The sequence below is a fragment of the Lepidochelys kempii genome, chromosome 7 (assembly GCF_965140285.1).
Source record: "Lepidochelys kempii isolate rLepKem1 chromosome 7, rLepKem1.hap1, whole genome shotgun sequence".
Taxonomy (NCBI): Eukaryota; Metazoa; Chordata; order Testudines; family Cheloniidae; genus Lepidochelys; species Lepidochelys kempii.
In genome coordinates, this window is record NC_136386.1 from 37,376,622 (window position 1) to 37,437,569 (window position 60,948).

General features: G+C 45.6%; 1 protein-coding gene across 1 annotated transcript; it reads right to left on the reverse strand.

Annotated features, from left to right (window-relative positions):
- Positions 1 to 10,800: 10,800 nt before the first annotated feature.
- Positions 10,801 to 60,376, reverse strand: LOC140914442 (haloacid dehalogenase-like hydrolase domain-containing 5). The gene is made up of 8 exons (XM_073352225.2): positions 60,165 to 60,376; positions 29,758 to 29,964; positions 28,356 to 28,468; positions 24,066 to 24,159; positions 19,909 to 19,942; positions 17,508 to 17,682; positions 16,730 to 16,918; positions 10,801 to 13,859 (listed from the first exon to the last, which is right to left on the reverse strand). Exons 1-8 carry the CDS (start codon positions 60,300 to 60,302, stop codon positions 13,442 to 13,444), a joined length of 1,368 nt encoding a protein of 455 aa, XP_073208326.1. The 5' UTR covers positions 60,303 to 60,376; the 3' UTR covers positions 10,801 to 13,441.
- Positions 60,377 to 60,948: the final 572 nt, after the last annotated feature.

Here is a 60,948-nt window from a genome sequence, read left to right on the forward strand (position 1 = left end):
CCGCAAACTGCTCCACAATATATCTTCAGGCTCCCCCACTACTTAACACAACGCTCAGTGATTTCAGCTCTTAGTCAGTTCAGCTCTTTGGTGAATTCAGCTTGTAGGAGGGGAGCCTCAGTGCTGGTGCACTATTAGCCCAAAGTGAGCTCAGCAGCCTGTAACTAGACTCCTAATGGAATCAAAATTAGCTCTGATATTCCACAGTGGAGAGAGGAGGAAGTGCAATTAGCATGTAAGGCCCTCACCAAAGGGCCCATGCCACCAAGTATTAATACTTGTCCCCAGCCTCTCTCCCTTCACAGAGTTTTAAAATCCATGACCCTTGCCTAGCGAGTGCTACTTAGTTGATGGTGAGTCCTTCCATCATAACAAAAGGCCAAGTACAGTTCCAAGCACAGTTCCCATAATCAGTGTAACAACAATTTATTCTTCCTGCCCCAGTAACAGAGACACTGGGGATCCCACAGCAACCAAAGTGACCATTTGGGCAGCTATGGCCTCATTCTAGGCGGGGTGGGTGTGCCTATGCAAATGAGATCGGCCCCTGAAGTTCTTTTCCACAACTTGCCACACCTCACCACCAGATGTCAGGGTGGAGCTCATCCTGACACTGCTTACATCGAGATGAAACCAAAAGGGTACTATAGAAATTATTCTAAAAAGCTGCAGAATTTAATAGAGAATGATCATCTTTCATCTACTCGCACAAAAAAGTTTGTTACCTTTAGAGATAAGGTTGCTCAAGTGCATTTCCTATTAACGAAATGCTATATATTCAAAAAAATTACCAGTTAAAGCAAAATTAACATCCACATCAATCACACATGCCTTGCACCTGCTTACTCTAATACCCAGCTACGGCCAGAAGCTCCTCATCTGTACAACAATCACCCTTTCATATTGAAATAGTCAGTGTTTGACAATGATGGGGCATTTTCATGTTTAATTAAGAGGACCCTGTTTTAAATTAAAAATGCAACCTTAACTACAGAGCTGCTAGAGTGACTCCATAATGAATTAAAGTCTAGGGCTTGTTCCAAAAAAACCCAATCATTTTCTAAGGATAAGCAAGACCATTTTCCTTTCTATATGTAGCTCATTTACCTTTAAGTCTGTATTATTTTCCTTTTTGCTACTTTCATTCATTCTCCCTTGTCCGCTGCCCCTTTTTTTAATTACAAAAACAAACTCTCACTGTCTGTTGCGCTGAAAATCTGCTCATCATACTTGTTTATGGCCCTCTCTTCACTATCCCACAAGCCAGCATGATGCTCATTCTCCTTCCATATTCTACTATTGGAACAAAAAAACCAAATCCAGTACTGTATATTATCCTACTGTAAAAGCCAAACCAACCATGCCTCTGCAAGGCAAGGCAGGCCAGAAAAAGCACCAGAATAGCACACTGGAGGGATTGACAATAGCTTTCCTCTATTGCCCCCTAGTAGATAATAAGTCTGGTGCCATACAAAACAGACGCTAAATAAACTCTCTGGCCCAGTGAGAGGTAGCTCTCCTAGGCAACAATATGTGATGTATTCAGCTTTAGCAACACTTGTCGTATGTTTCTAAACTCATCAAGTTATTGACAAAGGTTTGCTTAATCTCTGCAACTCTGACGATCAGTTTTGTGCTTTTAAAAAAGAAAAGTAAATACCTAGGGTGACCAGATGCAGGTATAATTTTAAAACATTTGTCCCATGTCCCGACCGCACATCGGTTGGGACGCCCTTTGTCCCAATATCGGGGACTACTCACCATGAGTCACCGCGCGCACCAAAGTCCCAGGGCTGGCATCGCTTCCTGGGGCAGCTCCCAGCACCCACCCACCAGCAGGGGCCTGCAGTGTGGGCGGCCCCTATGCACAGAGGTGGAGGGGGTCTCCGTGTGCTGCACTGGCTCCCTCCTGCCCAATCAGAGTTGCGGGGGCGGGGCTTGCAGGCACCAGCAGCGGGCAGAGAGCCTTCCACCCACCCCCCTCACCGACCCAACCCTAGGAGCCAGAGGGACCTGCCGGATGCTTCCTGGGAGCTGCCCCAGGTAAGCACCGCCAGGACTCCCCACCACGCCCCCCGGCAGGTCCCTCTGGCTCTTAGGGTAGGGGGCTCTGCGGCTCCAGCAGCTCCCATTGGCCCTTTTCCCAGCCAATGGGAGCCACAGAGTTCGCACTTGTGGCAGGCGCAGCACATGGAGAGTCTGGAGACCCCCCTCGCCGCTCTGACCCTAGGAGCCAGAGACCTCCCAGCAAGGCTGGTGAGTGTGGCCAGGGAAGGGGGCAGGGTATGATGGAGTGAGTGTCTGGGAGGTGTGTGTGGGGTGCTGGGCTGTGAGGGTGTGGAGGGCGCTGGGCAGTGGGGGAGGTTTGTGTGTTTTGGGGTGCTAGGCAGTGGGGACCTGTTGGGGGGTGCTGGGCAGTGGGGAAGATCTGTGTGGGGCATTGTTTAGTTGTGGGGAAGGGCACTGGGAGGGAGGGAGGAGAAATCTGTGTGTATTGGGAAACTAGCGAGTGGGGGGTTCTGTGTGGGGTGCTGGGCAGCTGTGGTGTGGGGGAACACTGGGCAGGGGTGGTGGTGTGCACAGCAGTGTGCATTTGTGGTGGAAATGTGGGGGGGCTCTGGGCATAGTGAGTTCAGGGGGTGCAGGGCATAGTGGATCCAGTGGGTGCTGGGCAGGGGAGCTGTGTGGCGCAGCATGGGCCCACCCCCAACAGGACGGGGCATGCTGGTAGCACAGGGCCAGGCGGACCAGTGTACCCCATTGCTCCTGGCCGGCCCCACCTTTCCCGCTGCTCTCCTCCTCAGCTGAAGGTGGGGGTAGGGAGTGCAGGCGTGGGTCCTGGCAGTGCTTACCTGGGGCGGCTCCTGGGAAGCAGCCAGCAGGTCCCCAAGGTGAGTGTCAGCTGGGCTGAGCCAGCAGCATGGCCCGGGCTCCCCACAGCAAAGTGTGTGCAGACTGGTCCACCTAGCTCATTGCAGAGCCAAGGAAAGGAGGCACCTGCCTCTGCACGTGCTGATTCCCCCCAGGACAGGCCGGGGCTGCGCACTGCTAAGCTGCTGCCCAGTTCACTTACCCACATTGGCAAGCAGGGATTGCACCTGGTGGCGGACATCTGCTCGATGTACAATCGGGACGCCATTTGTCTCGAAATTCAGGTAACATTTTAACATTTGGTAGTGAAATAGAAAATTAGTCAATTGGAAATGTCCCATTAAACCCGATTGTGATCTGTTATCTACTGGCAATTTTGGTTTTTCAGGTTGTTTTCAGGTGTAACGCTGAAGCTGGGGCTGAAGGCAGGACTGTGGGCCTCCCCCCTGTGACTGTGGCTGGGGCTGGAACCACGGCTAGAACTGAGACCCTTCATTCCCCTGCCCTGCAACTGGGTCTGACTTTGCAACCAGGATCCTGGGCCCCTGTCCTGAAGCTTCAGCCGGGGGCTGGAGCTGGAGCCCTGTGCCCCTGGCCCCATGGCTTCTGTTGGGAGCTGGAGCTGGGGCCATGAGTCCTTGCCCTGTGGCTTGTGGTGCAGGCTGCAGCAGGGGCCATACACCCCACTTGCAGCTTCCTACGGCTGTGCGCCCCCTCTCATGGCTCCGGTCGGGGCTGTGCACCTGTGGCTCTCCTCCTTCCTCTCCCCCCACCCCCCACTCACCCAATGTGTCCTGATATTTCACTCTTGCGATCTGGTCACCCTATAACTACCCAGTAATCTATGTCACGCTCATTGCCAGTGTTGCTAAGCTTATGGAATGTTTATGGAATGTTCTAGAAAGCAGTGCCCTTTGCAGCCACACAAGGATCTTCTCGCAGTACTAAACAGTCAGAGCTGAGGTCACAAAAAAGTCAGACCATTTGTTCAAGCCATTTCACTTCCTTCTGCTAAATCTCTGGGGAAGAGGGCAACTGATGTGAACGCAGAAGTAATCCTCTAGGTTCCCAAACTTTTCATATTGCATACCCACTTCCGGATCGACCAGTTGCCCACATACCGCTAGTAGAATACAGGTTTTATATTTTAACCCTTTTAATGCCCAAGCATTGTACAAAATGTACAAATTATAATACACATATATACACAATATATAGGACTATAATAATACATATAAATTTATGGTTTTAGTTTGAATGTATGCTTTCTTTTGACCAACTTAAAAATGGCTTACTAGTACTACTCACCATTAATGTGACAGCTGAAGTGGTTTGTCCAAGCACAGGCCTATAATATTTGGAGTGATAGGTGATAGTTTGAGTTATAAATTGTTTTCTACACAAAGGTGCTGACGATACTTTGATTTCTATCCAGTGAGTGATGAAAAACCACTTTCACACAGGTAAGTTGTAGCAAACGGCATCAAAACCTTGACAGCCCTGTCTGATAATTCGGGGAACTCGGCTAATTTTGGATCCAAATGCAAGCAAACTGCTTTTGTTCAAACTCACTCTTGAGTCTGGCATTAGCTGAGATGTTCAGGAGATTCTCTTGTTCTTTTATTGACAAGTCTTGCAGCATGAGTACTACAGAAAAACTTGTGAAAGGGTAGTGGACCCATCTGTTTGGATTTCCCATTGAGGGAAACTACTCACATAACTGTCTCATCAGTTCAGTAAGACATTGCTTGATATCACCTTTAACACTGTCCTGCAACTGTAGTTCATTCACTGTCAGGAATTCATGCATGTTTGGGAAAATTTCAGTGTTTCCTCCATGCAGCGACCTCAGAATTCCAGCTTTTTTGTCATTGACTCATTTTTGTCCTGGGCATTGACGATGGTTGCATTCAGCCCTCGAAATCCTAAATTTAGCTCATTCAGGCAAGAGACTATATCTGACAAGTATCCCAGTTGTGAGAGCCAGGCCGTGTCAGTGAAAGAGTGGGAATGGGTGGTCTGTAAAGAATACCTTGATCTCAGAGTGAAGTTCAAAGAAATGTGCCAAGACCTTGCCCCGGGACAGCCATCAAACCTCCATGTGGAGCAATAGATTGATGTGCTCGCTTCCCATCTCATTACATGGAGCAGAAAAGATTCTGGGATTTAAGGGTCGAGCTTTTATAAAGTTTACCATCCTCCCCGTATTGTCCAGCACCTCCTTCAAGTTGATTGGCATGCTTTTAGCAGCAAGTGCTTCCCTATGTATGCTGCAATGTACCACATCACATTGGGTGATATAAGTTGATTTATGAAGCTGTCAAGCAACCAGAAAATCTCCTCAGCTATTGTTCTGGTAGGCAGCAAGAGGCAAAACAAAATGTCCTCCTGTAGTGCACCTTCATAAATGTACTGCACATACACTAGAAGGTGAGCTAAGCCTGCCATGTAAAAAATCATGGAGCAGGTCCTCAAGGAATCCATTTTGGAGCACTTAGAGGAGAGGAAAGTGATCAGGAACAGTCCGTAGGGATTCACCAAGAGCAATTCATGCCTGACTAATCTAATTGCCTTCTATGATGAGATAACTAGCTTTGTAGATGAGGGGAAAGCAGTGGACATGTTATTCTTTGACTTTAGCAAAGCTTTTGATACGGTTTCCCACAGTATTCTTGCCAACAAATTAAAGTAGTATGGGCTGGATGAATGGACTATAAGGTGGATAGAAAGCTGGCTAGATCATCAGGTAGTGATCAATGGCTTCATGTCTAGTTGGCAGCCAGTATCAAGCAGAGTGCCCCAAGGGTCGGTCCTGGGGCTGGTTTTGTTCAATGTCTTCATTAATGATCTGGAGGATGGCGTAGATTGCACCCTCAGCAAGTTTGCAGATGACACTAAACTGGGAGGAGTGGTAGATACTCTGGAGGGTAGGGATAGAATACAGAGGGACCTAGACAAATTAGAGAATTGGGCCAAAAGAAATCTGATGAGGTTCAACAAGGACAAGTGAAGAGTCCTGCACTTAGGATGGAAGAATCCCATGCACCGCTACAGACTAGGGACCGAACTGCTAGGCAGCAGTTCTGCAGAAAAGGACGTAGGCGTTACAGTGGACGAGAAGCTGGATATGAGTCAACAGTGTGCCCTTGTTGCCAAGGAGACTAACGGCATTTTGGGCTGTACAAGTAGGAGCATTGCCAGCAGATCGAGGGATGTGATCGTTCCCCTCTATTTGGCATTGGTGAGGCCCCATCTGGAGCACTGTGTCCAGTTTTGGGCCCCACACTAAAAGAAGGATGTGGAAAAATTGGAAAATGTCCAGCGGAGGGCAACAAAAATGATTAGGGGACTGGAACACATGACTTATGAGGAGAGACTGAGGGAACTGGGATTATTTAGTCTGCAGAAGAGAAGAATGAGAGGGGATTTGATAGCTGCTTTCAACTACCTGAAAGGGGGTTCCAAAGAGGATGGATTTAGAAAGTTCTCCGTGGTAGCAGATGACAGAACAAGGAGTTATGGTCTCAAGTTGCAGTGGGGGAGGTTTTAGGTTGGATATTAGGAAAAACTTTTTCACTAGGAGGATGGTGAAGCACTGGAATGGGTTACCTAGGGAGGTGGTGGAATATCCTTCCTTAGGTGTTTTTAAGGTCAGGCTTGACAAAGCCCTGGCTGGGATGATTTAGTTGGGGATTGGTCCTGCTTTGAGCAAGGGGTTGCACTAGATGACCTCCTGAGGTCCCTTCCGACCCTGATATTCTATGATTCATATCTGTGGATTTGTCCAGCTACAGAGCAAAGAATTGGCGGCCACTGACACGGTTAACTAATTGAGTTAGGACATCGTTGGCCATGTCATCAATTCAATGTGACACCGTGTTGTTTGATAATGGCACTAACTGAATTAATTTTTGTGCCTTCTTTCCAAGCATAGTGCTTACCACGTCTGCAGCCACAAGTAGTATTAGTTCCTCTGATATGGTGTGAGGTTTCCCTAACTTTGCAACTCCGTAATTCACTAAGTATTATACTTCAAGGGCCTTCATACTGTCAGCAGCAGCAGAGTGCAAAACTTTTGTGCTTGCAATTAGCTGTGCCAACGTCCGCTTTAAAAATTCTGGTGGTTTGTCCTTGGGTTGTTCATGTTGTGTTTCCAAGCGTCTGTGTAGAAGAAATAGGGTGGCCACCTGTCCCAAGTTGAGGGGGAAAGTCCCAAAATGCAGAGTTCAAATCTCAGTCCCAAGATGAATAACTCTGGGAAGCATTTGTCACAGATTTCCTGGGGTGCTGCTCCACGCCTGCCCGAGACTCAAGGCAGCGCCAGCCTCTTCCCAGTGGGGGGAGGAGGGGCTGAGGTGGGCCTTTGTCCGCCCCCACCACGAGGCCCCACCCCCCGCTTCCTCTCCCCACCAAGGTCCAGCTTCTGGCCTGGCCAGAGGACGGGGGCTGGGCAGTAGTAAGAGCTGCCCAAGAAGCCTGCGCCGCTGTGGGGAGCCCTGGACCCACCACCTGCCCTGGGCAGCATGCCCTGGGGGCGGGGACACAGGCCAGAGCTGCTCTCAGGCACCCCAGCTCCCTGCTCAGGGCAGGTGGAGGCTCCAGGACCTCATGTGTGGTATAAATTTGGGATGAGGACACAGGACAACTGGAATGAGACTTTTATAAGCAAAACTGATTAATTGACTTGTCACTGTGCAGAAGTGTTATCAGACCTCAAACAGCTGGTGTCCCTAGCCTCTGTCAGTGTCCCTAGCCTCTGTTTGTCAAAGGGTGGAGCTGGATGGCAAGAGAGAGATCACTTGGATCATCATTAGCTGTTAGGTTCATTCCCTCTGGGGCACCTGGCTTCGGCCACTGTCAGCAGACAGGATACTGGGCTGGATGGACCTTTGATCTGACCCAGTATGGCCATTCTTATATTCTTAGCTACAGGACAGCAGAAGAACCTTATACAAACATTTCATGCCATTGAGTGATGGAGGTTCCTAGAAGAGCTATAGTTAAGGCTGTGCTCAGATTTGCACTTAGAGCAAGAATATCATCTCTCTCTTTCACATCAATATTTACATTTAGTCTCCAAATTCAACAGATTTACCCTTCATTGGCCAAGTGAATTCTCAATCATCTTTTCTTTAAAAAATAGTTACTAACTTTGGCAGAGAAACAAGCCCATCCTTAAGAACGTAACTCTCCAGCTCACTCAGCAGAGTGGGCAGCAAGAATTGATCTGGGGTGTGTGTTTGTGGAGGGGGGGCATGGAGGAAACATGGGGGTCTGAACAGGTATGGATAGCTGAGCAGTGCTGTAAGGGAGCAGGGAGACAGGCCGCTGTGCAGGGACAGAAGGGCTTGGTGCAGCACCCAGGCATACCAGGCAGCAGCAGCACCACCAAAAGGGGAAGAGCTGAGAACCATGTGCAGAAGAGGAGAAAAGGGGCTGTGGGATGGAGCATCGACAGCATCTGAGGCTGTGAGGAGTCAGCAAGGGCTGGAGGGGCCAGGATGATTGACAGCACCATGCTGAAGGAGAGGAGATTTGGCAGAGAGCCATGTGAGAGCCTGGGAGCAAGGGAAGACCAGAGCCTTGCCACAATAGCATGGGTACTTGAAGGGTCCTTCTGCCCTCCCCCCCAGCATCATTGCATCAGCTGCATAATGCAGAGGCAGCAGCAATAGGAGGAGCCCCCAGTTTACTGCATACTCAAAGAACCTCACCACCACCCCCGGCTCTTTGTACTCTTGGTGGAAAACATGAAGTGCCCTCCATTAGCAGCAGCAAAGAACTGACTAGCAGCTGCCAACTGTAATCATCAGTGCAGGGAGGTGCTAGCAGAGAATTTGACTCAGCTTGAGGTAGTAATACCCTTGTCTCACGAGAGTCCATGCAGTGGGGCGTGAGCTGCAGACAGCATCTTGTCAAGTGTTCTTACAGCCCTAAAAAATGTGTGCAGGCAGCCGGATACCTCATCTGGAAGCTTGGTTAATGGTCTTTGCTAATGTCTCTATGGCATTATCAAGCCAAAGAGCAAATTCCATGTTAGCAGGGCCAGGGCAAACCCACCCAGAAAGCCTCCCATGGCCTTATCAGCTTTCCACAGCATTCACATTTGAACTTAAGCCCAAGTTTCCAGGCACTACGTGATCCGGAACTTCTCATTCAGTTCAAGGAGGTACAGTCTTAAGTGCAAGGTCCTCATTGGGACCAACCCATGCTAACTGCTTTAAGTAAAGCAGGCCTATAGAGTCCCACAATTACTTCGACACGCTTGCCTTGAAGGAGATCACTGCAGCAGTTTTCAACAGAACAGTGACAGCTTTGGCACAGGTACACTGCTCAGCAGCAAGCTTCAGCCTATCACAGCAGAGGATATTCACCCTCAGTGTTCTGCAATGAAAGGGAGTGAATTTGATAGAAGCTGGCATCAAGAACCAGCAATCAGCAATTTATTAGCCCTTCTTCCCCACTGAGTCAGGAGGTTGAACTTCCTTCTCCTTCCCTACACACAGGCATCCCACACCTCCCCCGTCAAGTAGGCTTCATTTACCTTCCTATTCAGGATCATTTAGGACTTCACCGTGGTTCTTTCATGCCCCCAGCTGTTCTCCGTCCTTGACTTATTTTCATCACTAATCTGCTTCCTGGACAAATAATGGGGGGAGGGGAAGGCTACAGTTGGAAAGTGTGTGCAAAGCAAGGCAGGGCTCTAAAGAAACAGCCCTGTTACATCCCCTTCCCCATGCTCACACTGCTTTCAGTAGCACCTTTGGGAATTAGCCAGTTTGCCAGTCTCACCCAATTGGGCATTAACTGCTTTCTAAACACCAATACTACAACCCACTTCTCTGTGCTCACCCAGTTTATCAAGTTGAGCCCTCACCTGTTTCCTAAGCAGCAGGGCCCTAACTCTTGGATTTAAGAGCGAGACAGACAGATCAGCTCCTTCATGCTTTGTACTTTTCATTTCTTTCTGCATCCCTACTTTCTGTTCTTTGTAGTGATGGCTCCTAAATCTGGCAGTAAGTCAGTCTAGAAAAACGGTGTACTCAGCCTCTTAAAATTTGCATAATAAGGTTCAGGATCTGTTTTAGATCTCCACTTTATGGCAAAGATTTTGTAGACTTACAAGTGTTAGATTTCAGGAATATACTTACAGAGCATGTAGGGGTACTCCCCCCCGAACGCTTCACAAAAAAAGGGCATGATTCCTGATAGTGGTTATCAGCACTCTTTCCCAAAAGTTTCCATTGACGCCAACACTGGAGAGATTGTGTTATGTATACTTTCATCTCACCATAAAAGTCTACATTAAAAATATGGACAAATTTAAAAGATTGCATTGTGAAACTCATTCATTCTCTTAAATAGACTAGATTACTATATATCACAGCATGGGCAGCACTTAAGACTTGGCTTTTGTTTGAAGGACCTCTCTCATTACACTTTCCCAACATGGAGTCTGGGAAAAGAAAATATATTAAAAAACAAAAAACCACAACCCCAAAAACCTCTGGTTTGCTCACCTAAGTAGATCTTAAGAGTCAAGTTCTCTTGATCTAAAAAATAACTAAAAAAATTAAAATTTTCTACAAATTATCCACAATTAAAGAAATTCTTCACTTAATGAACAGACAAGGAGTATCAGCTATTCTTAAAACTAGCACAACTCTAGCTTAACAAATGTAGGAAGTACAATGAAAGGAATTATCTATTTTGTATCATTTTATCTAGCCAAGGATTTCAAATTGAGAATTCTTATTTTTCAGTTTATGAACCAATCCTTCACTGGTGGTGCACAGGGAGACATTCAAAAACTATTCACATATATTTGTTTTAAATATTTAAATCCTGATGCACTCCTCTTTTTGAGCTATTTTCCAAATTCAAAGAAAGCACAGATTCTACAAAAGTGAAGAGCACACATAATTTGGGATTAAAAATACTGTCAGTTTTATTTCAGTAAAAATCAGTACAGGATACACTATTTTTCAAAAAGTACAAAGATGAAGAATAAAACATTCAGAGAAATGAGGAGCAAGTTCTTTATGGGAATTCAAACACTAACCTTCTTCTAGCTGTTTTAGTACTAAATTTTAAATCTGCAGATGCTACTATACTGCACTGTAGCCTGCTTAACATAGGGTTTAGATGCCATAGGAGCAATGCGTGTGAAACACTGCCAATTCCAGTGTAATGAGAGTAGGAACCTGAGACAGGTGGAAGAAAGAGATACTGAAAACACAGATAATGGGGCAGAACAAGGAAAAAGCACCTCTCAAAGGTTAGCCCCAACAGGTATAGAATGTCAGTTTCAGTGCTTGCCTTGGAATTGTCTAGAAAAGGTTAAACTCATGTTCCTGGTCTTTTCCTATGTCTGATATATTAATTTGAGTCCTCAGGGGAATAATTAAAAGCAATGCTCCATTGCATGTAGTTACCATGCAGACCTGTAAACTAAGGCCCTCGCTCCACTGTGAAGACCATTTGGAGATTATCCTTTGGGGATTTCCGCATCTTGATTTTAGTTATCCAGTTCCCAAACATGGGATCACTATATTTTAGTTTAATTTACAGTACTTGAGACACTGCCCAATTGTAGTTAATTGGCAAAGGGTTTCAGAGCATTTGGGTGGCATTTATTGCTTGTACAACACTTCTTTCACACTAGTTTGGATTCTGCACCCTCCCCAGGATGAACAGAAGCCACAGAAGTCAAAGGATTATATTTTTTCTTAGCGTATCACCTTCGTGTGCACTAAGTTAAAAACAGATCCAAATGAACAAACAAGACCTCTCTCAGACATTTAAACTGCTAAGGAGCTTCAATGCCAATAAATTCCTTACTTTCAGTTAAAGCTTAATTGACTGCAAAAGGTAGAAGAAAGTTTTGTTAGCAACTGTATTATGCTAAGTATTTTGCTACATCTCTAATATGACTAAATGTTTTCCAAACAGCTGAAGCACGAGTTAATATTTTAGTTGGTTTGGACAAGCTGCATACATTATTCTTGCATAAGCTGTACATCAGACTAGGTGCTGGAAGGTACTTCTGTAGGTGTGAGCTCCTTTTAAATATGTGAAAACCTCACACACACACACAAAAACAAACATTGACTAGACTGTTTTCTGTTGTTCTTCATCAACCGCCACACTCTTCTCCATGATGTATGTTGAGGCCACTTTCCTGCACTGGGAGTTAAAGAATTCTGCAACACGCTTCAGTACTAAAATGTGGCAGAGCTTTAGTATAATCCTGGCATTTCAAAATTCCCTAACCATAGTCTTTATATATAAGTATTTGGTACACTTAGATGGCACAGCATACTGCTAAGGAAAGAGGCACATCTGGTTAATCACAACAGAAAGAACCAGTAAAGGCAAGGCACAAGCACACAGTATTGCTGTTGTGCTTTTTCCAGTGAAGGAGCAGGAAACCTACTCGACTCGAATCAAAATAATTAAATCTAGAAGACTAGATTCTGTTAATATTTGTTAGAGTCTGTTTATGGCAACATTAGGAATGACTGAATCAGCAGTGATGATGGTAGAGAATGGACTCAAAAAGTTTGTAAAGAGTAATAAAAACACTGCTTGAAAATATTTGACATCATAAATATTCTCTCCCCATCACTCAATGACTTTACAGCTTTCTTGATTTCATGCTGCTAATTTAATTGAAGATGTGAAAAGAAAAGTTGGCCAGAAGGCCTTTTCACTGAACAGGTTCCTATTTAAAGAGAGCAGATCTAATGTCTCACCCGTATAAGAAAACAAAACAAAAACATAGTTAGCTGCAGATCCTGGGATTTTCATCTATAAAAAAAGAGTTTCCAGTCCAGAGAAGATTCTGTGTATGAAGTTGCAACTGAACTTGCATTTCCTGCAATTAACTGATGTTTCTATGTCACTGGTCCAATGATATAATCATGAATAGAATCACTGGTCCATCTAGTTAGTTTGGCTATTTTTGCTCATGCAACATAGGACATGTGCAAAGCATGCTTTGCAAGTAGACCTACAGTGTTATAACTGGAGCAAGCTATAAATAATATTTCAGAAGACAATCTCTTTGTGTTAAAACAGCTGAAGTGTTTTATAAAAATGGTAACAGACTAAATAAATTAAATCACTGTTTAAAACAAAAAGCCATGGGAATAGTCACCTGTTAAAAAAATATGAGATACTTAGACACATGACAAACTCAGCTGCATATTAAACCTAAGGCAGGTTAGAGACCACACTGGTTTGAAGTTTCAAGTAAAAAAACTATGCATTGTTGCACCTCTCTGGTACCACCTGCATTGTTTGCAGTTAAATACAATTGACAGAAGAAATGTCAGAAACATGATTAATAAATTTTAAAATACATGGAAATTCTACTTTCCTCATAACATTACTGTCAGGAGGTAATTATGACAAACAAGGTCAGTTCTGCTGTGCTACGTAGGAGAAACGAGTTCGGGAAAGTGTTTTAAAATATTGAGGTTAAAGGGTTAAACATGTTAGAAACCAAAATTTTGTATTGTGCTGTAAAAATCCTGATGTGCTTTTAGACAATTACCTAGTGTAATCCTTAAAAAGTTCTAGTATCTTGATTAGGTGCAAAATTCTCCAGTTGGTAGATCAGATCTACAGCAGCATCAACATCTGGTACAATATGGTCTGGCTCTACCAAAGCAGGATCAAATCTAAAATCTCTGTGACCATGGAACACAGTCTCAGTTATACTCTCCCTGGTATCAGAGGGCACCTCTGTGTGAGGATTGTAAACCCCAGTACAAACAAGAACAGACCTACAACTGGTGACAGTAGCAGGTGCTAGCTCGTTTTGCCAAGTGTGGTTTATTTCATCATCCTGAGAAATAGTGGCAGACCTGGTCCCAGCAGCAACTTTGGCCTGGATACGCCCTTGGGAACCTTTTCTGGAATTCTTCTCTTCAAGGTAACGATTATAAAGGTTAGCACCATAGATATCAGTCATTAAGTTGTCCCTGGAAAGCCAAAAATATGGTTTCATCAGCAAAGCACAGTCAAATTAGCAGACTTCAGATGTATCTAAAATATTTTTTGCAAAGTTTTGGTCAACAGAATTCCATTTCCCCACACAAATACATGAAAATATGTGAAGTATCTGATAACGATAGATAGGGAAAAAAGTCAGCCCAATAATAGCTATTTTTATTATATCTTTTTCATCATTCATGAGTAAAGCTACGTTTTAGTCACGGGTATTTTTAGTAAAAGTCATGGACAGGTCAGTGGCAATAAAAAAAAATCCATGGCCTGTGACCTGGCTATAACTTTTACTCTATACCACTAACTAAAACTTGGGGTGGGGTGCTGCAGGTGCTGGGGAGGAAGGCCCCCTGCTGCTACTGGGTGGGGGAGGGGTGGGAGGCAGCGCACGGCCCAGAACTCCTGCTGATGCTGGGTGGGGGTTGCCAAGGATGGCAGGCTCCCTACTCTGTTCCGATCGACGTGTCCCTGCAGCTCCTAGGCGAAGGGCAGCCAAGAGGGCTCCGTGCGCTGTTCCCGCCACAAGCGCCGGCTCCGCAGGTCTCACTGGCCACGAACTGCAGCCAATGGGAGCTGCAGGGGCAGCGCCTGTGGGCAGTGTGCAGAGCCCCTTGGCCTCTCCGCCTAGGAGCTACAGGGACATGCCAGTTGGATCCGGGTAGCCTCCCACAGGTATGCGCCGCCCCACACATGCCTGGCTCGGGAAGTCCCTCAGCCAGTACCAGCCGTTGCAGAAGTCACGGAAAGTCATGAAATCCATGACTTCCGTGATAGACATGCAGCCTTATTCATGAGACATTATAGATACGAATAATTCTTGCTAATGCAGACAGCAGACGAGAAAAAAACCATGCATTTATTATCAGTCCTTGCCAATAGTATATACCAACAATCTAAAAATCAAACACCTTTTCCTTAAATACTTGCACAGCCTGCTTCAGAAAATGAAACTTTTAATTGAGGAAAAAGGAGTTGTGTATAAATTACTCCAAATTCTTCTACAGAAACTATTAGTACATAAAAAAAAGTTAAGGAAATGTTATTGGTTTTCAAAGTCAAGCAGTCTAAAGTTGGGAAATGCCAGAATGAAGTTTTTCCACACATCTCATACATCTTCCAGCATTTGGAAGTGAGACAGGAGTCCACATTCACTTCACAGCCCCGGTTCATTCTGTCAGTGGCATTCATCCTGTGGCACTTAAGGAAATAGGGAGTCAAGTGGAAAAAATAAACTATGTGGTCATGCAATTAAAGACTGAGACATACACATAAGGGTTCAGAACTAAGGCTGCAAGGACCACTTTCATTCTGTAATGTCCTAACTTGAGTTCTTGACTTGCAACCTTAGCTAGATTCTTTTAACAATTTGTAAGTGTATTCTCCTAGATTAAGAAAAAAATACATTTTACTATGTGTAATTAACAACCTTCCCATGATGACTGATCATTGCGGGAGGGTGAACCCTCAACTTTCAGCATAGACTAGTGGTTTCAACCTGGAGCGCATGGACCCCAGGGGGGTCAGAAGACTATGCCTAAGATCTCCAAAAGGGTCCACACCTCCAATCGAAATATTTTAGGAGCTCACAAATGAAAAAAGGTTAAAAATCACTGGCACAGACTTCTACCAACTGAAGTAAAGAACTAACTACATCTGGTGGCAGAAAGCTGTTATCTTCCATGGACCAGCCACTGCAAGATGACATGTAACACACAAACAGGGGGTTCCATTATTCAGGTGTTGCCACATTTTACAGACAGTATAGCTAAGCACAAAGAATTGGAAATGGTACACTGTGGCTAAGTGGTTGGGACCTGGGCCTGTCATAACAGAGTTCTGGGTTCTCTTCCCAGCTTGCACAGACTTTCAGTGGGATATGATAAAAAACCCCAATAAATAAGGGTTGTGAAGGGTACAGAATTATTAGAACTGGTGTGGGATTCATGGTCTCCTCATTCCCAGCACGCTGCACTTTCCCATAGGTCAAGGGTATTTTGATAGGAGAAAGCAGTTGCTCCCACCAATTTGTCTGAATCTTTTTCAGGAAGTGCTACATGGCATGCTGAAGTAACACCAGGATGGTTTATGCACCATGTATTGGAATATTGAGGGGTTTTGGCAAGCTGTCAAAACATGATGCACTGAGGAAAAAACAGAAGAAAAATGGTGATTTTTGACATCTTATAAATTGGCCAAATCTGAATGGATTTACAGGTGGACAGTACAAGGCACCTCCTTCTGTCCATGACTATCCCTCTCCCAAATTTCAAAGTCCTGCTGTAAACCATGGAGGTTCCAAAGCTTTATAGAAATTCTTCAGAACATTTTTTTTTTAATGGTGTTAGGTTGTTAGGCAACCTTAACACAGGGGTTGCTACCAATCCCCCTATACTGAGAAATGCAACACCAGTTAAACGACAAGGAAAGAGGAGGAATTATAACATTCAGAAAGATGTCACAGTTTACCCTAAAATATTGAAAGTGCCCTGGAAGACCCTGATCCACAGAAAAAGGTTTGTTCATAGTGTGCCAGCCATTTGGTTTAACAGAAAATATAACTTCTACTGGCAATGTTACATTTTTTATATTCCAAATGCAGTTAAAAAGGAAAAGAAGGAAAATGTTCAGGAAAAGGAAGGTTCATTTGGAGGTCCCCATTTGAGATGAATACAACACTAACTTTCACATAAACAACAGATTTTCAAATAAAAGAAGTTATTTTTTTTTTAAACAAAAGATTAGGACAAACTAGGAATAAAATAGTGGGAGCCACAGAATTTTCCGTGCTGTTATTTGTGTTGTAAACAATTTCCTAACGTGCATATTTGATGATCTTAACCCTTACCCAATGGCATAAAGAGTTTGAATAGGCTTCTTCCAGTGTCTCTGTGCTGCCTGCATCCTAATCAGGTACTCTGCATATTGATAGGTCAGTTCACTAGGCTTGCCCATCAAGGCCTCATATTTCAGTTCTTTGCCAGTGATCTTCTTGTAAATATTTTCCAAACAAACCATGAATGTCCCATGCCCAAATCTGGAAAAGAGATTATTACAAATCAAATTGCACTAATTACACAAAGAAAATAAAATAAAGAGTTTCAATTTCATGGACTTTTGGTGATACTAAAACAATAAACCTATACTATTAATTCCTGGACACTGGTACCACTTGCAGATTTGAGCACTGCTTTAAAGCCAGTTGGATGCTATGGAACACTGCATTAACTCACTGGGAAGCACTTGGGGTAGGATGCGGAGAGCAGCAACCTCATGCTGTGTTTTGGGGGAAGAAGAGAAATGGCTCGGGGCTGAAAAAGGAGGTTTCATGTAAGAAGGCTAACTTTTACAACTGAAAAATTTGGTGCAAGGAAAAAAATGTGTGTTTTTGCAAACCCTGCAAGAACAGAATGTGGCACTTTGCCTGTTTTGCCAAAGGTGTGTTACTTCTGCACAGCTCTGCTTGGGGTCTTGATGCCTATGGCAATGACTACCTCAATGAAAAATTAGTATGAAACATTGTCTCTTCTTGAATTTTGACTACTCCCTTTTATTAGCAATGTGGAGAAGCCCCGAATGGTGAAACTGTCTACATTACATGGCGTATGTGCTACAATTTCACCTACCTTGGAGACTGTGCCTCAGCCATCCACATCAGATCCATATTACAAGCAAGCACAGGTATATGTGGGTGACTGGCTTGATGATGAGGCTTTCCAGGACAGCCACCGGTCAGCAGAACATCTATTATCAGTTGAAGATTAGTCTCCCATCTGACTGGTTCTCCAAACAAAACAACAGCTGCAAGAAGAAGAAAACATTTGTGAAATATTAAAAATGAAAGGTAGATATAGTACAATAACTTTCTCAGATTTCTAAACAGCACCACACCCATGTTAAAATTTGATATAAAAGAAAAGGAAATATCCTAAATCAATTTGAACAAACTTCTATATTTAAAAATTCAGTAAAATGATCAAAGTGCAACATGGGGCAGGGACCATCTTTTTGTTCTGTGTTTGCACAGCCCCTAGCACAATGGGGTCCTGGCCTATGAGCTAGAGCTCTGAGGCACTATGATAATACAAATAATAAATAATAAGATGATGATTTTGGTTCAATCTACCTTAAATTTCACATCTCTTGTTACAGAGGAAATTTCAGAAGTTGTTAAAACCTCATACTGTAATCCACAGATTTTACAAGATGAATTACTTGATCTTCAGTGTTAACTAAATTGCCCCATACCACTGAACAGCACTGACCTGTCTAATCACATTTATAATATTGTGAATGCCATGGATTAACATACAGCACTGTAAATAATAATCAGATCTACCAGAACTACCATCTGTTTGTCTCTAGACAAAATACAGTATGGATGTTTATATTCCTAGCTGATTTCGCCGAACGCTAGGAATAAGTCACGGGAAAGATCTAGCTCATAATTTTTTTCTTTCATTCTCAGGCCCAGTTTCTTACTCCCCACATTTCAAACAGATGGAGGTGAGAAGAGGAAGGAATGCCTCTTGCCACAACTTTGCAAATGACTGCTGACCAGTGTAGGAGCAGGATTGATTGACTCTAATGGGATTCCAGTTCAGCCCTCCTTTCCAGAAACAAGGAAGCACAATCTGCTAGAGGAAGGCAAAAAGGAAAGCAAGCCCCTTATCATCCTTCTATCACCCCTAAGAGGCCTATGGGTGAACATTCTGTGCCTTGGGGAAGCATCCTGTAACGCCCCCATATTCCTCATCTGTATATAATTGTGATATTGAATATAAAGCATGCCTTTTAAGGTATCAGGGGCAAGATTATGATCTGCTGAAAGTAATTTCTCTATCCATATATGTATATCACTAATGCATGTGAAGTTATGAAAATTGTGTTGTATGGTGGTCACTAAAGCATGCTATAAGTTGGGGAATCAGCCAGATATTAGCTCCCCAGAGGCAACAGCAAGGAAAGTAACCAGCACCCAGGAAGGATGTCAAACAACCCATCAATAACCATTGTCCAGCTAGGGAGCTACAATTCAATGATTCACCTGCATGAGGTCACACCAGGGGAATTGCTCAGCCTTGCCTGGAGACTCAGCAATACTTCCAGACATGCCTGGACTCCTGATCCCCAAGCACATAGGAGCGAGGGTATAAAACAGACACAGAGGCCACATGCTGGGCCTTTCTCCTTCACCCATCTATGCTGCAAGCCACAAGGACACTCTGAAGAATTCAACTGAGGGGACTGGCCCAGATTTCAAGGGTGAAATCTGTATACTTTAGACTGCAATATCCAGTGCAGTGAGAAAAACTGCTTAAGCTAGATGTTGCCCAGTCTAATAGGGTTGAGAGTTTAGACTGCGTGGTTACATTTCATTTTCTTTTGCTAACTAACTCTGACTTTTTGCATATCACTTAAAATCTCTCTTCTGTAGTCAATAAACTTCTTTTACTGTTCATCTTTACCAGTGAGTTTGCCTGAGTTGTGTGGCAAATGTGCTCAGGTTTGCAAAGGCTGGTGTATATCCATTTTCCACTGGTGAATAAATTAATAAATCTGCATTGCCCGTCTTGAGCAGTGCAAGACAGGCAATTCCTGAGGTACAGTGCTGGGAGGATTTTGCATTGGTGCCTTTCTCTATGTGATTCAAGAGTGGCTCTGGGAGCATTCATGCAATATAGCTGGCTGTAGGGCTCCACATGCGGTTGTGCTGAGTGGTAACAGCACCTGGAGGGGTTTGCTGCTGGTCACTAGCGAGGCATTGTGAGAGACAGCTCAGGGGACACATGGTCCCAGGCTGCACTGCGGGGATCCCGTCACACACACAAATGACTATGTTACTGTACTGCGCACGCATGTTTTGCATACATTTTATGAAGAAATACTAGGGTTCCCTCTGCCAACCGTCCAAATCATCAATGTGGGGTTCAAGAATTTGTAACTGTAAATAAAATTTACAATGAAGAAGAGATGACATTTAATATATGCTAGGACAGTTGCAAGATAGGAAAACAGAAGTCATACCCTCAATTTTGGGAAGTTCCACAGCTGGCAAATGCTGCAACAAGAAAAAAGTAAAGTAAAGTACTCTCCACTAAGTTAAACATCCTCTGGTGTTACTAACAAAAAGAAATACAAAGCATTACTCCCACAACTGTTCCTTGGAAAACTGATAGAAGATGCACTTTACATTTGGATGTAGCTAGTTCTTGATGTCATTTTGCTTAAAAATTAATATTTCCAAACACTGAAGCGTGGTCCAGCAGCAAGGACACGTTGGGACTGACTATTTTTGTGTTCTACATTCACAGCTCTGCTCTATTTGCAAGACTCTGGGTAAATCAGAATTTCTGTTCCTCAGTTTGCTCATCCGCAAAATAGGTATATATTGAGTTACTTTCCAAAGCATCTGCTACCAGATTCTAGCTCTCTTTTCATATGCACATTAACCCATTAGCTGTATTTTGGCCCAAGTCCATATTTTGTCATGTCATTGAAAATGAATTTTCTTCAATTTAAAAAAAAAAAAAATCGAGAATTGCAAGAGCTCCAAAAGAGCAGCTGAAGTTTGTGTAATTCTTTCCTCATAAAATAGATTAGGAGGACTTGTGGCACCTTAGAGACTAACCAATTTCACGAAAGCTTACGCTCTAATAAATTGGTTAGTCTCTAAGGTGCCACAAGTCCTCCTTTTCTTTTTGCGAATACAGACTAACACGGCTGTTACTCTGAAACCATAAAATAGATTGTTAGTGACCCCTCTAGAGCTGTTCCTAAACACACACAATACTTTTATCAAATATCTGTTTGGAAAATGCAATGTGGAGGGGGAAGCAGGTGCCTCTGGGCAATAATCTGCATTTCTAAACAAAGTCATTTCATTGTTTATTTTGCCCCCAAGATTTCTCTACGCAGTATGAGCATATATTTGGCCTGCTTATGATCAGCAAGCGCTAAGCCATTTTTAAAATGTTTTTATGTTTATAGCTCCTATTTTTAATCTCGCAAAATAGAAAAAGGGGAAACATTTTTCCTGTACATTTTTAAAGCAAACTGTAATGATCATGAAATAACTGATATTAGAAATTCTCTGCACATAGCTGGTAATCACAGTGCAAGCTTCCTAACTCCATCAGTAACCCACATTGATAACAAGGAAATCAACTATATGGTAAGTGTTCGTTTTCCCAAACAGTTAATCATGTGGAGTTAATCAACCTCTATAGAGACTGCCAACAAGAATATCAATTAGTGGCACTGGTGGTGACAGTGGGTTTTTTGAGAGACCTTGCATGATAGTTCTGATGACAGTTCTGTACTGTCGCAATAAAACAGATTTATGTTCAAAATGCTGACACAACCGGCTTTGCTATGATATCACGATATCATGCTATCATAATAGCATATCATACGATAGCAAGAAAAGTGTGTTTTAGTTCTCATTGTACTCTTCTTGCACACTTCTTTAGAACACAGCTACTTGGGCTTCTAACCATGTCATTAGAAGATTTGCATATTATGGAAACATCATACTTCAGGCTAATGATTTTGAATAATGTACATCATACCTATGAGTAATGTCAAAGATTATGTAATAATATTCAGTTGCTATTTTCTCATCTAAAGTATATAAAGTCACTAAAGGGTAAAAATTACTATTATTTAGTTTACTTTGAGATATGCAACAGATGTTTCCTAGAGACAGGTAAGATTTAGGCTCTTACAACCTTTTTGGGTTCCTTAGTCACACTATTTTTCTCTCTATCTTTCCAGGCTGCTAAAAGTACTGTATGTGCATTTTTACACTTAACAAATTCTACCTTGCAGTCATTTCCTGATGCTCTTGTGGTTGGCTGTTCTCAACTGTTCAAACTTATTCTGTAATCAGTAAATACTGAGTGACTGAGAACAACCTGTACCTTTACAGACAGAAGTTAAACTAAATGCTTCAATTAACTCTCATTAATACTTATTTGCAGACAAACAGATTTGTACTTAAGTTAGTATCACATGTATATCAAGTCAACAATACAGTAAAGGCACCATTCCGAGGGCAGACAAAGGCTATCCTGGGTTGTTGGTTTGTTTTGACAGATACCACATGAACATCACCTGCTGTAGAAAACTGGCTGAGAGAGTGTGTGTGTGCACGCGTGCACGCAAAATGACTGAAGCTACTGAGCAGCCATACTGTATATTCTCCAATGGAAACCACAGATTTGGGGTAAGCATTTCCAGAGCAGGCATCAGAGAAACAAGGGCTGACTGGCTACTCAGTTAGTAAAGATTTTGACTTCAGGGCACAACCATTTGGCCTGTATTACACCAGCCTCAAAAGGAGCATATGTTGTACTATATTTTGTTAGGCAACTGGTTGTTAGAGTTGGATGGGAAACTGTTTTTCAATCCCAAAAGAATTTGATATTTCAAAAAATATTCCTGACCCAAACTGGGACAAAGGCAAAAATCTCAAAAAAACTTTCATGAACTGATAATCCAAACAAAATTTCAGATCAGGTCAATCAAAACATTTCATGTTGATAGTTTCAAAATGTTTTGGTTTCAATCTTTTAATTAAGACCTTTAATTTACGCTAACAAGTATAAATTAACATTTCAAAACAAAAGTTTTGACAAAAAACAAATCTTTCATTTAGAAAATGTTAAAATGGGATATTTTGATAGTTTCAGTACTTTTTGCCAAAAAATAAAATTGGGAGATTCATCCAAAATGACCCTTCCCCACTATCAGTTTTGGTTTAGACAAATCTGCATTTTCCAACAAAATACATTTCATTGGAAAATTCCTGACCAGTTCTACTAGTCATAACCTAGATTTAAAGGAAACAGATCGAGCAGGATGAATAGGAGGAGACTGAGGGAGAATCACCTGAAAAGAACATTTTGGAGAACTGTTAGTATAGCTCCAATTTTTGCTAAAGAAGTAAATATTTAGATATTCGCAGCCTATTAAAATTAAAGTAAGATTGTTGAGTTTAAAAAAAAAAATTTTTTAAAAGAGAAAAAATACTTCAAACAATTAAATGTGCAAGGGAAACACTGTTACACAAGGAAACTCCCAAGAAACTTCAAGAAAGGAGAGAAGGAATTTATTTTTGACAGAGGAATTTCAGACAGTGTACCCCAAATATTAAGGAACTAGCCTAAAAAGATTCTTTAGTCTGAGAAACTACAAAGAAGAATACTATTTAAAAAAAAGAGAAGAGATTTCTTCTGCGAGCTTATGAAAGGTAGTGAATTGAGAGCACTACAAACTGAAGCAGCGCTCCATTTACCTACAAGTTTCCTTACCAATGTGCCTCCATCTCACAGGTTGTACTACAGCAATGACACTGAAGTAAATTTATGAAGAGAATCCATTGCAGCAAATTCAGAAATCTTGGGAAATGGTACTGGCTTAATGCTGGATCCCTGTGCTGAGGCAGCTATGCATGCAGTCACAGCTAGGGATCTGGCAATCCACAAGAAGAAACAATTCATATAGCAAGCCTAGGATCCTAATGCCTGAAGTTCAGCGTGAAAGGGAAATTCAGCAGAAATACAAACACACTCTTATGTATGCCTGTGTATCTGTTTTGATATATTTTAGTTAATACGATAGATAAGCAAACAGTTCCTCTGGAGAGAATGCAACTGTTTGCAAAACATTAATGTACAATCAAAGCAACACCACACCTTAGCAGTAGTAACTTGCCACTACTGACACATTCTTATGGGAGCTGGGGGGGAAGTTACCTCTCCATCTCCCTTAGATAACTGGTAGACTTTCCAAAGCAGCAGATTTGTCAGGCAACTGCATTAAATCCAAAGTTTTGCCTGTTTTCCTCAATATTAGATAGATCAAAGACTGTAATGCAACACTTTTTTCAAGTCAACCAATTAAAAAATGCCCTAGACTTTATACTGGAAAGTCAATGTGAACTTCAATAAAAGTACTGGCCAAGCTGACTTGTTAGACAAGTATACTGAATAGCTTTTTTAAGTGTTGCAGAGAAACAAGTACATCAGTAGAACTCATGAAGTCAAAGTCAAAAACATATTACAAAATGGAATAAACTAAAAAGCCAATTTTGTGATTTTATACTAAGAAGAAATCTTCAAAAGTAGAATGTCAGCCAATGAACAGACACAGAAAGGTTTCAACATAAATCATGCACTCACCAAAACTTTAGGCCGTCTGTCATGGTCAACCATATCCAGCAATGGGTATGTCTCACGCAGTATATCAATGGTAATAGGTTGACAAAAACCCAGACTGGGAAAGCACCAGTTAAGGATCCAAAAATACTTATTTGTACAGCTTACCAGATTTTAAAAGTGTGTGAAGTCAATAAATTCTATCATATAAAGTTTACAATGCTGGCAAAGCAAGTCACATATCAATGAGCCTGACTGTTCGTGTATGAAATAGATAAAATATTTCATATACAAAACTGGGTTTTGTCCTTCAGATCTACTGTGAGAATTCTCAGATTGAAAGTAATAGTAGAAACTAGGGCTGTCAAGCGATTAAAAAAATTAATCGCGATTAATCGCACTGTTCAACAATAATAGAATAGCTTTTTTACTTAAATATTTTTGGATGTTTTCTACATTTTCAAATATATTGATTCCAATTACAACACAGAATACAAAGTGTACAATGTTCACTCTATTTTTGATTACAAATATTTGCACTGTAAAAAACAAAAGAAATAGCATTTTTCAATTCACCTAATACAAGTACTGAAGTGCAATCTCTTTATAATGAAAGTTGAACTTACAAATGTACAATTATGTAATAAAAAATAACTGCATTCAAAAATAAAACAACGTAATACTTGAGAGCCTACAAGTCCACTCAGTTCTATTTCGGCCAATTACTCAGACAAACAAGTTTGGTTATAATTTGCAGGAGACAATGCTGCAAATTATTCTTGTTTAAAATGTCACCTGAAAGTAAGAACAGGTGTTCGCATGGCATTGTTGTAGCCGGCGACACAAGATATTTATGTGCCAGATGTGCTAAAGATCCCTATTTCCCTTCATGCTTCAACCACCATTCCAGAGGACATGCATCCATGCTGATGACAGGTTCTGCTCGATGATCCAAAGCAGAGCAGACCAACGCATGTTCATTTTCCTTATCTGAGTCAGATACCACCAGCAGAAGGCTGATTTTCTTTTTTGGTGGTTCAGGTTCTGTAGTTTCCACATTGGAGTGTTGCTCTTTTTAGACATCTGAAAGCATGCTCCACACCTTGTCCCTCTCAGATTTTGAACGGCACTTCAGATTCTTAAACCTAGGGTTGAGTGCTGTAGCTATTTTTAGAAATCTCACATTGGTACCTCCTTTGCGTTTTGTCAAATCTGCTGTGAAAGTGTTCTTAAAATGAACAACATGTGCTGGGTCATCATCCGAGACTGCTAGAACATGAAACATATGGCAGAATGTGAGTAGAACAGAACAGGAGACATACAATTCTCCCCCAAGGAGTTCAGTCACTAATTTAAGTAACGCTTTTTTTTTTTTTTTTTAAACGAGCATCATCAGCATGGAAGCACATCCTCTGGAATGGTGGCCGAAACATGAAGGGGCATATAAATGTTCAGCACACCTGGCACGTAAATACCTTGCAATGCCGACTACAAAAGTGCCATGCGAACGCTTGTTCTTACTTCAGGTGATACTGTAAATAAGCAGGCAACAGTATTTCCCGTAAATGTAAACAAACTTGTTTGTCTTAGTGATTGGCTGAACAAGGGACTGAGTGGCCTTGTAGGATGTAAAGTTTTACTTTGTTTTGTTTTTGAGTGCAGTTATGCAACAACAACAAAAAATCTACATCTGTAAGTTACACTTTCACAATAAAGAGATTACACTACAATACTTGTATTAGGTGAATTGAAAAAAAATTTCTTTTATCATTTTTACAGTGCAAATATTTGTAAGAAAAAATAATATAATAAAGTAAACACTGTACACTTTGTATTCTGTGTTGTAATAGAAATCAATATATTTGAAAATGTAGAAAAACATCCGAAAATATTTAATACATTTCAATTGGTGTTCTATTGTTTAACAGTGCGACCAATTGCGAATAATTTTTTAAATCGCAATTAATTTTTTTGAGTTAATCACGTGAGTTAACTACGATTATTCAACACACCTAGTAAAAACAGTTAACCTGTGTTGTTCAGATCCTCAATGATAGCACAGGTAAGGAAAGAAACCACCACACTTGCCATATCTTTCTTATCTTTGTTTAAAGAGAAACATAAATGAGTTAATCAAAAATCAAGGCAACACCAGTTAAATACGCATTCTAAAATTGTTAATCAGTTGCAAAAACAGTTTGGCTATTTCTGTAGTTAAATTACCGTCTACAAGTATTTAAAATAAGCAATTCACTGCTTCTTAGGAAGGAATGGAAAGGAGGAAGAAAGGGGAAAGAGCAATGTCACCTATGTTGAAAAAGAATTTTTTTAATTTGTGTAGCAATGCACTTAAATGGAGACAAATCCCATTAATTTCAACCCTAGTTAATCAAAAACAAAGTTTAATTTGCGTAAAAGCAGCACATAGTTTCTACACTCAATACTAAATGGACTTCCTTTCATAATTCATGTGACAGCACAGAAGAAGTGATAAAAATGTTTAACAATTGAAAATTAAATGATCAGAATTTGTTTCTTTCAGAACTATCATCTCAGTCACATGTTAAAGTTATACTATCCGGTGTAAAGATATTATCTAATCATACCTGAGGTTTATACTGTAGATTACATAGATTTTCAAATTCAGTCTTGTACAATATCCAACACGCATGGTTTCTTAATATCTACTCTCTCTCTGCCAGATCCAGACAAGTAAACTAATCCCTCATGTACATGTCATATTTCCCAACATTTGTAGTAAGTACTAAAAAGAATACAAACATCCATGCTCAGCGTCCCCCCATTAGATCTCATTTTAATTGAATATTAGTAACTTTTGTTACCCGAAATTGGGCCAGCTAGTAAGCTTAGGGAGGACGAATGACCCACCAGAGTTTGGCAGAAAGCAGTACGTTTATTATATTGATAGCTAAGCTCAAAAGAAGGGGCGATGGGGGCGGGGCGGCACACTCACATACGCTCCCAGGACAAGCTCAGCACTGGAGATGTCAGGATTCTTCAAGGTAAGTGTCCCACAGTGCAGCGATGGATGGTGCAATGAAGGTAAGTCTTCCCAAGGCACGATGGAATGCAATGTGGTGAACCACTGGCCAGCCGATCCGGGCGAAGGGCCTTCATGGGAGATACAAGCTTGTGAGTGCACTCCTGAGCACATGGCCCCTTCCCCTTTTAAGGACTTGCTCCTCATGGCCTGCGACTAGAGATGACTTGTCCGCATCTGGTTGGTCACACTCCACCTTGGGCAGTGTCCATGCAGTGTCTATGCACTGGGTGTGTGATCGCTGCCTAATTAGAGTGCCAGACACCTTGTCTACCTGGGAGCTCTTCTGATCTTCCAGCTGTTCAAGCAGCCCATTCATTCCACAAGCATTCCAGGAGAGAGGAGGAGGGGGAAAGACACTTCACAGGTATTCAAAGAGGGAGAGGAGACAAAAGTGGGGGGGAAGTGTAACAGACCTTTTGAGCATACAGGTTATACATAGCATAGTCACACAGAGCATACAGATCACTGCTGCTCCTACAACACCTTTCACATCTCAAAATCTGTAGAAACATTTGACCTTTACAGTGTTAGGCATTAGTCATGTTTTACTATACCTCTTCATGACAGAACAGGTAAAATGCACACTAATATATTACTAATTTTTAATGAGACACTATAGCAGGACATTAGTTGACATAGAAGATAGTGTTCATTATTATGTCAGTTTACATTAAATATTAACTATGGGTTCCCAGGAAAAGAAAAAATATAGAGGCAGTTTCAAATTTGAAAATGCAGACTTCACACCAAAAAGCCCATTTCTGCTTTTTTTTTAAAAAAAAATATTCAAGTTAACAAAAACAATTTCATTCATGAACTGGTATAACCTGAGACAAGTGGCCCAGCAAATTTGTTAGGCTCTGTAAAGTGAGGCTCTATAAACTGATTTTAGACATATTACATCATCTGTTAAATAGCATTATGTCATCTCAAGACTCATCCCTGAAGCAGTCAAAACCCTTAAGCTGTGATTTGTCGCTTTCATTTAAGTTTTAGGCCAGGATGAGAAAATATTCCTTAAACATATACAATAGTAAGTGGAAAAAAAATTGGAGGGTATTACACCAGAACATCAATTTCATTACTTTTCAATGTAGGAGGTGAACATTGTGTTAGGATTCCCTCACTCTCTAAAATACACCATGTACTTTTGCCCAAGTGACAGATGGCCTTTACCTGTTCTACATGATAATCTGAACTGGCTGAATGAAAGTACTTAAAAGCAGAAAACGTACTTTTCACAAGGATACTATTTGGCAATATCAAGAAGTGGTCCTTGCCCAGACACCAGAACGCATTTGTCATGGTAACGTTTGAACATCCGTAAAGGACTATGAGACATCACAACTTGGTCTTGTGAAATCTGTTTGGGATAAAATAAGAATTTGGTATTGCTTTCAAATCATCTTTGTCTTTGCTACTTTTAATGTATTTCAGTCTGTTAACCAAAAGTCACTAAAGAAAATATGCCTCCCCACCTCTGCTACAATCATCATTCAATTAGTTCCCAAATTTCCTAGCCAGAATACTGTATGATACATGGTGTATGATACATGGTGGAAAAAGCCTTCTGAGTCTTAGCTTACAAATGCACACAGCAAGCCTCCATTTTAGCGTACAGAATTCCTGTATTCAGCATGGGCACAAATCATATTTTTCCCTCCTGGGTCTGCACAATCATCAAATTGAGACACCATTAATAGACTGAACATGGAATCTCTGGACTCAGAAATGCCTTATTTCTAATCCTGGATCTGTCACTAGATTGCTGTGTGGGCCATGCTACGTCACTACACTACTCTGTCTTAGTGTCAATATCCTGTCCTTGAGTAAGTGAATTTCTAACTAAATGATCTGTAATATTTTAGGATATTATTTTATTCGTAAATATATATTGCCCATGGCACCTATTGAAATGAGGATCACTATAGAGTGAAAAAATCTTGCTCTAAACTTTAAACATTGATCTTAGCAGGATTCAAACACCCAGCCCTTGACTCACAATACGCACTTTAACCCCATGAAGAAAAGGAGTACTTGTGGCACCTTAGAGACTAACCAATTTATTTGAGCATAAGCTTTCATGAGCTACAGCTCACTTCATCGGATGCATACTGTGGAAACTGCAGAAAACATTATATACACAGAGATCATGAAACAATACCTCCTCCCACCCCACTCTCCTGCTGGTAATAGCTTATTTAAAGTGCCCACTCCTTCTTGTATCATATACCAGGACAGAAGTGTTTCACATTCAAGAGAGAGGAAGGAGGTAGGAGCAAGATATCATCTTGGATGTTGATGTCCCTGCGGGAGACCAGTTTGCATGAGCAGAATTTCATGCCAGCAGGAGATAGAGCTACTAGTGTGGAACTCTTAGGGGGATAATTACTACCAAAATAGTAACGTACCCTTTGATATTCAGAAATACCATTGGGAGTAGTTAGTAATAATAATACTTTGCACTTCTATAGTTCCTTCCAACCAAAGATTTCAAAAGGCTTTACAAAATATCTGATTTTCTCTTATGCAAAAAAGAAAACCAGAAGATGGTTAACTGAACGCTGAAATGCATTTAATGCAAGATCCTCCCCCCGTTACATTTCCTCTAACAACATTTTGAAACCTTTAAAAGAAGTTTACATTACTCACAGGCACTCCCAAAATATGAGACAACTGATCAGCTTTCTTCTGGCGAAGGCAGTTTCCTGCATTGGTGACAAATACTACAGGCACCAATAACTGTCCCTGAGAATTAACTAGCTTTTTAAAGGCTTTTTGTGCCGCAGGAATTGGAGTCTTTCCTCGTACCAGTACCCCATCAATGTCGAAGAGAAAGCCAAAGGTAGGTATGTTGGGCTGTAACAAGAAAAAATATGTAATTATTTCCATCACTGCACACATTCAATAAAGCTTAGATACAAACCAAGAAAAGCTGTGAGACCACCTGGAGTTCTGTGAATGGGTCATCTCATTCCATGCACCAGGTGCAACACAGATAAAACCAGACACTGCAACATATCTTATGGTTATGGGAACACAACTGCCAAAGTTAGGGGTGCAAAAAATTTTCCCTATCCCAAGCCCCTTTTTACTGCCCAAATAACTGTGACCTCCCTAGGGATTCTTACAAATAAGAATAAGTTTCAAAATACTTCAGAACATTGGCCCAAATTCAGCAAAACTGGTACAAGGAGATGTAAAGTACACATTTCAGAGTCAGTTAGTTTTTTGTGCCAGGGAGAGATATGTTCTCTGTAGAGTGGTGGTGGAAGCCGTGTTTTTTTCCTGATCTGAATATTTATCAGTATTTTGTACGTGTGTCTAATGAGAAGACTGGTGCTTTCCATTACCAACAAAACATAATACAAAGCAAATGTGGTTATCATGGTGGGTGGGCTGTGACTGCAAGTGCAGCAGAGCGTTCATTTTACACAACACTTAGATATTAAATTTTCCCTTGTGATGTTCGATACACCCGGTTTCCAGGCACATTAAACTATAGCAGGGGTTCTCAAACTTCATTGCACTGCGACCCCCTTCTGGCAACAAAAATGACTACATGGCCCCAGAAGTGGGGACCTCACCACCTCGGGGGGAGGGATAGCTCAGTGGTTTGAGCATTGGCCTGCTAAACCCAGGGTTGTGAGTTCAATCCTTGAGGGGGCCATTTAGGGATCTGGGGCAAAAATTGGGGATTGGACCTGCTTCAAGCAGGGGGTTGGACTAGATGACCTCCTGAGGTCCCTTCCAACCCTAACCTTCTATGATTCAGCCCCAGGCAGGGGGACTTGTAACCTAAGCCCTATCACTCAGGCCTGAAGCCCTAGGGCTCTGGCTTTGGCCCCAGGCCCCAGCAAGTCTAAACCAGCCCTCACGACCCCATTAAAACAGGGCTGGGACCCACTTTGGGGTCTTGACCCAGTTTGAGAACCACTGAATTATAGCTTAACAGGGCTCCTCCTTCTCACACCCCACTCCAGCAAGTGCTCACCTTCCTGAATGCAAGAAATACTGTATTATAGGAGGAACTAGTAGGGTAGCCTATTAAGGTTGCCCAGCACTTCTCATTACAAGACCCTATTTTCCATTGCTAATAACTTTGCCAGCCTTTAACCATTTGGGCTGAAGTTTCCCATGCTGGGTGTCTGCTGCAGACAGAAGCTTTTGGAAAATTTCACACAAAACGATTCAGCCATTGCAAGGAGGAGGCTGGAGAAAAATATGTTTTATTCATGTTAAAAACGTTCTGAAGACTCTCTCTTTGAACAACTCTAGCACCTTCCTGCTTTTGAGCAGGGACTTGAAATTTGGCAGGGGGTGGCCGTTGTATCAGGGATGAGCCTTTTGCTGTCTCTTTGAAAAAGTGTCCAAATTTGGCCAAGTTACAAGCTTTTGAAAAACTGCAGTTCACACATGCTCAGATTTTAGCAGCTAAAATCTGAAAAGTGTCCTCCCTGAGCATGCTCCATCCCCTCATAGTGCCTGTGTATAAGATGACTGCATATCCATCATCCCCACACAGTGATGGAGCATACTCCCTCCAGCCCAGGACTATAGGGATAAAGCCAGACTTCCTCTGAAATGGTTGCTTGGGGCTGGGCACAGGAACTGAGAGCAGGGAGACTGTCTCATCCTGTGCTCTCACTGACACCCAGAAAGCATCTGATTCAAATGCAAAGGGGAAAGAAGCCAGATTAGAGGGAAGGGAAAAGACTAGACTGGGACTGAAACAAATACTCCTGAGTCTCTAGATTCCTCTGCTGTCAGTAAATCTGGGTGAAATCCATGACTAAGTGTGTATCTCATCACCTTCTAGTTCATATGCATTATGATCATATAATTAAAGACTATCATACTATTGGATGTAGCAAAGGAGGCCGTTATCTGTAGGATCCTTTCCTTATCTGTTGTAGAAATTGGAAGATATGTCGTGAATGAGGCAGGGGATTGCAGGAAGAGAAAGGATGGTCTCATGACTAAGGCAGCTGAATGTTGTATAGCAGAGGCAGGTCTAGAATCCAGTTCTCCAAGACAAGTCACATAAATCAATTTTTTCTACAGGTGATCACTAATGGCATTTCTCATTTTTTGGATGCCCAAACTTGCTATCTGGGGTCTGATCTGCAGAAGTGATGCACACTCACAGCTGAAGTCAACAGGAGTGTGCTCTGAACATATGAACTACTATATAAATACCAAGTACTGAAAAATCATGTCCTAGGCATCTGAAAATTGAGCAAACAAAATTAGTGGAAACTTTTTACATTCATCTCTGTGCTTCAATTCTTCATCTGTAAAATGGGGATAATACCACACACCCCCTTCCTCTCACATGGGTGTTGCGAAAATAAATTCATTCACATTTCTGAAGCACTCAGATACTGTAGTGATAAGCAGCATAGAATAGCCCATGAGAAGGTAAAGCAAAGTGTGAATATCATACAGTAAATAAGGCATAGGACCACACACTGAACAATGAAGATATTCAATATTTTGAACACCTGCTCTTTAAATGAGCACTGTCCATCCTCTGCACGGAACGAGGAAGGAGTTTATAATGTAATTACAAGACAATCAAAATGCACATGCAAGAAGGCATTTCCTAACTTTTGAGGGTTTGACTTTAAAAAATGTTCTTTTAAGATAGGGTGGCTTTTGGTTTGGGGTTTTTTTTCTTTTGTTAATTGTATTTAACTAGGCATGAGCTGTTTATTTTTTAAAAAAAAAATCAAAAGATTTTCTTGTTGTTAAGAATTCATACTTCTCCACCCAGAGACATTCACTACAATACCATGCTCTCTTCCCTTGGGCTTCTGACCCACAATTTGGGAAATGCTGCCCTAGATAACCACATCTGTTGAGATCCTACTACAAAACTTTCTGATTCTCATACTGTCATCTTTTTAAATGGGAATGTTAAATTCTAGAACTAATATTGGCATAGCACATTGCAGTGCTGTTCTTGAATGAATTCTGCATTTGTTGTATTTGATATAAATTTCAGTACATAATTCCTTGATCTAAAAAGAAAATGGTTTCAGGTGTATTTTTAAGAAGTCATGAAGCCTTACTAAATAACTAATATACTGTAGTTTGATAAATAATGTCGTATTTCTTAATAGGCTGTTCTTTATCTTTTCTGGTGAATGGCAATCTTAATACTGAAAGCTAAGGTGTTAGAATCCTTTCAGTTATGAGCCATATTTTTTTCAATTATGTAAGATTAATTATGAAACCTTTGCTTCATCTCAATATGTACTCTATCTCCTGTGACAGGGTCGGGCCAGATGGCTATAGGAGGGTAACAGAAGGCAGATATATTAGCCCCAGGCTCAGTAGATCCCTTTTCCCTGGGTAAGGTAACAGGGAAGGTTTTTTGTTTTTTTTTGAAATAGAAAAAAAGTTTATTGGTAACGCTTACAGAATTACCAAAGGAAACAAAACAACTATGCAACAAAACAACGCAATCAGAAGGTATAACACAGCAGCTTTCAGGAGGGAGAAGTGTTCAGGCTAGCCTGGGCCCAGAGCCGGGGAGCTTCCTCGACACTCGTGGTCTTCCACCCCCTCGAGTTACCCAGTGCCGCGCCCAGTGTCACTGATCCTCCCTCTCCTGAGAGTGCCCGGTAAGATGGGCACGGCTGCGGGGTGGGCAGTTTAGGGAGGGGGGGGTAGACACCCATGTATTATAGGACCCCTCCTAGATGACAGGAATGATGGTATCCACAGCGGCAACGGCTGGGGCTGGCGTCTCTCGCTTTTCCCCTCAATCAAAGGGTCAGACGGAGGGAACCGGACGGGGTCACCGAGCAGAGAACCCCAGACAGCGCCCACCGCTCCTCGAAGGCTTCAAGGGAGTCGGTGGACGCCGCCCAGAGGAACTCCGCCCGGATACGTGAGTGTACTGAGGATCGGAAAACGGCCCCACAATCGCAGGACGTTTCATGGGCCAACCTCCTCTCTCTGGTTTTATAAATGGCTGTTTTAGCCAAAGCTAAGAGGAGGTTGACCAGAAGATCCCGCGACTTTGTGGGGCCACGGATGGGAAGTGTATAGATAAAAAGGTGGGGGGAAAAATGAAGCCAGAAGCGTAATAGAATATTTGTGAGGAGCCGGAAAAGGGGCTGCAATCTGGCACACTCTAAATACACGTGCGCCAGGGTTTCCCTCACAATACAGAAAGGACAAGTGTCCGAAATGGGGGTAAACCGTGTCAAAAACACGCCCGTGCTCACAGCTCCGTGAAGGAGCCGCCAACTGATGTCCCCGACGGGCCTTGGGACCAGGGTGGAATACAGGCTGGCCCACCGAGGTTGCTCACCCTCCAAAGGTGGCAGGAGATCCCGCCACTTTGTATCGGGGCGGGACACCAGGGTGTGGGCGTGAAGGGTGTGAAGCGTAAGTGTATATAAGTATTTCCGTGAAGCAATTTGAAAGCTAACCGGCTGCAGTGAAAGGGTGAGGGGTTTGTTGGGATCTACGGGGTGGGGGCCCGATGGAAAGGTCCGGCGGGCCTGGGGTAAGGGATGGGCAGGGTGCGCCCTCGCACAAGGCTCGGCTTACATAAGCCCGAGCAGCGGGGGTCAAGGCGGCCTTCACCTCCTGAAGTATGCGCCGGGGGGTACGGAGGCTGGAGAGCCCCATGCGCCGAGCGAGCATCAGGGGATCCAGCCAGTCTCTCCGGTCATAGTCCAGGAGGTCTCCGACCCTCGTAACTTCCACCAGGACCAACCTCTGGCGCACCAAGCGGGACTCCGCCACCTGCACACAGAGCTGGGGGTTGTGTAGCAGGGGCTCCGTGAGGAGATCTGCCCCCACGGTGGTCGCCACGGACCTGGTTGTTAGAAACAATTTCCAGGTCCGGAGGAGGTCCTGGCAGAAGACCGGCTGCCCAGAGAGGTCTCGCGGAAAACCCCTCGGAGAAAGATAAAAGAGCTGCCGGTCATATCGAAGCCCTTGGAAACGGCGCAGGAAGGCGTGCACCAGTATGCTCCACGCCGAACTACTTGCACTATAAAAGAGCCTCTGCAGGGCCTGGAGGCGGAAAACGCGGACCTGAGTGTACAGACACTTCAGGCCCTGCCCTCCTTCCTTCAGGGGTAGATGAAGAACTCCAACAGGGGCCCAGTGCATTCCTGACCAGAAGAACTCTAGAATCAATCTCCGGAGGTGGGTCAGGAAACCCGGGGACGGAGCCAGGGTGTTGAGCCTGTACCAGAGCGTGGACAGGACTAGTTGGTTAAGCACCAGTGCTCTCCCTCGGAGGGAGAGACATCAGAGTAGCCTCGTCCATCTCCGGATCCGCTCTATCACCCCGCCCTCTAAATTTTGCCAGTTCTCCGGCGGGGAAGGATGCGTGGCGGAAAGGTAAACGCCGAGATAGAGCAGTGGACCCGCACTCCACCGGATGGTCTGAAGTGCGGGTGGGAGGGAGCTCACCTGCCGCCAGTCCCCCACTGCCAAGCCAGAGCTCTTGACCCAGTTGACTCGGGCGGAGGAGGCTGCCGAATAGATGGCTTGGCATGCCTCCACTCGCGCCAAGTCGCCCGGGTCCTGGACCACGAGGAGTACGTCATCGGCGTACGCCAACAGGACCAGCCGCAGCTCCGGCTCCCGCAGCACCAACCCTGTCATCCTCCTGCGGAGGAGACAGAGAAAAGGCTCGATCGCCAGAGCATACAACTGGCCCGAGAGGGGGCACCCCTGCCACACTCCTCGCCCGAAGCTGACCGGTTCAGTCAGGGTCCAGTTGAGCCTAACCAAACACTCCGCGGAGGCATACAGCACCCGGAGAAAACTCACAAACTGAGGTCCAAATCCAAACGCCTGCAGAGTGCTCAGGAGGTACCCATGGTCTACTCTATCGAACGCCTTCTCCTGATCAAGAGACAGGAGGGCGAACGATAGACCATCTCTCCGCCCGAGTTCCAAAAGGTCTCGGACTAGAAAGAGGTTGTCAAAAATGCTGCGACCCGGGACAGTATAGGTCTGGTCTGGGTGGACCACGTCCGCCATCACGGACCCTAGCCGCAGCGAGATTGCTTTCGCTACGATTTTGTAATCCGTGCTAAGGAGTGAGACGGGACGCCAGTTTCGTAGATCGCGGAGGTCCCCCTTCTTCGGCAGCAAAGCGAGCACCGCTCGCCTGCATGACAGAGGGAGGACCCCGCTCTGCAAGGACTCAGCCCAGACGGTGACTAGGTCTGGGCCGAGAATGTCCCAGAACGCGCGGTAAAACTCCACGGTCAGCCCGTCCATGCCCGGAGATTTATTGGTGGGCATGCGACGGAGGGCTTCCGAGAACTCGGCCAGGGTGAGAGGCAGCTCTAGTCGGTCTCGGTCGCCCACGCTGACCGTGGGGAGTTCCTCCCAGAGCACCTCGCAAGCGTCAGGATCGGTTGGGTCCGGGGAGAAAAGGCTTGTGTAGAAGTCACGGGCCCTCCCACACATCTCCTCTGGATCCGTGAGGGGGGTGCCGTCTTCCGCAAGAAGGCAGGTGACGTGTTTCTTGGCCCCCCTCGTTTTCTCCAGGGCATAGAAGAAGCGGGAGCCGCGGTCCATCTCCCGAAGGAGGCGGATGCGGGATCGAACGAAGGCACCTCAGGCCCGGTGGTCCTCAAGGGCCCGGAGCTCCTCCCGCTTCTCCCGGCATGCTCCGCAGAGGGACGGGTCCTCGGGATCAGCGGCCAGGTGCCTCTCCATCTCTAAGACCTCCCGTTCCAACTGCTCTATCGCCGCATTTCGCCGTCGGCTGGTGCCCCGAGTGTAGTCACGGCAGAAGAGCTTGGCGCGCACCTTCCCTAGATCCCACCATCGCCGCACCGAGGGAAAGGCACGCCACTGCTCTCGCCAGGCCAACCAAAACTCCCGGAAGGACATCACAAAGCTCTCGTCCTCCAACAGGCTGTTATTAAAGTGCCAATAGGCCGGCCCCGGTCTCTCTGCACGGAGGGAGACCGTTACAGTGACTAAATGATGATCGGAGAATGGGGCCGGCCGAATGGCGGAGGAGTGGGCCTGTGAAAGATGGAAACGGGATAAGTAAATACGGTCCAACCGAGAGTGGTGTGACCGATGGGCCTCCACTCGGACAAAGGTGAACGTGGAGATGTCATCTGGGTGATGGTCACGCCAGACGTCCACTAGGGAGTGATGGTGGACTATCCCTTGGAGAATATTCGCAGCGGCCGGACTCGGTTCGGCCCCTGAGCGGTCCCGTTCCTCGAGGGTGGTGTTAAAGTCCCCTCCCAGGACCAGGCACTCGTGCGAATCCAGGGTGCCGAGAAAGTCGGACACCTGCTGATAAAATTGTGGCCGCCTGGAGCCCATTTGCGGGGCATAGATATTAACAAGATTAACCACGAGCCCCTCCATACGGACTCGAAGGTGCAGCACGTGGCCCGGCACGGCCTCATTGACCCCTAGCACCTCAGGCCGTAGGTTGGGGGAGAATAGGGTTGCCACTCCAGCCTGCCAGGTCGCAAAGTGGCTAAAATATACCCCATCCCCCCACACCAGCCGCCACCTGTCCTCGGCGGCCGGGTCCGTATGGGTCTCCTGCAGGAAAACTACAGAGTACCTCCCCTCCCGAAGGTAAGAGAGCACCTGGGACCTGCGGAGAGCCATCCTACAGCCCCTGGTATTCAGGGTCGCAATAATAAGAGGCTTCATGCGGAGGGCTGGGGGGGTGGGGGCCTCGTATTGGCGGTGGGGTTCAGGGCCCCCGGCGGGTTGCACAGCAACCCATGACCCATCCCGTGGGTGAGTAGATCGCGTCGGAAGCTGCGGGCTCGCTCGTAGGCCGCAGCACCGCGCTTTCCTTGCCCCCTGCCCTCCTTTATAAGGGCCCTTGTGGCCTGGAGGAGTTGATCAAACTCCCCCCATAGCTGAAGAGCCAGCTGTGCCCTATCACAGGCGCCACGGGTATGCTCTAGGAACTTCCGTAGCGCATGCCGCAGCTCATGGGGGGGTGGGGTTACAATTCCCGAGGTATTCCCTGATGGGCCTCTTAATACAGCCTCGTGGTCCGCTAAAGCAGGTAGACAGGGTGCGGACCATCAACGGGGTGTCTGACAGGCTGGGGTTATTAAATTCATTTCACGCCTTGGGGTGGAGGGGGATGGCAGGGGAAAAATTGCCACTCCTAATGGGTCGCGACTAGAAAGTGCAAAGACTGCTCCCTGGGGGGAGTCTGCAAAAGGCGGAAAGGAAATAACCCCAGGGGCGGCATTAACATTGCAGGAGGAGGGACCTTGGGCAGGGGCAGGGGTGGGGGCAGGGGTAAGGCTCTGGGGTGCAGGAGGCAAGCAGCTAAAGGAAAGTGCCTCCTGAGCAGAGTCAAGGGTTAAGGGGTAAGGGGGGGGGCTCCCAATAATGCTAGGTGCTGGCTCCATGGTGGTCTTAGCGGCCATGGCATCAGGTGGTGGACCGCCTTCTGCAGGGTGCTCACCCGGGAAGGCAAATAGGGGGAGGGAGCATGGGGAAAGGGAGGCTGGGGTAAGGCTGCCCAGCTCAAGGCCAGCCGACAGCAAATCATCCCCTCCCTGGGTGACCGGGGTCAAATCTAGGGCCTCAATCTCCGCATACACGGAGGAGAGGCCAACTCCTGCCACCCCGGGGGCCTCTCCTCTAGGGCCTGCCTCAACGGCCGCCTTGGGGTCCGCGGGGGGTTCGGGTAGCGTCCAGGCAGAAGGGGTGTCCTCAGAAGTCTCGGAGGGGAGGGTCTCCCGTGGAGGGGGGATTCTGCCCTCCAATGCCAGTCCGTCTTCCCCTCCCGACACCGGCGGATGGATCTCGCTCGCGGCCGTGGCGGGAGGCTCGATAGCAGTGCCTCCTTTCCTGGTCTTCCGGGGGGCTTCCGCGTCGGGTGGATGCAGCGGAGCTCGAGCCTTCCGCTTGCCTCGCTTCCCCTAGACTAGGGTCCAGCCCTCCATAGCATCATCTGGGGGCTGGTTAGCAGGGGTCGTGTCGGGGGGCGGAGGCGATGGTTTACGGGTTCGGGGAGGTAGCGGTGGGGCAACATGAGGGGCGGGGGCTTCTCCTTGGGGAGGGCCCTCTCTTATACCCGATAATATCCTTGCCACACCCTCCTCCATGGGCTCTATTGGGTTGGTACTAGCAAGGGTGGAAACCCCTTGCTCGCCCGGGCATTGTAGGGAAGGTATCTCTTGGGCCCGGACGGGAGCAGCGATTGGTCGAGTAGGAGGAGGGTTAGTTTCAGGTACTGGGCAGCCAGGGGCGTCGGCAGCGACGAGGCCGATGTCCTGCCGGGTCTCGGGGGTTTCGGGTGCCCCTCCCCCCCGGGCCAAAGGGCAGTCTCTGCGGACATGCCCCGCTGAACGGCAAAGGTAGCACCGGGCCTCTCCGGTAGAATAAAAGACCCGATAGCGGGCTCCCTCGTAGGGGACTAGAAAGGACCCCTCGAGCGCCTCTCCGTCACGCGCCCCTGCCGGTGGTAGAAGCTGCACTTGCTGGCGGAACGAAAAAATGTGACGGAGGGTGGGGTCCTTGCAGCCCAACGGGAGAGGGCTGATGACAGAAACAAGTTTCCCCAGGGTGGAAAGAGCGGGTAACAGGGCAGCATTGGGTAAGAAGGGAGGAACGGAGGTAAGGACGAGGCGAACGCCCAGGTCTTCTAACGGTTCTAGGGGGACAAACACCCCCCCCACCGTCAGGCCCCTCTCCACCGCCTCCTGGGCGGCATCCTCCGAGGCTAAGAAGAAAACGACCTTCCCATACATCTTGGAGGCCGCCACAATAGCCGTCGGTCCTACCACCTTCGCCAACGCCTGTACGTATGTCTCCACGTGGGGCGAGGCGGGCACCAGGAGGCAACGGATGCCGTGCCTCCTGGTCAAGGCGGGGAAAGGGCCTCGGCCGCTGGTGATGGTGGCGGAGGCAGGGGGGGGGCGAGATGACGAGGCGGCAGGCAGGGGGGAGCCCGCTGCCGCCCGGGCATACATCCTGGGGGCCGGGGGAGGGACAATCGCAGAGCTGGTGGAGGGAAACGCTGGGAGGGGTGCCACGGTTGATGACGATGCCGCAGCGGTGGGGGCAGCCCCTGCCATGGAGGGCTCAGTGGTTTTAGCGGGGCCCTTTCCTTTCCACCCGCCCTGGCCCTTCTGGCGAACCGGGGGGGGGGTTCCTAGAATCTGGGGGGGTGGTGGGTGCAGCAGCAGCAGCAATCACCCTGGTGCCTCCTGCTACCGGTGCCCCAGCGGGGGGGTGGCAAGTATCCTAACAATAGTGGTAGGGGGGGGACCTTGGGGGTCGGGCAGGGGTGGTGGTGGGAAAGGGACAACTAATTTTATTAAAGCAGTCTCGCCCCTCTCGTTCCCCGCCATTGCGAGCAGGGAGAGACAGGGAGACACCGGAAGAAGGAGGGGGGAGGGGAAAAAACGGAATAGCCCCTCCTTCCGCTGGCTGCAGACGGGAAGGGAAGAAATGCCGGGGGGGGGGGACTGGGAGGAGGGGCGGGAACAAAATCGGGGCACAGTAATAGGGGCAAGTTGTGGGATAAGCAATCCGGGGGGGGTGCAGACCCACACACGTTTGTCCAAAGAGTCTCGGTTGGTCGGCTGTTAGGTCCGGTCCGGAAGGCAAAGTTCAAAGCGAACAGCTGGATCTGAAGGGAGATGGCAGATTGCCAGCAGGGACAGACGGCGGGGGGGCCGTGACAGTTGTAATAACGATGGGGGAGTAGGGGCACCGATGGATTGGGGGTGGTGGTCTCCACGCCACACCCCCTGTGCCGCCACAAACGCAAGTAGTCACAGTCAAACTCCCCCCCACGAGAGTATAATTCAGAAAGTTACTCAACCTTACGGCCCTCGTCACGATGATTTATATTATTTCTTCTGTCTGCTGAAATCGTCTTCTCCGGCTGTGTTGGCTGTGTTGGCTGTGTTCCAAGGCCTCCGGCATGTTAAGAATGTTGTAAGGTCCGAGCTGCTGGCAAAACGGCTGGGTCTGGGGGTTTCCACTCCCCCCTCCGGACAGCAAAATCGGCAATCTTCCCCCCCCTCCTCCGGGGGCTCAGCTGAGGCAAATAGCTGCGCCCGAAAGCAGGCGTGGGGGGGGGGATGGCTGGCGAAGGACGTAGACGAAAAAAAACCACAAAAAATGAAAAGAAAACAAAAAAAGCGTCTGGCCCGGTCGGGGGGGAACTAAGGCAGGTGCAAAAAGTAAGAAAAATCTGGGCCAGGGGGCTTTAGGAAAGAACAGAAAGCAGATAGCTGAGGAGCAAGCAAAAGACGTTCCGTTTCCTAACAGGGAAGGTTCCAGAATAATCAGGAACCTTCTGGAGACAATTCAGACAGGCTGATTAGAACACCTTCAGCCAATCAAGAAGGGGCTAGAATCAATTAAGGCAGGCTAATCAGGGCACCTGGGTTTTAAAAAGGCGCTCACTTCAGTTTGTGGTGTGCGTGTGAGGAGCTGGGAGCAAGAGGCACTAGGAGCTGAGAGTGAGAACGCGGACTGTTGGAGGACTGAGGTGTACAAGCATTATCAGACACCAGGAGGAAGGTCCTGTGGTGAGGATAAAGAAGGTGTTGGGAGGAGGCCATGGGGAAGTAGCCCAGGGAGTTGTAGCTGTCGCACAGCTGTTCCAGGAGGCACTCTAGACAGCTGCATTCCACAGGGTCCTGGGCTGGAACCCGGAGTAGAGGGCGGGCCCGGGTTCCCCCCAAATCCTCCCAACTCCTGGTCAGACACAGGAGGAGTCGACCTGGACTGTGAATTCAGAAAAATGGCCAAGCTGAAGGCTGCCGTGAAGCTCCAAGGCGAGCAAATCCACCAATAAGCGCAAGACCCACCAAGGTAGAGCAGGAATTTTGTCACACTCCCTAAAGCCAATTTTACTCTTTTGGAGGGGAGACAGCTGTTATGTAATTTACAAAAAGAAGAATTTAGGTCAACCAGCAGATCTTCCCTTAATGGATTACTGGCCAAGCACAGGTACAAGAAAGTCCCAAAATCATCTACACATTAGCCTTTAACATCACTGTTGAGAGATTCATTGAATAAGACTCTAATTTGGATTCTAGAAGACTTAAGTAACACTATTAGCTGTGGTTTGAAGAATCCATTTCATTCTGTCAGACAAAGAATGCAGAGAACCAAGAAGTTTCAAGCATGTTTAATAGCACCTTGCATAGAACCACAAACTTGTGATTTTTTAAAAAATTCATCTGCCTTGGCCACTTCATCACCAATATTGCACCTCTGCCAGCTGAAAGGACTACAGCAATGCAATACTGATTTTCAGAATCTAGAAAATGAAGGAAAAACAAAGGGAAAATATATCACAGCTCTTTCACCCCATCTCAAGTGAATGCACCTATACCCTTTACTCTTAAAGGTGAACACCCAGAAGCAGAAGTGAGAATTGTAAACCAAGCAATATGCGATCCAGGGGATAGTGCATCCAGAAGTCTTTTTTGGTTCAGGTTCCATTCTCTCAAACTGAAAGGGAGAAAAGCTGATGGTGTCTGTGGCAAGAACAGAAAAAAAAATGGTGTGTGAAAGGACAAACAGATGCAGGCTGGGAATAGATAAGCTTTCTGAGGCAAGGACTGTCTCTCTGGTATTACTCCTGGGAGAATTTTGCGCCACTGCACACATGCAGAATTCATGTCCAGCGCAGATTTCCCCCCCACAGAAAATACATTCTGCCTGAGAAGTGCTGAAGTTCTGCCTTTCACCCACCAGAGGCTGCTGTGGCACCAGAACAGCCAGCAGCTGGATGCGTTCATCACAGCACCCTGCCACCAAGCCAGGTCAGGACAGACAGAGTGGGGCACCTGGGACTACTAGGAGGTCATGGACTGGGGTTCAGAAGGGTAGTCGGGGAACAGACTGGAACATGGGCTCAGGAGGTAGTGGGGTGACAGCACTGAATCAGGGACTGAATGGGAAGGGTGTTGCAGGACCACATGGAGACAGGGGCAGATGTTCCTGATTGAATGGGAGAGGCTGAGGGTCAGCCAGGGTCTGCATGGGGGAGGTTTCCCAACTCCCTAACACTCCCTCTTCCACCCCTCAAAAAAAACTTATTCCATACTTCTGCCATCTACACCCAACAACCCTCCAGCTTCACTCCCAGGCTCCTTCCCTCTCCCTCAGCTCCTCTGTTACCCTGACTCCCCCAAGCCTGCACACTGCTTTTGTGGGGTGTGGGAAATACATTTCTGTATTGTAGTTTAAATGAATTACTCAAAGTTCTGTATTAATAAGCCTAGTAAGGAATCTATTTGTCAAAAACCTGAATGGTTTTTTTTTTGTCTGTATTGTTACAGACATATTTGCCGACAGGTATTTTGAAATAAATTACCAAAATAATTGAAACTGGTGTGACTATATTGTGCTATTTTGACAAAATATGCAGAATTTTAAAATCTTGTGCACAGAATTTTTAATTTTTTGGCACAGAATTCCCTCAGGAGTATGGATATGTTTTTGTAATATGCCTAGCACAATGAAAGCATGACCCATGACTAGGACTCCTACGCATAACTAATAAAGATACAATTGTTTACCCTCTGATGACGGAACAGGATAACTGCTTCCAAATTCCACCACAATTAATTATCCTATTTCTGGCTAAGGACATTCAGAATGACAGAAATGAGAGGACTTCCTCTGCAAAAGCATTTCTTTTCAGCAAACCTCTAGGGGTGTTTCAACTCCAAAGTGATAAAGTCATAGGAGATAAGAGACTCCAGGTCTTATGAGAGGGGCAGATAATATGCCTCTGGCTCAGGATCCTTTTCCTGCTCAAAGTCTATGGCATCTCTCTGAGGAGAAAGCCCTTTTCTTCCTGCAGCAGAAATCTACGAAGGGATCCAGAGAAGATGAAGTGGCCATCCATTCCCTAAAGAGCTCGAGGTGTTTGGAGAGCTTGACTGGCTAAGTGTGGAAGAGCAACAAAAGCATATGGGGCTTTCCCAGAGGGACATTACAATAGATGAATGAATTGCTGAGAGACACTGTAAGCAAGAGAGCAACCAACTTCCATTCAGACCACTTCAGTTGCACAGAGCACCTTGAATGTTGTCTGATCCTCTGCAAACAGCGTGGGGAGAAATGTCCACAGACCTACCCATGCAGTCAGGAGTCCCATGCTAGATCAGTTTTCCTTGACTAAAAGAAGCCTAGTAAGTAGGTCAAGGTATGGTACGGCAGTTTTCATCAAGTCCTAGAAACCTATACATTCTACAACAGGGGAAGGAAGAACTGGGTTGTTTTCTGAAGAAAATTGGAAGACAATGACTTTAGAATTGAAGCATAACAGCACCCACTCCCTAATTCGTGGTGGGCTGATCTTGGATCAGGAGTCAAAACCTGAGAGACATGCAAAGGTGGAGGGATGAGGTCAACTCCCACAGATGGATAGAAAACTAGCCTACCTACGGACCCTCCTGGTCTACAGACACTGTGTCTTTTCCTCTTAGAAATTGTGGGTTTCCTTCACCTTCTTCTGAGCATCTGGAATTGGCCACTGGTCAAGACAGAATACTGTCCAGTATGGACTGGAATTTTCAGACTGATGAGGGCAGCAGTCCATCTAGTTCAGCATATTATCTCCTACAGTTGACCATAACACAGGCTTGAGAGGAAGGCACAACAAACTCCATAATAGACAGTTATGAAATGCCCATAGGGGAAATGTCTTCCTAATCCATGTCATTGGTTGAGTTAAGCAGGAGAGTTCATCTCTCATTTTTTCTTATCTAAACCAACCATGCACGTTAACTGAGCACAAGTCCATGGGGCCGGACACGCTGCATCCGAGAGTGCTAAAGAAGTTGGCGGATGTGATTCAAGAGCCATTGGCCATTATCTCTGAAAACTTATGGCGATCGGGGGAGGTCCCGGATGACTGGAAAAAGGCTAATGCAGTGCCCATCTTTAAAAAAGGGAGGATCCCAGGAACTACAGGTCAGTCAGCCTCACCTCAGTCCCTGGAAAAATCATGGAGCAGGTCCTCAAGGAATCCATTTTGAAGCACTTAGAGGAGAGGAAAGTGATCAGGAACAGTCCGCATGGATTCACCAAGAGCAAGTCATGCCTGACTAATCTAATTGCCTTTTATGATGAGATAACTGGCTCTGTGGATGAGGGGAAAGCAGTGGACATGTTATTCTTTGACTTTAGCAAAGCTTTCGATACGGTCTCCCGCAGTATTCTTGCCAGCAAGTTAAAGAAGTATGGGCTGGATGAATGGACTATAAGGTGGACAGAAAGCTGGCTAGATTGTCGGGTTCAACGGGCAGTGATCAATGGCTCCATGTCTAGTTGGCAGCCAGTATCAAGTGGAGTGCCCCAAGGGTCGGTCCTGGGGCTGGTTTTGTTCAATATCTTCATTAATGATCTAGAGGATGGCGTGGACTGCACTCTCAGCAAGTTTGCAGATGACACTAAACTGTGAGGAGTGGTAGATACACTGGAGGGTAGGGATAGGATACAGAGGGACCTAGACAAATTAGAGGACTGGGCCAAAAGAAATCTGATGAGGTTCAACAAGGACAACTGCAGAGTCCTGCACTTATGACAGAAGAATCCCATGCACTGCTACAGACTAGGGACCAAATGGCTAGGCAGCAGTCCTGCAGAAAAGGACCTAGGGGTTACAGTGGATGAGAAGCTGGATATGAGTCAACAGTGTGCCCTTGTTGCCCAGAAGGCTAATGGCATTTTGGGCTGTACAAGTAGGAGCATTGCCAGCAGATCGAGGGATGTGATCGTTCCCCTCTATTCGGCATTGGTGAGGCCTCATCTGGAGCACTGTGTCCAGTTTTGGACCCCACACTACAAGAAGGATGTGGAAAAATTGGAAAGAGTCCAGCAGAGGGCAAGAAAAATGGTTAGGGGAGTGGAACACATGACTTATGAGGAGATGCTGAGGGAACTGGGATTGTTTAGTCTGCAGAAGAGAAGAATGAGGTGAGATTTGATAGCTGCTTTCAACTACCTGAAAGGGGGTTCCAAAGAGGATGGATCTAGACTGTTCTCACTGGTAGCTGATGACAGAACAAGGAGTAATGGTCTCAAGTTGCAGTGGGGGAGGTTTAGGTTGGATATTAGGAAATATCCACCACTAGGAGGCTGGTGAAGCACTGGAATGTGTTACCTAGAGAGGTGGTGGAATCTCCTTCCTTTGAGCTTTTTAAGGTCAGGCTTGACAACGCCCTGGCTGGGATGATTTAATTGGGGATTGGTCCTGCTTCGAGCAGGGGATTGGACTAGATGACCTTCTGAGGTCCCTTCCAACTCTGATATTCTATGATTCTATGTTCTCATTAGCCATGTAAGTATCTAATCCCTTTTTGAATCCAGTTAAGCACTTGGCACTGCACTTACACAGTACCAAACATTACGATCAGTGGTTTGGTTTTCATTAGATTGTACAGTACATGCCTCTGTATGCTCAGTTATGTAACAGGGCGTTTTGTACGTGAGTGAGGGCCTTCTTTCACTCCTGTAGTAGCAGCACTTCTCAGTGTTCCACCTACACTCCCCATGGGGCCTTGAGGAGGATATTTCACAGCTGTGTTACCATATATCTGGGAGGGCTTGGAAATGTGCAGGACTAGGGTCTCTCCATGAATGTTGTGCATGATGGGACACCATTGGTTTAAAAAAAAAAAAGCCTTAAAAAGGAACTTCTGTGGCAGTCTTATATCCCAACCCCAAGAGCTAAAAGATGAGGATTAGGGCCTTCAAGAATATGGACCTAGAATGGCAAAAAGATTTCTGGTTCAATTTAAGGGGAAACCAAAAGCGTGTTTTAGTTTTTTATATTGCCTGAATCAGTTTAATCATATACATGACATTACCTCTTAAACCTACTGGTCCCCAAGTATAGCATAATGGAAAAAAGCTGCTTAGGAGATCATTTAGGGGTAATAATCCAGAAAGCAAGGAAGAACCCTAAGTAGCTGAGATACAAGGTAGCTCAGGATTCAGGACTCTTGCACAGAGTGAAGTCCTAACCTGCTCCACCTCACAGCTACCAGGAATCTCTCAATCTCCATGCTACTTACCCTCCCTTTGCTACCATTCACTCACACAATCAATCTGAAACAGGCAACTGGAAAGAGGACATCAGGAGTTAGGAAAGCAGTTAAAGCAGAGGACAAAGGACGTCAATGCAGGCAAAAGTAGATGGGGAAGGATGAGAAGCAGAGGATAAACATTGTCAACATTGTGAAATTTAATGAAGATTGCGGTATTCCTCACTGATCTAAGCAGGCATGCATCCGATGAAGTGAGCTGTAGCTCACGAAAGCTTATGCTCAAATAAATTGGTTAGTCTCTAAGGTGCCACAAGTACTCCTTTTCTTTTTGCGAATACAGACTAACACGGCTGTTACTCTGAAACCTAAGCAGTAAGGTTTGTGGAGGAGAATTTCTTGACCTGTTTGTATTTAAATTCTTAACCTTAACACACTATTTTGTATGGAGAATATGCTTATTCTTTCATTGATGTGTAAGAAAGGTATACACTTTAAAGCTCCTGCACAACCAGAGAACAAATCCATACATACTGGAAGAGCACTGATTCCGTGGTCTCGCGGAAAGAGCCTTCCCGTGTGAAACAGGAAGTCGGGCGTTCGAATCCCGCGAGTCAGCGAGCCGCTTTGCATTCGCCGGTGCGCGGCCAGCGGCTTACCTTGTGCCTGTGGGAAAACTCCCAGGGCGGGCAGCAATAAAGGCGGCTTTGCTGAAAGCACCAACCAGTTGGATGCACACGCCACAGAGGTAGATGGGTTTGAAGTCACTTTCCATTTTCCCCCCTCCTTTTGGGGGGAGGGAGGGATAGCTCAGTGGTTTGAGCGTTGGCCTGCTAAACCCAGGGTTGTGAGTTCAATCCTTGAGGGGGCCATTTAGGGATTTGGGGCAAAAATTGGGGATTGGTCCTGCTTTGAGCAGGGGTTGGACTAGATGACCTCCTAAGGTCCCTTCCAATCCTGATATTCTATGATTCTATGTTTTTATGGGGGGAGGGATAGCTCAGTGGTTTGAGCATTGGCCTGCTAAACCCAGGGTTGTGAGTTCAATCCTTGAGGGGGCCATTTAGGGATCTGGGGCAAAAATTGGGGATTGGTCCTGCTTTGAGCAGGGGGTTGGACTAGATGACCTCCTGAGGTCCCTTCCAACCCTGATATTCTATGATTCTATGAACTCTGTCAAAAAGAAAAGGAGTACTTGTGGCACCTTAGAGACTAACAAATTTATTTGAGCATAAGCTTTCGAGAGCTACAGCTCACTTCATTGGATGCACTCAGTGGAAAATACAGTGGGGAGATTTATATACACAGAGAACATGAAACAATGGATGTTACCATACACACTGTAAGGAGAGTGATCACTTAAGATGAGCTAATACCAGCAGGAGAGCCGGGGGGGGGGGGGGTTGGGGGAAAACCTTTTGTAGTGATAATCAAGGTGGGCCATTTCCAGCAGTTGACAAGAACATCTGAGGAACAGTTGCGGGGGGGGGGGGGGGGAGGGGGAATAAACATGGGGAAATAGTTTTACTTTGTGTAATGACCCATCCACTCCCAGTCTCTATTCAAGCCTAAGTTAATTGTATCCAGTTTGCAAATTAATTCCAATTCAGCAGTCTCTTGTTGGAGTCTGTTTTTGAAGTTTTTTTTGTTGAAGAATTGTCATTTTTAGGTCTCTAATCGTGTGACCAGAGAGATTGAAGTGTTCTCCGACTGGTTTATGAATGTTATAATTCTTGACATCTGATTTGTGTCCATTTATTCTTTTACGTAGAGACTGTCCAGTTTGACCAATGTACATGGCAGAGGGGCATTGCTGGCACATGATGGCATATATCACATTGGTGGATGTGCAGGTGAACAAGCCTCTGATAGTGTGGCTGATGTGATTAGGCCCTATGATGGCGTCCCCTGTTTGTCAAGTAGATTATTCTTTCAGCAGCCAAGGTAAAAAACCCTTCAGATTGGCTGGATGAAATTACAAGATTTCCAGAGCCTCAAGAGTAAATTTTTTTCAATAATCATCAGGAAAAAGAAACTGACAGGCTGAAGCTAGGTCATGCTACTTACACTCTTCACAAGGCTCAATACACTGTATCATCTTGTAATAACCACCTTCTATTTGTACAGGCAGGCAAAAGAGTAAGGGGGAGGCTTAGGCTGCTGTAATATATTGGCATCTATGAAGTGTTGCCTTCTCTTCCTCTTGAATTTTCTCCCAAGACATACTATTTCCCCAAAATGATACCAGGTGTGAGGATTCTTCAGTTAACTTCTAAATTATTTTGAAATAATGAAAGTTGAAGCAGTTGCTCCTGCAGGGAAGGGGGACCTCTTGCCCAACACCTCATCCTACCAGTCCTAAATTGCCCCTAAACAACATCCCACATCTAGTCTGAATGATTATACAACAGGCCTACTCCCAGACTATCCTACTTTGGGTATGTCTACACTACGGAATAAGGTCGAATTTATAGAAGTCGGTTTTTTAGAAATCGGTTTTATATATTCGAGTGTGTGTCCCCCCACAGAAAATGCTCTAAGTGCATTAAGTGCATTAACTCGGCGGAGCGCTTCCACAGTACGGAGGCTAGAGTCGACTTCCGGAGCGTTGCACTGTGGGTAGCTATCCCACAGTTCCCGCAGTCTCCGCTGCCCATTGGAATTCTGGGTTGAGATCCCAATGCCTGATGGGACTAAAACATTGTCGCAGGTGGTTCTGGGTACATATCGTCAGGCCCCCGTTCCCTCCCTCCCTCCGTGAAAGCAAGGGCAGACAATCATTTCGCGCCTTTTTTCCTGAGTTACCTGTGCAGACGCCATACCACTGCAAGCATGGAGCCCGCTCAGGTAACCGTCACCCTATGTCTCCTGGGTGCTGGCAGACGCGGTACAGCATTGCTACACAGTAGCAGCAACCCCTTGCCTTGTGGCAGCAGACAGTACAGTACGACTGGTAGCCGTCATCGTCATGTCCGAGGTGCTCCTGGTCACCTCTGTGAGGTCAATCAGGAGCGCCTGGGCAGACATGGGCGCAGGGACTAAATTTGGAGTGACTTGACCAGATCATTCTCTTTAGTCCTGCAGTCAGTCCTATTGAACCGTCTTATGGTGAGCGGGCAGGCGATACGGACTGCTAGCAGTCGTACTGTACCATCTTCTGCCGAGCAGCCATGAGATGTGGATGGCATGCAGTCCTTCTGCACTGTCTGCTGACAGCCAAAGATGTAAAAGATAGATGGAGTGGGTCAGAACAAGAAATAGACCAGATTTGTTTTGTACTCATTTGCCTCCTCCCCTGTCTAGGGGACTCATTCCTCTAGATCACACTGCAGTCACTCACAGAGAAGGTGCAGCGAGATAAATCTAGCCATGTATCAATCAGAGGCCAGGCTAACCTCCTTGTTCCAATAAGAACGATAACTTAGGTGCACCATTTCTTATTGGAACCCTCCGTGCAGTCCTGCCTGAAATACTCCTTGATGTACAGGCACCCCCTTTGTTGATTTTAGCTCCCTGAAGCCAACCCTGTAAGCCGTGTCATCAGTCGCCCCTCCCTCCGTCAGAGCAACGGCAGACAATCGTTCCGCACCTTTTTTCTGTGCGGACGCCATACCAAGGCAAGCATGGAGGTCGCTCAGCTCACTTTGGCAATTAGGAGCACATTAAACACCACACGCATTATCCAGCAGTATATGCAGCACCAGAACCTGGCAAAGCGATACCGGGCAAGGAGGCGACGTCAGCGCGGTCACGTGAGTAATCAGGACATGGACACAGATTTCTCTGAAAGCATGGGCCCTGCCAATGCATGCATCATGGTGCTAATGGGGCAGGTTCATGCTGTGGAACGCCGATTCTGGGCTCGGGAAACAAGCACAGACTGGTGGGACCACATAGTGTTGCAGGTCTGGGACGATTCCCAGTGGCTGCGAAACTTTCGCATGCGTAAGGGCACTTTCGTGGAACTTTGTGACTTGCTTTCCCCTGCCCTGAAGCGCATGAATACCAAGATGAGAGCAGCCCTCACAGTTGAGAAGCGAGTGGCGATAGCCCTGTGGAAGCTTCAACGCCAGACAGCTACCGGTCAGTTGGGAATCAATTTGGAGTGGGCAAATCTACTGTGGGGGCTGCTGTGATGCAAGTAGCCCACGCAATCAAAGATCTGCTGATATCAAGGGTAGTGACCCTGGGAAATGTGCAGGTCATAGTGGATGGCTTTGCTGCAATGGGATTCCCTAACTGTGGTGGGGCTATAGACGGAACCCATATCCCTATCTTGGCACCGGAGCACCAAGCCGCCGAGTACATAAACCGCAAGGGGTACTTTTCGATAGTGCTGCAAGCTCTGGTGGATCACAAGGGACGTTTCACCAACATCAACGTGGGATGGCCGGGAAAGGTGCATGACGCTCACATCTTCAGGAACTCTGGTCTGTTTCAAAAGCTGCAGGAAGGGACTTTATTCCCAGACCAGAAAATAACTGTTGGGGATGTTGAAATGCCTATATGTATCCTTGGGGACCCAGCCTACCCCTTAATGCCATGGCTCATGAAGCCGTACACAGGCAGCCTGGACAGTAGTCAGGAGCTGTTCAACTACAGGCTGAGCAAGTGCAGAATGGTGGTAGAATGTGCATTTGGACGTTTAAAGGCGCGCTGGCGCAGTTTACTGACTCGCTTAGACCTCAGCGAAACCAATATTCCCACTGTTATTACTGCTTGCTGTGTGCTCCACAATATCTGTGAGAGTAAGGGGGAGACATTTATGGCGGGGTGGGAGGTTGAGGCAAATCGCCTGGCTGCTGGTTACGTGCAGCCAGACACCAGGACGGTTAGAAGAGCACAGGAGGGCGCGGTACGCATCAGAGAAGCTTTGAAAACCAGTTTCATGACTGGCCAGGCTACGGTGTGAAAGTTCTGTTTGTTTCTCCATGATGAAACCCCCCGCCCCTTGGTTCTCTCTACTTCCCTGTAAGCTAACCACCCGCCCCTCCTCCCTTCAATCACCACTTGCAGAGGCAATGAAGTCATTGTTGCTTCACATTCATGCATTCTTTATTCATTCATCACACAAATAGGGGGATGACTACCAAGGTAGCCCAGGAGGGGTGGTGGAGGAGGGAAGGAAAATGCCACACAGCACTTTAAAAGGTCACAACTTTAAAATTTATTGAATGACAGCCTTCTTTTTTTTGGGCAATCCTCTGTGGTGGAGTGGCTGGTTGGCCGGAGGCCCCCCCACCGCGTTCTTGGGCGTCTGGGTGTGGAGGCTATGGAACTTGGGGAGGAGGGCGGTTGGTTACAGAGGGGCAGCAGTGGCAGTCTGTGCTCCAGCTGCCTTTGCTGCAGCTCAACCATACACTGGAGCATACTGGTTTGGTCCTGCAGCAGCCTCAGCATTGAATCCTGCCTCCTCTCATCACGCTGCCGCCACATTTGAGCTTCAGCCCTGTCTTCAGCCCGCCACTTACTCTCTTCAGCCCGCCACCTCTCCTCCCGGTCATTTTGTGCTTTCCTGCACTCTGACATTATTTGCCTCCACGCATTCGTCTGTGCTCTGTCAGTGTGGGAGGACAGCATGAGCTCGGAGAACATTTCATCGCGAGTGCGTTTTTTTTTTCTTTCTAAGCTTCACTAGCCTCTGGGAAGGAGAAGATCCTGTGATCATTGAAACACATGCAGCTGGTGGAGAAAAAAAAAGGGACAGCGGTATTTAAAAAGACACATTTTATAAAACAGTGGCTACAGTCTTTCAGGGTAAACCTTGCTGTTAACATTACATACATAGCACATGTGCTTTCATTACAAGGTCGCATTTTGCCTCCTCCCACCGCGTGACTACCCCCTCAACCTTCCCCCCTCCCTGTGGCTAACAGCGGGGAACATTTCTGTTTAGCCACAGGCAAACAGCCCAGCAGGAATGGGCTCCTCTGAGTGTCCCCTGAAGAAAAGCACTCTATTTCAACCAGGCGACCATGAATTATATCTCACTCTCCTGAGGATAACACAGAGAGATAAAGAACGGATGTTGTTTGAATGCCAGCAAACATACACTGCAATGCTGTGTTCTACAATGTTTCCCGAGTAAGTGTTACTGGCCTGGAGTGGTAAAGTGTCCTACCATGAAGGACGCAATAAGGCTGCCCTCCCCAGAAACCTTTTGCAAAGGCTTTAGGACTACATCTAGGAGAACCGCAAATGCAAGGGCAAAGTAATCCTTTCACATGCTTGCTTTTAAACCATGTATAGTATTTTAAAAGGTACACTCACCAGAGGTCCCTTCTCCGCCTGCTGGGTCCAGGAGGCAGCCTTGGGTGGGTTTGGGGGGTACTGGCTCCAGGTCTAGGGTGAGAAACAGTTCCTGGCTGTCGGGAAAACCGGTTTCTCCGCTTGCTTGCTGTGAGCTATCTACAACCTCCTCCTCATCATCATCTTCTTCGTCCCCAAAACCTGCTTCCGTATTGCCTCCATTTCCATTGAAGGAGTCAAACAACACGGCTGGGGTAGTGGTGGCTGAACCCCCTAAAATGGCATGCAGCTCATCATAGAAGCGGCATATTTGGGGCTCTGACCCAGAGCGGCTGTTCGCCTCTCTGGTTTTCTGGTAGGCTTGCCTCAGCTCCTTCAGTTTCACGCGGCACTGCTTCGGGTCCCTGTTATGGCCTCTGTCCTTCATGCCCTGGGAGATTTTCACAAAGGTTTTGGCATTTCGAAAACTGGAACGGAGTTCTGATAGCACGGATTCCTCTCCCCAAACAGCGATCAGATCCCGTACCTCCCGTTCGGTCCATGCTGGAGCTCTTTTGCGATTCTGGGACTCCATCATGGTCACCTGTGCTGATGAGCTCTGCATGGTCACCTGCAGCTTGCCACGCTGGCCAAACAGGAAATGAGATTCAAAAGTTCGCGGTTCTTTTCCTGTCTACCTGGCCAGTGCATCTGAGTTGAGAGTGCTGTCCAGAGCGGTCATCATGGAGCACTCTGGGATAGCTCCCGGAGGCCAATACCATCGAATTGTGTCCACAGTACCCCAAATTCGAGCCGCCAACGTCGATTTAAGCGCTAATCCACTTGTCAGGGGTGGAGTAAGGAAATCGATTTTAAGAGCCCTTTAAGTCGAAATAAAGGGCTTCATTGTGTGGACGGGTGCAGGTTTACATCGATTTAAGGCTGCTAAATTCTACCTAAAGTCCTAGTGTAGACCAGGGCATATTGAAATGAAGGTAAGTGAAGGAATTCCTTGTCACAGCACAGGCAAGAATTGTTAAGCTAAGTGCAAGCTCAAAGTTTGTTTTTAAAAAAAAAAACTGCTGAAACCACAAGCACCTCTTTTTGCATGACCCAAAGATTGACTCTCCATAATTTCAAAACCTACTTTGTTGTATCAAATTGAAAGTTAATTCAGATCCAGAACTGGATTAACTTTCACAAGGGCTGCAAACAGCTCGCAACAGAATTCTAGAGATTTTGTGGATTTAGGTTCTCTCTGTAGATTTTGCTGTAATCACCAGACTCTAAAGAAAATGAAGTCCAGTCCTCTGGGTTTGCAGAAACTGATTCCCTGCTGTCAAAAACTAACAGCCTTAGAGGGAAAAAATGCCCACTTTAATTTCAGTATACTGATAACTGCAACATTTCACCGAGCAAATGCCAATATTTGATTTAAAAACCGGTTTGGCAAAAGCACCCTGCTTGAGTAATTACTTCCTTAATTACAAGAAACAACACTTAGCCTGTAAATTAGTACTCTTCAAAGTGCATATTCTCCAGGATCATACAAGTAGACTTCCTCAAAGCACTTTAATATGCTTTAACTTGCAGGGGGGGTTTTGGCAAATCAATCACCGTACAAGTGTTGGCATGAGATAAAGATAGTAATGTTGCAATCTTTAATACATCAACATGTCAAACATTTTACAAGTGAAATCATTGACAAATGTGCCTACCGAACAAGATTAAAAAGGGAAAGGGAAGAATGGGGAAGATCAGTTTTAAAGCAAAGAATTTTGATTTATTCAAAGTTAGATTTTGCTGTTTAAGCAGCCTGCTGCTAATTACACAGAAAGAGCATATATAAAAGTACTGAATATTCAAGACTGTAAAACTATAAAACGTATGAGTTTAATTTTTTCTTTACAAAACACAAGAACTCTCTCCTGACAATGTCTACTTCATCAAGCAATGCTATGAGAATGAGGGGAAATGCAGACTATGATACTCAAACAGCATGAGAAAATGTAAGTACAATTCTTAGTTTCTTCCTTTTGTTTGCAAGATCAAGTGAACGATGCAAAAACAGACTGCACTGTCATAAGACTGGCACACAGAAGCCTGCTTTATTAGCAAATCCTTAATCTATTCATTAGATTGGTTGCCAAACCTCATGATAGATTTTTAGGAAGCTTTAGACAATCACTGGTTTATGACAGGTAGAACTATAGCAGCTCATCAGTGGATGAAAATGGCTATTCCTTCAGGAGGGAAGACTCACCGACTGTGGCAATTGACAAGGGAAAAGAAAATTATATTTTTGACTTAAGGAACATACTTAAAATAAATTAGGCTCAAGACTTTAAAAGTGAATTATATTGCAGCTGAAGCACTGATCTTCTCCGAGTACGCTGATGACAACAGGAGCACAGTTGACTAAGCACAACCTACTTAATGTTATGGTTACCGGAGGAGTTGATTTGAGCCATTTTATACAGCATTTAAAAACCAGTGTTTCCTCTGAAGACTCAAATTAGCTGCTGGAGTTGGTAACACCGATGGTTCAATCTGTAACACGCTTCTTTCTTAATCCCAGTTCTGCTCCAAAACATTGAAGATTAGACTGAAAAGTTTTTTGGCTGAAGGCTGCTTCTGGCTACACACCCAAATATAGCCTCTCTTCATGCCTTCCTCAGCTCATTAACTAATACATTTCAACAAGTGTACAGTATGGTCCTGACAACTCATTTAAAGACTGAAATTTCAAAGAGGCACCAGTTTCTTTTGCTTTGTTTTGAGGGGCCTCTAAAGCAGGGATTCTCACAACAAAATTTTTGGTGGCCTCAGAGTGCAGCCACCAACTCGTGCTGGTGGCTGTGCTGACAATTTTTCCTAAAATTCTTAATTAACTTTGGAAAAACAAACAAATATGCATATATACATGTCCAAAGCATTGTAATTTATTTATGTAGGGTTTTATTTCAGACTCAGTAATAAAAATAATGTACAGTGGTCTCTATTCTTTACTGGACCTAAACAGAATAGAAACACAAATAGGGTGCTTTGCATGTTCTTGTTTTTTTGTTGTTGTGCCTTTTGCTTTTTTGGTTGCTTTTTTTTAAAAAAAAAAAACTTGCTAGATAGTAAGTCTGCTGCTGTGAAGAGAGATATTCACCAGCTGCCTATACCTCCAGTGTTTGTTTCTTCAAAGGGGGGCAAGGCCCAACCCCCACTGCTCCCCCTGGAGAGGGGCCACTGCTCTCTTCCCCCCTCCCCACCCAATCACAGCCCAAGAGGCTGTGGCTGCAAGAAAAGCCCCTGGTGGCCCCAGTGGCCGCATTTGAGAAACGTAGCTCTAAAGATAGTTAGTGAATGCGAAGTAGATAGCAATTCAAATTTTCATCTCGGTGTCTAATGGTTTTCTAGATCCCTTAGCCTCAACTACACTGGCAATATTCTTAAATCTCCTGCCATTGCACTAACATTAGTACAGTTCCACCAGTGACAGCAAAAAGTTCATGAAAAATGCCCATGCAGACACAATCATGATAGCAAAACTATCTACTAGCTTTACTAAACTACATAGACTACTTCTTTCCTACTTCTCTGCCCCATCCATCTACTCAGCAGTCCTGACCATTCACTACCCGCTTCTAATATTGACTGACCTGCTCTATCTCCTCCCCATTATGTTGAAAAAGGATATAACCACTTGCTTTGTATTTCCCCATCTCACCGATCTGTAAGTCGCTGAATCATTTCCTCTCACTACTGTTTTAAGACTTTCACTCTCTATAACTTAAGAGTGACTGTGTTAAGCACAGGGTATAAAAGCAAGATCTATGTAAGCAAACAGAAGGAAAAATGAAGATAAAATATCAAACGATTTAAATTAAATGTTTTGGAAGGAGAGCAGGGGTATTGCCTTGAAATGTATGGCAACTTGTAGGGTCAAAATTTGAAAACCCCTTGTACTATACAGAACATCGACGCCTTGTAGAGCAGCATTCCACAGTTACAAGTTTCAGTTAAGTTTCCATTATAAGCATGATTTTTCTGCCCTCCATCGCCAACTAAAAAAAAGAACAGCCTCAAAACAGAGCTGGATCAAGGTAGATTTTCTTCTTCAGATATCTGAAGTGATTAGAAGGTGAGAGTTCCAAATCATAAAACTTCAGAAATAGAGATGACTGAATTCCAAAAATGACTTTTTTTAAAACCAATTTTCAGCATGACAGAAAATAGGAGAGTGATGACTAAATTAATTGCATTAAGCTTGTTGAGATCTAGCACACAGCATAAAAATTATCTGATCTAAAGTCTAATTTCGTAAGTCAATATTTTAAATAGGAGCTTCAGTGTGGTCCATCAGGCACTGGTGAGCTACTTTTGCTGGTCAGCGCCACAGACCAGATCAAGAAAAAGGTGGCAGCTGGAGAAGGAGCTCTTCATTTCCTCGGTCTCCTGTACACAGCTTATCTTCCTCACCCAACCCCAAAATCCCTTAATTCCCCAGTTTCCCCATCCCCCGCCCCCAGGAAGTAACAAAGCAATTCCTATAAATGTCTGTCAATGAACAAATACTCTTATGGCACAATTTAAAAATTAAATAATTACAAACAGAAATCCACTGAAAGGTCACATTTCTAGCTTAGGTACCAGAAGCTGAAGGCAATGTTAAAACAAAAAATATTTGCTGAGGTGCTCATCCACATCATCTCCTCTTCCCTTGATGACTGTCCCTTCTTCATGACCTCCAAGGGTCTCAGTTGGGCAGACCACTGTCACCTACCCTGTTTCCTTGGTATACGCGGAAAATGTCAGCCTACCCTCAATCTTTCCTGTCAGTCAGTTCAAAACCATACTTTACAAAATATCTGAGTTGCTTGAACCTTTCTGTAGCTCTGTCCTATCACCTTTCCATCTATTTTCAAATCCTGAGTGAATTTTTTTTTCAGTTTTGTCTCACTCTTCACATCTGCTTTTTTTAAATTTTAACTATTTACATTCTCTAAATATTGTATTGTGGTACATTTATATTTAGAACACTTAATAATCTGATTAAATTGGCTTTTTAAAGACTTTCATGTGTATCTGGGAATTAAATAGCCACCAGTGCCCCTACGCTGCTAACTTACTGACATGCACACACCTATGCAGTACCAGATGCATTCAGATGCAAGATCAACATCAAGAAGAGCCAAAGAAAAAACTAACAATACAGTCCGGAGATGATGACAGGCAGAAGTCTACTCACCTGCCTATTACCCATCACAATAAAAAAATAAAACCCTAATACTTCACTCTTCTGGCCAAAAATAAAAAGCCAAACACACCATTTCTTACCCTTAGTATATATAGTTTTGCAAGATGGCACTAATTAGTGAGCTTTCACATATTTTGAAACAGTACAATTTTGGACCAATGCTCAAGAAATATGTCCGGTTTTGTTTTTTTTTAAAAGCCTATTTGTACTGGTAACAACCAAGTCCTCACCACTGAAACTGTGATTGTATAACAGATGGATCAAAGACTATAGCCAGACAGCATACATTCTACCTCAGATTTTGAACAAGAACATATTTTGTTCAGCGTTCTAAAACAAGTTCCACTGCAGCTCACAGTAGGATTTTGGAGACAACTTCCATTTATTATTACATTTAAGCCATAATGAATCTGTACAAAAATCTGACACTATTCACTTACCTACCACCAGGCTAATAGTTACTGGGCAGGAGGGAGGGGCAGAGGGGTGATTTCCACTGTGTAAGCCTGTTTATATACAATAGCATAACATTATTGTTTGGCATCATACTGGAAGATCAGACTGTGAACGTTTGCAAAGAAGACTCTCTCAAGTACTTACATTTCACTTCCACATATCTGTGTTTGAACAGGAGTACATCTCTCAGTTTTCCAAGTGTTTCCATGAATCTTTTGAGTACTAGAACTATTTTGCTTTGCAATTCTTACTCCCTGGATATTTATGGACCACAAAGTAGTACAACAGAAAATGTTCTCATTAGTGTAATTACTATATAAACAATTCGTTATTGTCCATCAATTTCATGGTTACAAAGATTATTAGAATATTCCTGTTGCTTGAAAATTACATTTTTACTTTAGCAGCACTTGACAATAGATGCTTAATAGCTTTGCGAATCCATAACCGATACCAACCCTATCAAGAAGGCACTAGCAAAGAGGATTTCCGTTGTTCTTGCATATCAGCTACTCACATTAACTTCAGTCTACTATCTATGCACATAATTACACCGTCCAGCAATATATACCCGTGAGGCACTATCCCAAAGCTTCACGAACATACATAGTGCCTGACAACACCAGTATGAATCATTACAGTCTTATAGCCACAGGACAGAGCTGCTCACCCACATGACAGCGTGCCAAAAGAGAAGAAACCCTCCAGACACTTGCGCACCCCACGAGCATCCCTGTTCTCGGGACGGTGTCAAACCTCAGCGGGGACAGGCGACACGGCCACGGCCAGCTCGGATTCGAGCGGCTTCGGTTTCACTCCGGTTCCCTTCCGAGCCATGATAAAGCGCAGCCGGGGGGTATGGGGCAGAGCTGGCCCGTGCACCCTCCCGGCCACCGCTCAGCTGCGCGGGGATCGCCCGGCTCCATGCGCTCAGCCGGTGGGAGCTAGAAGAGCTCCCCGCCCCCGACCCGGCTCCCCCGGGCGATGCTGCCGCCTGTCCCCGCGCCACGAGCCCTCTGCCCCGGGGTGCGGAGGCGGCTGCTCCCCGCGCCTCGACGCCGCACCCAGCTCCGCACCAGGGGCGCCCCGGAGCCCTGCACCCCGGTTACCTTGGTGCCGCCTCCGCTCTCCCCGGGGGGTGGCGCGGCGAGGCCGGCGGCGGCGGCGTTGCAGAGCCCGCGGAGTCCCGTGGGCCCGGCCGGCCGCCCCCCGAGCCAGCTGCGGAGCAGCGGCAGCCCCCTCCGCATGGCCCCAAGAGCGCGCGGGGCCCACAGCCCGCCCGGCCCTGCCGAAGAGCCGCGGCAGCGGCCGGTGCAGCGAACTCGGTCCCCTAGCCCCGCCCCCCCACACGCCGCCGCCAAGGGGCGGAGCCTGTAACCGCCCCCCTCCCTCCCTCGACGCCGCCGGCAACCCCGCCGGGGTCACGCCCCCTAGCTCCACCCACAGGGGAGGTGGGCTCCACCTTGGATCCTGTCAGGAGCCGACCCTGCCCCACAGCTGAGGGGTAGGGAGAGTTGTGCTGCCAGGGGGCCCAGTCCCTCCATGCACCTAGCTCAGGGTGGGTGCCACCCCGCCCCTCGCGTGTGACACACATGGAGGTGGAGGCCTGGGGGTCCCAGGGTATTAGCCAAACAAGGTGGGTGGACCAGCTCGCCTTCAGGGAAAGGGACTCCGAACATAAGAGCAACATGCAAGCACATATTGTAAGGGACCAGTCAAGGAAGACTAGCCTGCTTCCACTCCTGTAGTTATAGGACAAAAAGAAGAGATTAGGCCTGGACTAAATTTAGGAGAAGCTGCTATGCAACATTTTATCAGTATATTTAATCCACCTCTAGGAGAGGGAGAAGCTCTCCTAGCAACATAGCAGGGTCTACACTGGGGATTCGGCTG

Coding starts and splice junctions, on each gene's coding strand:
- LOC140914442 (XM_073352225.2), bottom strand. CDS start 60,302: ATGCGGAGGGGGCTGCCGCTGCTCCGCAGCTGGCTCGGGGGGCGGCCG. Junction 28,469..29,757: donor CTCATATTTTGGGAGTGCCT/GTGAGTAATGTA, acceptor TATCCCAAACAG/ATTTCACAAGACCAAGTTGT. Junction 16,919..17,507: donor GCTGAGGCACAGTCTCCAAG/GTAGGTGAAATT, acceptor TCTCTTTTCCAG/ATTTGGGCATGGGACATTCA.